Here is a 54,303-nt window from a genome sequence, read left to right on the forward strand (position 1 = left end):
AAAGATTCCATAGCCAGATCCTATGCTTAGAAAAGCATTCTTAGTGCGAGAGATGTTATCCGAAAAGGCATGGTTTGGAGAATCGGTGATGGCCAATCTGTGCGGGTAAAGGAAGATAAATGGCTGCCTAAAAGAGATAGTAGTTCCATCATGTCACTCCTTCCTACTATTCTGCCTGAGACAAGGGTTAGTTCCCTCATTGAAGCTTACCAGAGAGAGTGGAAAACAAAGGTGATTCAAGAGTTGTTTCTGCCTAGTGAGGCGTCAGTGATTATGGGAATTCCATTAAGCTTGAGGAATACAGAGGACCGGGTTATATGGGCCTACACACCTTCAGGAGTTTACTCCACAAATAGCGCATACAAGCTGCTAACTAATAGAAATGTGCAAGGCAGCTCTAATCGTGAGCCACAAAGACGTTTTTGGAAGGGAATATGGGAGCTTCGAGTTCCTCATAAAATCAAGCACTTTGTTTGGAAGGTCTATCACAATGCTCTTCCAACAAAGTGTAATCTGGTTCGACGGAACATAGTCAATTCGGAGGTGTGTGAGTTGTGCAATAAAGGCCAGGAGGATGTGTTACACGCTTTATGGAAGTGTCGGGTGGTGGAAAGTGTTTGGAGCTGTCACAGTTGGGTCCAACAAGTTGTGAACCCCTCTCCCCTAACCTTTTGCGATTTATTTGATCGTTTTTTGCAAGTAACGGATGATTTCAGTAAGGAAATCTTTACAGTAGCTGCTTGGTGTCTATGGAACCAGCAAAATGTCCTTCACTTTGGGCGTCAAGTGCAGCCTATTACAAACATTAACCTGTTGGCTAGTAACCTACTACAAGAGTTCTTGGCGGCCTAGGAAGATGAAGCTCCGACAATTCACTCACCTGTGATCCAACACCAGTGGAGACCTCCAGAGCATGATCACTTCAAAGTAAATTTAGACGCAGTTGTGTTCAAGTTGCTTAATTTGGCCGCTATCGGGGTTGTCATTCGAGATTGGCGTGGAGATGTAGTGGCAGCTCTGTCTATGCCAACTGCTCTAGCCTTGACAATTGCGGATTTGGAAGCCCTTGCGTGTCGCCGTGCTGTGATGTTTGCTGCTGAAAAGGACCTGTAAAATGTTATCTTCGAAGGAGACTCAGTTTCAGTTATTAATGCTATTGTCCAAGAAAACCCGGCTCTGACTTCATCCGCTCCTTAGTCTCTGTTTTCCAATCTTTTCAGTTTGTTTTTGTTCATCAATCTTGTAATGTGGTTGCCGATGCGTTAGCTAAGAAGGCCAAATGTTTGGCCGGGTATCTGGAATGGTTGGGTGACTTACCTACAGATATTTCCCAGTTAATTGATTTTGATGTTCCTTGAAGCATTCTTTTAAATTCAATAAAGCCCCAGTCAAATTGGCTGGTTTCTCAAAAAAAAAAACTTCCAAGACATGCCATTGCCGATCACATCTCCACGGGACACTCAAATGAAGTCGATTCGAGCCTTAACGAGACCATCCCAACATTACAAATCAAGGAATCCCCTTAGCTTAATAATCAAACTCATTTAGAACCTGATATAAGTGTTAAAGAAAAGTCTTTTTACCTATCGAATCAACATTTATTATTCAAATGGTTATACCAAGGACAAATCCTTTTGCATTAAATGTAAAATAACAAATTCCCCCACTATACATCATTAGGGCAAGCACCTTGGAAATTTGTTCTCTTAATCGACCTAATGGCAATGATGTATTGTTTGAGTTCCCCACTTCATGGGGAATTAGTCACCAACCTCACCAAAGAAAAATCTATAAATACCACCATAATTATAAATAAAAAATTTAAAGAAAAACGAAAAAGAAAAAGAGATATGTTCAGAGAGAAAAACATATCACACATTTAGAGCGGCACTACACCAATGTCATTTGATAATGTGTTTCCTTCTTATCTTCCAATGCTCCTATTTGGATGATTGGCTCATTGATTTTCCTTGCATCATTAGATTTAATTTTTAGAGTACTTTTGTTCAAGCCCAAGGTTGATCATAATTTTATAAATTAGTTTGCTCAAAGGTAGAAAGGTGTAGAGGTGTAAAGAGGGGTATAGAGGTGTAGAGGCGTAGAGAGGTGTTGAGGGGTAGAGGTGTAGAGAGGTTGAGAGGTGTGTAGAGGTATAGAGGTAGAGGTACCTTTAATAGTAGATATAAAAAACAAACATATAGTGGTAAAAACAAATTCCCACCACAAATACTAAGCATGTAAATTTTAGAGATAATTACACTTTATCCACTTGTGGTTTGTCTCTAATTTGATTTGTCTACCCATGGTTTCAATTTTGACACTTTACCCACCTGTGATTCCCTCCGTTACTAATCCGTAATCCACCTCTTCTTTAGTCATTACACTAACACATAATATGTCAAAAATAAAAGCCCAAACAGATCAAAACACTCATCACTCCCAAAACTTGAAGCTCACCCAAGCAACAAATGAACCTAGAATCAAGAGAAAACAAACAGATCAAAAACAAAAAATCAAAAATATAATTATTGCACAATGAACTCACCCAAGCAACAGATGGGAGTAAGTTTTGGGAGTGAGGAGTGTTTTGACAAGTCATTTCCGGTGCTGTGACATGATGGAAGGCACTCTAACTGCTTGTATTCTTGACGCCAGGTCATTACTACTGGATACTGTTTGCTGCTTAACTGCATTGAGTATTGTCTGCAGGATTTGGAGGGGATCCCCATGGCTAACAATCAAGACTGCACATTTGTAGAATGAACATTACTTGATCGGATGCACATTTAGGAACACTTTTCTTTTTCTTTCTTGGTAAGAAATGTAAGTAAGACACATTAAAAGCTAAGGCTTAATTTGTTCTACTGATACTTGGAAGAACACTGTATCGGTGCAGCTTATTAAGTTGCTTTCATCCATGTAATATTATAATTATCTTGGCAGAGCAAGTTAAAGGAAAATGAGATAATGGTGTGTAGTACATGAAAATTAAACTGATTAGTTGTCTAGAGTCTCAAGCACATTGCATTGTAGCATCTAGGATCTTAGTTTGGTGAGCAAGTTGGACGGGAGTGAGTTTTGGAAGTGAGGAGTGTTTTGATCTGTTTGGACTTTTATTTTTGACATATTATGTGTTTAAGTAATGGCTAAAGAAGAGGTGGATTACGAATTAGTAACAGAGGGAATCATAGGTGGGTAAAGTGTCAAAATTGAAACTACGGGTAAACAAGTCAAATTAGAGGCAAACCATAAGTGGGTAAAATGTAATTATCCCTAAATTTTAAGAGAGATAAAAAGAATATATATAAATAAAAATGAGTAAAAAACAAAGAAGAAGGAAGCACACAATAATAATCAGTTTTTTTCCTTTGTAAAAAAAGTATTATTATTATTATTATTATTATTATTATTATTATTATTATTATTATTATTATTATAAGTGAAGCTGAGAGAAATTCAAATTAGAATTCCAAAGTAGAGTTCCAATTTTGCACCATGTGTTCTAAATTACTTATTCTTAAAGAGTTTTATTTTTCAATTTTAGAATCAAATGTGGGATCATATCATAAATATTCATCCGAGTTATTAAGTACAAAAACCAAAGAGTCTAGAATATAAAAAAAAAAAAAAAAAAAAAGTGCTTCACAATAATAATAATAATAAAATGGACAATTTACATTTTATATCTAATAATATCCTTACAAAATAGGAGTTATATTTTGCATCTTATTATATTTCTTTAAGTATATTCATGTATATGCATGAGATTACAAGCTAATTATTATAAGAAGATGAACTTAAATACCATACTAAATAAATGCATTTATTTCATTCAAAATTTTAATTATAGATGCCACATCTCCAATATTATGGTAAACACATTGAGATGTATAAATAATATTTTAACATGTGGCATTGATTGTCCAACATACCAATTAAATATAGGAAGTAGCCACGTGTCATTATAATATACTTTAAAAACGAATAAGTGTCATATCATCCCCCTTCCAAAGATTATTTATGTATTTTGTTCTAAAAAAAGGTAATTTGTTAAAATATGTGTAATCTGATTATCTAATAGATATTATCTATTGAGATTTTTTAAAAATATTATTTTGGAACTATTATTAAATACATCACAATTAGAAAAGAAGCCTAGAAGTCATTTTATTTTTATTTTTTTCACTTTCTCAACATATAAAATTGAAATTTTACACATATAGTAATAAAATGTATACAATATTCTCTTAACTTTTAGCTTTTGATGTTTTTTTTACACGAATGTGCATGTGTGTGTATATATTTTTTTTCCTTTTTTTTTCTTTTCTTTTGCTTTTATATCACATCATTATTTGTGGGTTTCAGTTAGCTCAACCGATGAATTCTCTAATGGTTAAATAAGAGATCTGAAATTCAATCTCCACCTACACCAAAAGCTGATTGATATCTTAGTCTGATAATAAAAGTTATCATCAGAAGCGGACACCATAAATTGAAACTCTTTAAAAAAATATATCAGATCATTATAAAAATATATCAACAGTTGGGAAAAAATATTATATTATTAGCATTACTCTAGATTCTGACCTTAAACTCATATGGTGTCATGGGATTCCCCTTTTAGTGAACAATTTTATAAATTTGATATAATTGCAAAAAGACCTTGTGAAAAATATTGTTTTATGCTTAAAAGCACATGGTGTCATATACCATTCAAGGCATAATTAGTGCAACAAACTCAATATCACGTTGAACAAGGCAACGTTCATGGTCAACGCCTCAATTTTGGCCTAAAAAATGGGTCTCTTTGCTAATTCTCTATCAATTATTTTATTTAAAGAATTGTATTCAATATTTGCTACAAGTTGTGTTTAGAATCTTATACAACATTTGTTCTAGATAGGATAGCCACTACTAGTTCTTCCTTACCCTTTTTCCCTTGATTATAAAAATGGCTGAATGCAAGAGCTCAGAGCTTCACATAGCCATGTTCCCATGGTTTGCAACTGGCCATATGACCCCCTTTCTCCATCTCTCTAATGAGATTGCTAAGAGAGGCCACAAAATCACTTTCATACTGCCCAAAAAAGCTCAAATTCAGCTACAACATTTAAATCTTCATCCAAATTTCATCACCTTTCATCCCCTCACAATCCCTCACGTTGATGGCCTCCCACTTGGTGCAGAGACCGCCTCAGACATATCGATATCTTTGGTCCATTTGCTTGCCATTGCCATGGATCGCACACGTGAACAAGTTGAAAATATTTTCCGAGCTAAAACTCCAGATATGGTATTCTATGACAATGCACATTGGATACCAGAAATCACCAAACAGCTTGGAATCAAATCAATTTGCTACAATGTTGTTTCTGCTGCATCGCTTGCAATTGCTATGGTTCCGACACGTAATGTTCCCAAGGATAGAGCCATTACAAAGGAGGAATTACAGCAACTACCAGTAGGCTACCCTTCATCGACCATAGTCCTTCGCAGCCATGAAGTTGATTCTTTATCATTCATTTCTCTACCCTTTGGAGATGGGATAACATTTTACGATCGTGTCACAACCGCCATGAAAGAAAGTGATGTGATATCTATTAGAACATGCCAAGAAATGGAAGGCCAATTGTGTGACTATGTGGGGAATCAATTCGGAAAGTCTGTGTTGTTAACAGGACCAGTGTTACCAGAGCCCTCTAAGAGTCCTTCGAAAGGCATGTGGGCTACTTGGTTGGATGGGTTTGAGCCTGGGTCAATGGTGTTTTGTGCATTTGGGTCTCAAATCATCCTTGAAAAGAAGCAATTTCAAGAACTACTATTAGGGTTTGAGTTAATAGGGTTGCCATTTCTAATAGCCCTGAAACCGCCAATGGAATGTGCAACAGTTGAGGAGGCATTGCCAAATGGGTTCAAGGAAAGGGTTAAAGAGAGAGGAAGAGTTTTTGGGGGTTGGGTGGAACAACCATTGATACTGAGTCACCCATCAGTTGGGTGCTTTGTGAGCCATTGTGGGTTTGGATCAATGTGGGAGTCTTTGATGAGTAACTGTCAAATAGTGCTTGTGCCACATCTTGGTGACCAAATATTGAATACTAGGTTACTTGTTGAAGAGATGAAGGTTGCTGTGGAGGTGGAGAGGGAAGAATGTGGGTGGTTTTCAAGAAAGAGCTTAAGCAAGGCGATCAAGTCTGTGATGGATAAAGATAATGAGGTGGGTATTATGGTGAAGAAGAACCATGCAAAATGGAAAGAGATATTAGCTAGCCCAGACTTCATGAGTGGTTATATGGATAAATTTGTCCAAAACTTGCAAGATCTTGTACTAGTAAATAAAAAAGCATAATTCAAGAGTTTGGTTCGTGTACTAAAATGTTAAGGATCTTTGTTGTTGTTGAATAACTGTTCACTTTCATAGGGTCATAAATTTAGTAGATTTTGACCCTTAGCTACAGTCTGTCTCTTCCCTCCCCATGATTGTCCATTGCTTTGAGGAAGCCATTAAGTGTGATGATGCTTTCGCTAGGATCGGAACAAATTAGCTTGTGGACTTTGTTCTTTTTCGTGCTTTACCTCTAGAGGTTGTAGATGTCTTTGATTAATGAATTGAGTTAAATAAATAAATAAATCCTGACAAATATATCATCCGAGTAATAGTATGGATGACCACTTGAGTTTTATGCATATTATTTAATTCTAATATTTCTCTCTTGGACTTCAGAGAACTTAATAATCCCATTAGGAAGTAGGAACACTACTTGATTGATATCTTTGGTGTGGTTCCTCCCACCAAGATTTTTACCCACCCCAATGAGCTGCAAGAACTAACCATTAAGACATTAGGGAGGAATCTAAAACCTTAAAAGAACAAAGTTCCTTCAAAAATATAAACCACAAGTTGTTCACTTTGAATTTCCCCAACCTTACTGTTCAACATCATTGACCATCTTTTGTATAAAAAAAAAAAATAAAAAAAAAAATAAAAAAAAACCCCCATTGTACAAAGTAAGTCATCCTTAGGAACAAGAAATAAGTGATTATATTGATAATCCAAACACACTACAAGAATTTCCAAATTTACCTCTTGCATAGGTGTGGACTCTAAGGTTATGTTTAGTAACAGTTTTTGTTTTCTATTTTCAAAAACTTGTTTTGGGAATATAAAGAAATTTCTTGTATTTTTGAAATAAAAAACATGTTTGGTTAGTTGAAATTAAAAAGATAGTTTTTTGAAGAAAAAAATAGAAAATACTAAAATATGTTGCTACTAGGATTTGAACTCTAATGCTAACTTATTAAATAAAACAAATTTATTAAATTAAATGTATGTTTTCATTGACTTTTGAAAATTAGAAATTGAAAACAGCATTTTGCACGTTTTCAGTTTCCTTCACAAATTGAGTTTTGAGAACGTTTTTTGTTTTCTATCCATTTTGAGTTGCCAAACAAGTTTTTTAGTCTTAAAAATTGAAAATTATTTTTGGAAACATAAAATAAAGGAAAAAAAACAGTTACCAAATATATCCTAATTGCTCAAAACTATACATCAATGAGTTTATTTGTGAGGGAATATAAATCTATGGATTCTATAGAGATCAAAATATAAGAAAACATTATTTCAAAACAAAGCTTTGTACACATATTAATACATAAATTATAGATATTTTCATTTCAAATAAATAACCAATTGTGTGACTAAGTTACGTTATAACATAGGTACCTTGCAACATATTTGTAAATGGAACGTTTACACAGCCCATGTCCTATATAGAGACAAAACTCATATTTAGATATTATGTCAATGACCAAAATTATGATTATACATTATAAATATTCTAATTTTGTAAATCAAAGGATGCTTAATACCTGAGAATGATTTGTCCATGACATGTAAGATTGACCATATGCATTATCATTTGTAAATCCTAAATGAGAGTAGGGATTTGGTGGTTGGTATATTGCCAGATTGTATGAGCCACTGAATGACACATTTGAATTTTTCTTAGTCACTTTTTTGTTTTGCTTTTCCTATAAAATCTAACATTAGAAAAAAAAAAAAACATAATAATAATTGTAAATAAAAAGGTTTATTAAAAATAAAAATATGGCATATATTTAGTAAAAAAAAAAAAGAATGAAATTCTTATATGAAGATGATTTATCCTTGGATGATTTTGTCTTGCACTTTTCAAAGTGGTCTTTAAGTCTATTGTTTCGTAAACCTTTTGATCTTACACATGGGGGATTTAACATTGGCATGTGATTTGATAAGCCAAGCATTTCATCAGTTGTATTATACTCTACAACTTCATTTTCTTCCAAATTTGCATTTGAACCCAACTTTAACTTTGATGACACTCTTTCAATTTTTTCATCAAGTCCCAATAGTATCTTTTAAAAAATGCTTTTAAGACTATCATCCCCTTAACTTTTGAATATGATTGTATTAGCTATACGTAACATTCTATTACGCCATACTATCTCTGCCTCTTTAGCGTTGCCACTTAAATGATGGTCTTGTTCATAAGCCATTATCCCTTTCTTAGCCTCCTTTGTCCAACATTTCAAAATGTATTGGCTTGGAATTTTAGTCAAAATTTTTTAATTAAAGACCCGCAATGCATGACAACAAAGAATTCCCAATGACTCAAATTTCTTCCAAGAACAAGAAATGTTGCTATTGAAATGATCAAAATGGACAATGCGTACTCTTTCACTATCTTCTTCTTTCACGTCAAAGACATCAATTGTATCTTGGCAATCAACATGCTTCCACTCTATTGCAAGACTATTAAGGTATTCATTTTCAAATAATAAGAATATCTTACATGTGTAAACTTGAGCTGCATGACCCAAAATACCACTCTTCTTAACTGCTCTTTGTGTGACACCTTGCTTACATTGAAAATATTCATTAAACTCTGAAGAATGCATACCTTCCAACACACTTTTGTATTTAATTACAAAGTTTGTGCCGGCTTATTGTTTTATTTGCTATATTAGTCAAAACTTGGTTTGTGCTTTCACTTATCAAGGAAGCTTTAAATTCAGTTGTACGTGAAGCTATCCGAAGTGAATGCAGTGCTCCATTTATGTCAAATTTTGTACATCATATTAACCCAGTGATGATCTTCAAGATTAAACTTCTACATCATTTTATCCCATGTGTTTTGAAATTCCAATTCTAAATCACAATATTTTTGGCAGTTGTTCCACAAGGACTGAAACTTTGAATTAGCATTTAACTCTCCAAAGCAAGAAGGTGCATTTTTTTGAATATGCCACAAACATAGTTGATGATGTGTGTTCAAAAGCACTTCCTTAATAGCATTTGACATGACTTGATCTTGGTCAGTAAAATTTGTTATTAAAGATCGATTTCCCATTGAGTTTAAATATGACTTGAACAACCATTTGAAAGAAGCAGTGGTTTCATTCAAAAGGAATGCACATCCAAATATCACATTCTACTAATTGTGATTAACACCTACAAATAGAGCACAAATCAAATTATATCTATTGGTGTGGTAAGTAATGTCAAATACCACAATATCTCCAACACAATCATAATCAACCCTTGATCTCCCATTTCTCCAAAAAAAAAAAAAAAAATTATTATTATGTGATTTTCTTGATCTACTTGAACTGTGTAAAAAACCATGGGATCTTCTATCAGCCTTTTCTTAAAATAATTCAATAGGTTTTGAGTATCTCTAGCACTTATCGTTGACATCTTTTTTGTGTTCACATGATTTTTTTTTTTTTTATGATTATAATCATCTTTTTTAGTAAAACTCACATCCTCACTCCCTCCAACTTCTTCTATTAAATACAAATAAGTATTCTTTGTACTTATACCAACATTCACCATGAAATCAATTAAACCTACCTTAGGTTTTGAAATACGACGACTAGATCTTAGCAAATGTCTCTTTGATAGTAATGCAAGTTTATAATTATGTTCTAGATTAAGGTAGTATTTGGATTGGCGTTTCACGTCTGCGTTTTTTTTTTTTTTTTTTTTTTTGACTAGCGCCTCTTGCACTGTTCATGGGACATGAACAGTGCATTAAGGCAAATGAACAGTGTTTTGTGAGTGTGAACAGTAACCAGAAATTATTTTTTTATTATTTTCAGTTTTCAGCAAAATAAGCGGTATCCAAACACACCCAAAATGCAGTAACCTTCAATACATCATTTTCAACTGTGGAACGAATAAATGCTTTATAGCAAGTTCTGACCTCTAGTTTCTTCCAATTTTTCTCTTCACAAGGATCTTCATTTTGAAACCCTTCTTAAAACATAGAAATTCATGTTGCCTTATGTTCTTTGTCCCATTAAAATATCTAGGTTTTCCTTTCCGTATACTAAAACATGTCCATAATGCATAATTGTTGTATATATTGTACGCTTCATCTGCATTATATGCAACCTTATCCAACAAATTGTCATCACTATTTTCTAGTCATTCAACAAACAAACAATCCTCTTAAATTCTTTCAGTATCACTGGAATTGCAAATAACTACAATAATTTTATGGACAATATAAATGTTAGAAATAAAGTATTAAGAAATTTACAATACAATAATTATATTATGTGTGCAATTTTGACGTGTTCTTAAAGGCCTGTGGTATGCTTTATAACAAAGCTTCCCCACATATCTAAGCACAAATAGAATTATAAATTAGACATAGTTACTATGGGGCCGGGGAGCTTACGATCCAACCCACGCTCTATCCAGGCTCAAGGCCCGTGCCGAGGAGGTCGTGTGTCGAGGACGAATGATCAACGGCCGAGGTGTCAAGGGGAACAGCAGAGGATGACCTTATCCTTAGCACTCCAGGACTTCAATGGGGAGAGTAACATCTCGATGAAGGCTATCCCCAAATAGCCCCCTGAAGGGGATGTGAGTGGAATGGGGCCCACGTGGAGGTACAGTGCAAAGTTGGTTCATGGAAAATACGTCCCCTCCGCATTAAATGCACCCGCCAGCGTCCTGATCATGTTAATGAGAAAAGACGCTTGGGCGGTGTAACTTCGATCATCGCAACTAACAGAAAGTAAGAGGGGACAGCTGATGGGATGGGTACAGAAGTAAGCACCTGCCAGACCAACAAGTGGAGGGCTAAGATCGACCAAGAAGGACTATATAATGTAAAGGTTAGTGCACCAAAAGAGAGGCTGAGAAAAAGGGCCAAAAACCAGAGCCTCCCAGCCCGCCTCCAGGAGAAAGACTTCTAAGGCGAAAACGACTTAATCATGTATGAACACCACGAGAAACCCACCGTCTGGTGACTGAGGCCTAGCCTTTCAAACTCACGCTCTACAAATGATATTGTTTGGGCCTTTTTACGTGCGAACCCAGCACTGTTACGGTTCGTTACGAATCGTGTCCTTACAATTGGCGCCGTCTGTGGGAAAGGCTTGTGTGTTGGCACGGGCGGTATGTCGAGAGAGTCCCTTTCTCATTTTCAATAATCGATTGTAGTATTCTAGCATAAAGTTCCACTAGGGGCTATGTTTCTTTGCTAGGGGCTACGCTTTGAAGCGTCAGCCACATAGATGTTTCTAGGGGCTTGGCCGAGGAACTAATTCCCCCAAAACCAAGGTATCATGCCATAGCCGAGAGATTAATTTCCCCAAATACTTATCAAAATCAAGTTTTGGACAGAACCAAGGTATTGCATGGTTTTCGGACTCAAACCTATGGGGAAACCAACTACTTATTAATATCAAAATCAAGTTTTGGATAGAACCAAGGTATTGCATGGTTCTCGGACTCAAACCTATGGGGAAACCAACTACTTATCAAAATCAAGTTTTGGACAGAACCAAGGTATTGCATGGTCCTCGGACTCAAACCTATGGGGAAACCAACTACTTATCAAAATCAAGTTTTGGATAGAACCAAGGTATTGTGTGGTCATCGGACTCAAACCTATGGGGAAACCAACTACTTATCAAAATCAAGTTTTGGACAGAACCAAGGTATTGCATGGTCCTCGGACTCAAACCTATGGGGAAACCAACTACTTATCAAAATCAAGTTTTGGACAGAACTAAGGTATTGCGTGGTCCTCGGACTCAAACCTATGGGGAAACCAACTACTTATCAAAATCAAGTTTTGGACAGAACTAAGGTATTGCGTGGTCCTCGGACTCAAACCTATGGGGAAACCAACTACTTATCAAAATCAAGTTTTGGACAGAACCAAGGTATTGCGTGGTCCTCGGACTCAAACCTATGGGGAAACCAACTACTTATCAAAATCAAGTTTTGGACAGAATCAAGGTATTGTGTGGTCCTCGGACTCAAACCTATGGGGAAACCAACTACTTATCAAAATCAAGTTTTGGACAGAACCAAGGTATTGCGTGGTCCTCGGACTCAAACCTATGGGGAAACCAACTACTTATCAAAATCAAGTTTTGGAAAGAATCAAGGTATTGCGTGGTCCTCGGACTCAAACCTATGGGGAAACCAACTACTTATTAATATTAGAATCAAGTTTTGGACAGAACCAAGGTATTGCATGGTCCTCGGACTCAAACCTATGGGGAAACCAACTACTTATTAATATCAGAATCAAGTTTTGGACAAAACCAAGGTATTGCATGGTCCTCGGACTCAAACCTATGGGGAAACCAACTATTTATCAAAATCAAGTTTTGGACAGAATCAAGGTATTGCATGGTCCTCGGACTTAAACCTATGGGGAAACCAACTACTTATCAAAATCAAGTTTTGGACAGAACCAAGGTATTGCATGGTCCTCGGACTCAAACCTATGGGGAAACCAACTACTTATCAAAACCAAGTTTTGGACAGAACCAAGGTATTGCATGGTCCTCGGACTCAAACCTATGGGGAAACCAACTACTTATTAATATCAAAATCAAGTTTTGGACAGAACCAAGGTATTGTATGGTCCTCGGACTCAAACCTATGGGGAAACCAACTACTTATCAAAATCAAGTTTTGGACAGAACCAAGGTATTGCATGGTCCTCGGACTTAAACTTATGGGGAAACCAACTACTTTAAAGAAGCCCGGGTACTAAACAAGACTTAGTAACTACACGTGACCTCTAGAATGACGCCTATATCCTCGTTGAATGAGGGTTAGAAATGAGTTCAAGGCTCTGCAAGTGCAGGTAAGCTAAGGTTATGAAACATGATGTTAAATGTATCGCATGCACAACTATTCATACGTGTTAGGATAAATTAGTTCAAAATTCATAAACAATAGTAAGTATTGACGAGGGCAATTAACAAGTAACCAGAAGGAAAAGGGAAGAAAAGGATTTCATATATACATGTTCGATAGGTTCAAACTACTAACAGATTACAAAGTTTTCAAAATGAAAAGAAACAAGTTAATCGTTAAACTAAAAACAAATACAAAGCCTAGCCAGGGTTTCTACTTTTTTAGTTTTGCGTCGGCCATGTCCTGGGAAGGCGGAACGGGATCAGCTTCGACGCCCTGGAGGATAGCCCCTTCTGGGGAAGGCTGAACAGGGTCAGTATCGGTACTCTTGGGGACCGCAGCAAGGGGAATTGCCTGTGGGGGCTGGGCAAGTATGGCTCGCTCCTCAGCATTAGGCATCTGAGTGCTAACCACGGGCTCAGTAACCTCTTTGGGCTCCTCAAGATCCGTATGCTGAGATATTTCTGTCACATCCTGAGGTTCTCCCTCTTTGAGCGCCTTGCCAGGAGAGCCGCCGACCTATAAGTTTTCCGACTGGGTGACCCCTTCCTCGGGTTGGTCGCTCATAGCCACGGAGCTGGAGGAGGTGGCCTCACGGATGGCTGTAGGGTAGAATATGTTCTCCGCTTTCCACAAGTCGGATGAAGCATTCACCCCAACTCGCTTCAATGCCTCTTCCCAAACCTGGGAGCAATAAAGCCTGCATACCCCAGGAATCTGGGCTTTAAGGATGGCTTGGGTTTCAGCTACTCCCGCATTATAACCATCATCCTCGGCCGTTTCCTTGGCAACCTCAGCCTCATTTCTGGCGAACTCGGCCTCCCGCTTGGCCCTTACGGCTTCGTCACGGGCATACTCCGCCACACCTTTGTCATGCTTTGCTGCGGCCAGTTTTTTACTTAAATCATTGATCTGCTCTTTAGCTATTTGCAACTGATCATCGGTTTCTAATAGACGTTTTGTTTGGTCCTCGGCCTATTTTTGGGCGCTAGCTAAACACGCCGAGGGGCTATCCCTTTCACGAATAACGACTGTTAGGTCAGCCCTGGCCTTGGTTAGGTCATCCTCAGAAGCTTGGAGAGTCTTCGCGGCCGTTAAGCGCTTGGTGCGTTCATTCTCGGCCGCCTTACTCTTATTATTTACCTCTTCCTCCATCCTATAGGTGGCCTGGAGAGCCTGGCAAGGGAGATAAATGCATAGTTAATGACAAACCAGGGGCGAGAGTTAATAAAGTTTTAAGTTTCAAGAAACCTTACCATGCCCAAGTACCTCTTAGTACTGAGGAAGACCTCTTGCATCCTCATTTTCCTCAGTCCATCCATGTCAGTGGGAAGTAGCATGGTTCTCCCTAGTGCGCCTGCTACGTAGCCACCCTCGCCATCTCCAGGGTCCCTTATGGATGCTGTTTCCAGCAGTGGACCCCCGTGAAGCATTGGGGCAGGAAGCCTGGCGCTCGGCGAGGACTGGGCCTTAATCCCCTTCCCCTTGCCTTGAGAGGATTGGACTTCAGTCTCTTTACCCTTGCTTTGGTGCCCAATCTTCAGTTGTTTTGTGTGTGGAGCCTTCTCCTTCTCCTTCGAAGGTTGGGATTTTCCCCCGTCCATGGTTTCCTTGCCCTTGGGGCTCCTCTTTCTCTTTGAATCAGTGCCTTCCGGCCGAGGAGGCAGAGCTGGTTGGGAGGAAGCAGGAAGTTTGGGGCGGGGGGATTGTGGTTGTGACTTGGTGGAAGATGACCTAGGCTAGACAATCTAGGGCTGAGGTGGTGGGGAAGGAGCATTGGGTTGTGGCGTTCCCTGCGTATCCTTCCCAGGTTGACCCTCGAGGAGTTCGAGTACGGGGGTCGGGGGTTTTCTCTTGAGTCCCATCTCGGCTTGAGAAGAGGTGCCTACTGATGACAATTTCGCCTCGGACAAGGTTGGGTCACCTATATCACCAGAAGGATCCTCGGATGGGTTGGCTAGGTCAAATACCCCAAAACCTGCCTCGGGCTGGTCTAGCTCGCCTTCGTCCTCTGCTATTTGATGAGATGAGGAGGGGCCCACCGATGGGATGTTCTCAGGAATAGATGGTTCCTGGGAGATTGAAAATCCTGTCTCGACCACGGTAATTTTTGGAAGCCAAGGACGGCTAGCACTGATCACGTGCCTTGCGTCCGCAAATGACTTCTGAACAGGAGGGTACCCTAGTATTTTGTGAGCAGCTCGGACTTGACCATCTCCGTCATTTACGAAAACTGCCGCTTGTAGAACAGTCTCCAAGTCCGCCCTGTTGACTAAGTGAAAATGTCGTTGATAAGCGTGTGGATCTACAAAAAGAAAAACACGTACGCATGGTTAGTTAACGAACAACATCAGATTAGAATGATGTAAAGGGTCATCGCCCTTCCGTTCCCAGTACCCCACCTGGTTCTCCTTCTACTATGGGGCACGGATCGCCATCGTGCCATTCACCAGAGACGATGAGGAAATCCTTATTTAATCCCTTGTTGGAATCAAGGAGGTACTGGATTAGTCGAACCCTCTCGTCTCTCGTCTTCATGTAGTAGGATTTCCCTTTCAAATTTTGCAGATTATAGCACCAATTCACGTCATGGTGGGTCAGTCTTAGCCCCATCTTTTCGTTTAAAGCATCCACGCAACCTAGGATCCTAAACACGTTGCTGGTGCACTGGGTAGGGGCTAATCGGAAGTGCCTGAGGTAACCCCTCGTTACCGGCCCCATAGGGATTCTCATACCCCCCTCTACAAAGGCAAGGATGGGAATTATTACCGCGCCCGTTTCCCTCTTAAAGTGCCACTCCCCCATCTTACAATGCCTCAGACTTACGTTGGGAGGAATCTTGTAATCGACGATGAATTTATTCATCGCCTCTTTAGTATCGACTAACTTCCTTAGTCTCAATTTAGCCATCTCTATGATTTACTAAACAAACCCAACCCACGACGGGAAAAGAAAGGGAACCAAAGAAAAATAAACCCAAAAAAGAAAAAGCACGAGTTAATGAAGGGAGAGAACTTACATAAAAGAGGAAAGACGCTTCGGACAGGCTTTTTGTGCTAGAGATAGACTTGAGTTTGGGCGAAAGTTCAGATGAACCCAGAATATACGTGCTAGAACTCTTAAGTGCAAAACTGAAGAGACAGATCCATTCCAAAAAATCTTTTATACTTTCTAGGGTAACTGCACACATTTTCCCGCCCATAAAGACCAAGGGATCGCCACCGTTCAATCTTCATCAAGCCGTAGAACGTGAGAAACACAAAGCTGCCCGTATTTAATAAGGCCACGTTTCGCCTTCCAAGGGCTCTAGGAACATGTCTCGGGCAGATGAAAAGTCTCGGGAACCGATAGGCGACAAGAATTGACAAATATTGGCAGATATCTGATGTCATCAAAACCCTCCTATCCATCCGAGGAGTCGGATAGCAGGATTTTGAGGGGCTATTGTGGGGCCGGGGAGCTTACGATCTGACCCACGCTCTATCCAGGCTCAAGGCCCGTGCCGAGGAGGTCTTGTGCCGAGGACGAATGATCAACGGCCGAGGTGTCAAGGGGAACAGCAGAGGACAACCTTATCCTCGGCACTCCAGGACTTCAATGGGGAGAGCAACGTCTCAATGAAGGCTATCCCCAAATAGCCCCTGAAGGGGATGTGAGTGGAATAGGGCCCACGTGGAGGTACAGTGCAAAGTTGGTTCAAGGAAAATACGTCCCCTCCGCATTAAATGCACCCGCCAGCGTCCTGATCATGTTAATGAGAAAAGACGCTTGGGCGGTGTAATTTCGATCATCACAACTAATAGAAAGTAAGAGGGGACAGCTGATGAGATGGGTACAGAAGTAAGCACCTACCAGACCAACAAGTGGAGGGCTAAGATCGACCAAGAAGGACTATATAATGTAAAGGTTAGTGCACCAAAAGAGAGGTTGGGAAAAAGGGCCAAAAACCAGAGCCTCCCAGCCCGCCTCCAAGAGAAAGACTCCTAAGGTGAAAACGACTTGATCATGTATAAACACCACGAGAAACCCACCGTCTGGTGACTGAGGCCTAGCCTTTCAAACCCACGCTCTACAAATGATATTGTTTGGGCCTTTTTACGTGCGAACCCAACACTGTTACGGTTCGTTACGAATCGTGTCCTTACAGTTACCATTAAAAAGATGAAAATATTATTTATTCCTACCATATTATATATATATATATATATATATAGAGAGAGAGAGAGAGAGAGAGAGAGAGAGAGAGAGAGAGAGATTGTACATAAATTTAGTATATATGGTCATAGTTACTCTATGAGCAGAGTAATTGTATATTTGTTACAAAATGATTAAATGTCATAATAACCATAAAAATAAATAAATAAACAACAACAGCAACATGTATCACAACACATATTTTATTTGGGAGCAAACATATCACAACCTCAATACATTTTTATATATTTTATTTGGGAGCAAACATATCACAACAAAGCATTAAATTTTTCACCAAAAGAAAAGGCATTAAATTCATACCTCATTACATTTTTATGTATTTTATTTGGGAGCAAACATATCACAACAAATCATAATATATTCTTTCAAAAAGTGAAACAAAGTACAATGAGACAAAATAAATTATACCTCTATTATGTTGAAAATTGGTTTCTTTCGTGCTTATGTGAACAAGATTTTGTCTTTTTACACTAGAGCTTTTTACTTGATAAATCACTAAGAATTACTCACAGATAGTAGCATTTATTTTTTTGTCACACTGTGAGTAGCACTTGATTTTTTCAACACTAAGGACCCTTTGCCTTTTTTGTCCACAAGAGTTAAAGAACCCTAAAAGCTTCTCTTTGTCCTAAATCCCAGCTCCCAATTGGGAAATAGTTGGCTAATGTTTTTTTTTAAAAAAAAAACCAACTTTAACGAGAGATCTAATGTTGAGGCTGATTGTTTCTGAGCTAGAACATTTAAATGATGTCAACAATTTTATCTAACCTGTTTTGTTCTTATTGGTTGGGACTACAAGGCACAGCTTGGTGACCTTGTAGTCTGGGACTAGGTAAGAATTTCCTAATGGGGATAGGCCAGTACGGACTCAAAAGGACTCTTATAGAGCCTAAGCCCAATGGGCCCAAAAAAATCCTTTGGTTAGTACCCGACCCAAAAGGTGCTTGAATTGAAACCATGTTTATGTTCCAACTTCCAAGATCTATCTTATCTCAAATGATCAACCTAGAAGACATACCGATCACATCTCAACAAGGACGCTCAAATGAAAGTAATTCAATTCGAGCCTTAAGGGGATCATCCCAACATACAAATCGAGGAATCCCCTTAGCTTAATAATCAAACTCCTTTAGAATTTGAAATAAGTGTTAGCAAAAAGTCTCTTTATCCAACAAATCAACATTAATTATTCAAATGTTCATACCAACGACAACTCCCTTTGCATTAAATGTAAAATGACAAAGTACCCCCACTATACATCATTAGGGCAAGCACCTTGAAAATTTGTTCTCTTAGCTGACCTAACGGCAATGAGGTATTGTTTGAGTTCCCCACTTCATGGGGAATTAGTCGCCAACCTCGGCAAAGAAAAATCTATAAATACCACCATAATTATATATATATATATATATATATATATAAATTTAAAAAAAGGAAAAATAAAAAGAGATATGTTCATAGAGAAAAACAAATCACACATTTAGAGCGGCACTACACCAATGTCGTTTGATAATGTGTTTCCTTCTTACAAGTCTTCCAATGTTGCTATTTGGATGATTGGCTCGTTGATTTTCTTTGCATCATTAGATTTAATTTTCAGAGTGCCTTTGTTCAGGCTCCAAGGTTGATCATAATCCTATAAATTAGTTTGCTCAAATCTTACAAATTGGATTTCAAAGAACTTAATAATTCCACTAGGAAATAGAAACACTACTCGATCAGTATCTTTGGTGTAGTTCCTCCCACTAAGATTTTTACCCACCCCAATGAGCTGCGAGAACTAACCATTAAGACATTATGGAGGAATCCGAAACTTTAAAAGAACAAGGTTCCTTCAAAAATATAAACCACAAGTTGTTCACTCTTGACAAAATTACAAGTCGTTCACTTTGAGAAAATTATTGGGAGTTGTTTTTATTAGTTTTATAAACTACCGGTCTTCACTTTGAGTAGAATATTACAAGGCATTTAATTTAGCTAAAAGCCTGACACTTCAAAGTGGGACTAAACGTCTTGTCTTTTACTTCCAATTTCCCTCTTAATCCACACCAAAATTTATGGTCTTAAAATGATTCTAAGTTATGCAGATGCTAGAAATTTTAATCCAAGGCTTTGCTTTATCCATGACAATAGAAGAATATTTAATGGAACAATAAGTTAATAGTCTTTTGTACATTGTAAGCATATACCTTCATAGATGCCTGTAAAGATAAACACGTTTCCCATTGCTATCAAGAATAGATATGGATTTTGTGTTTCTCTATAGAGAATTCAATCCCCATTCAATTTCCAACATTGAAGACCCATTGTGATTATGTAACCTTGGATTTAACTTCAGAATGCACAATTATGTACACGCTACAAATACTGAATTTCCAACAACTTCACCTCAACCTCAAACAAGACAAACTTTAAACCCAATCAGAAGCATAAAGTCATTAATATAGCAAAGCTCTGCATAGATTTACCACTATAATAACATGAAATAGGTGAAGGCCTGAAAACAAAACTCACATTCTTTTTCTTCAAGGGCTCTAATAGGTAACTAAAAAAACCACAATTAGAGCCCTATAAACACCATACATTGCATAATCTTAACCTATACATACCCCGTTTACGCAATAAAATAAAAATAAAAATAAAAAGCCATCAAACACTGCAGTTCAAACTCCAATCTTCTTCCATGGGGTTCCAAAAGGTGATCAAAAAACACAATCAGAACCCCATTCCTTCAAATTCTTTACTGTACCAATCCATATGCTTACTGTATGATTAATAATGAGAAACGATAGTATCATATTTATGTGTGTAGTAAGTGTGTGACTCAATGACCACCCAAAGAGAAACTTTTGGGCCTGAGGCCATAACCACTTAATGGCGCTGCTAGCCCATCTTTTGCTTCTCTCTCAAGGAATTCACCTTCTCAAGCCTCCATCCATCATGGAGCCTAGCTATGAAGCTATCAGCCTTGGTGTTCACATCAGGGCTGGGACAGAACACGGACCCACCAACACCAGCACCAGCAACAACACCATCTCCACCGTCCATCACGCTGACTGAAGATGAACCATCAACGTCCTCTAACTCTGGAGACCCACATCGAGAGCTGTGAGCGCTTCTTATCTTAACAAAATCCCCACGCACTACAAACCTCATATCCGGCATCTTGAACGGCGGCGGAGGCGGTGGCATTGGAATCGATGGACTCTGTGCCCCACTGTTCACACCCACATTCACACTCTCACTCTTATCCCAGTTGGTCACTCTCGTCGGCAATGGTGGCTTGCCGATCGTGGCCGAGCTTGACCGCCGGTGAAGTTTGGGTGGAACCCAAGTTTTCTTTCTCGATGAGGTTGAAGTTGATGGTGGTGGCGGCGGAGGAGGAGGCGGTGGCGCAGAGACTGAGACTGAGTGAACTTTCTTGCTTTTGATTAACCCTTTCTTAAAAAAACTGTGAAAAACAGAGGGTGGTGGAGGAGGTGGTGGCGGCGGCGGCGATGGTAGTGGCCTTGTAGAATAAGCTCGGTCAGCTTCAGACGGAAGCGACTCGTCGTAGGGATCCTTTCTTTTCTTCTTATTCCTCTTCCGCTGCTTGTATATTGAAGCCAAAACCATTTTTATTTCCTTCTTCACATTGCTCTTTTTACGCCCACTCTTCACGTACCTCTGCTCCTCCGAACGAACTCCCGCCGGAGATGGTGGCGGTGGAGGCGCTGGTGGTGGAGTCCGACGTATGTTTTTCTCTTCCTCTTTCACTTCTCTGAACTGGGTGTCGTTTTGTTTGGCTTCTTTCTCTTTACGACCCACCGTTTCGTAAGTACGTTTTGGTTGAGGAGGAGGAGGTGGTGGAGGTGGCGGTGGCGCCGGTGACTTTGGTGGTGCCGGAGAAGAACGAATTTCAAAGGTATCAACTGGGATTTCCTTAACTTCAACGTCCTCTTCTTCTTGTTCTTGTCCAAAGCTTCCGCGTCTAACTGGGTTATGATTATAGTTATAGTTAAACTTGTTGATTCCAAAGTCATCAAAGAACCGAAACGGGTGATCATCGGCGTCGTCCCTTTCCCATGTTGAGTCTTGCTGCCTCAGATCTGGGTACGAGCTACTGCTTCTCTTCAAACGTGTCAAACCGGTTGCCGGTGACCAAATCCGAGAAGGGTCAGGATCATCATAGTCAGAGATCTTTCTTTCTGAGTATTGAAACCGTTGTTGTTGTTGTTGTTGTGAGGTCGGTTCTTCTTCGTGTGTTGTTTTGTCTGTGTTTAATAAAGCATTACTGGTTGATCCGTCGTCGTTTTTTCTAGCAAAGATTCCACAGAGAATGGCAATCACAACAAGGACTATATTGAAGGAATCCCAGCTTCTTTTCACGCTATAAGTGGGTCTGAGGATATGGAAAGTGAAGGAAAGCAACGGTGGGATTGTGATGAAAAGGAAAACTAAAAAAATGATCGGCAAGAGAATGATGAGTAGTGGTGATGAGAGAAGTGGTGAAGAAGATGATGAGCGACGGCGAGGCATGGAAGTGTTTGGTGGTGGTGACCAAAATGGTGGTGGGTCTGCGTTTATTTGCATTGTGATAGAAGCTAAAACCTTTGAATTGTGTGTGTATGTGTATGTGTGTGTTTTGCTTGTGGTGGAAGTGTTTTTGGGTTTGAGAAAGCTTTGGCTTTAGAGGACAGACAGAGATATTGTGTTGTATAAACTGATAAAGTAGCAGTATTTAAATGGCATAATGAGAGTTTTAAATTTTAAATAAATGAGAATTAGGTTGGTCACTCACTTTAAAAGTATATATGCTGCACTTTTATTTATCTTATCATGATAGGCTTTCATCTCATTAGTCTTCGCTTGGGTACCCTATAGGTTAGGTATATTGATAGTCATAGGAACGGTAGTCTTTGGCCAGTAATTTTCCTGCACTACAATAATTTGCCTTGTTTTTTAGCTGTAGAAGCTGGCATTGAAAATATATAGTACAATTAGATCTCTTTTTAAATGTGAAATATTTTTGGTCTTTCCTACAAAAATCATAGGATTTTTTTTAACATAAGTGCTTGGACTATTAGGGTACTTCAATAATCTCTCCATTTTTTTTTTTTTTTGGTTCCGATCATTAATCTTAAGTAGAGTTTAGATCTTTTGTCCCAAATACATGATTTATATGTAAAAATTCCTTGAAGTTAACTTGAATATATTAGTTAGAAGTCTCATAACTCTCATTTTCTTTTAATAGTTAATACTTTTATGGTAGTTATTTCTTCATTTTTGCTTCATCATCACAATAGGATTTATTTTTTGCCCTAAAGAGGAGATCAGACAGGGAAAAAAAACAAAACAAAACAAAACAAAATACGTATGATCCCACCTCCTTTCATTATCATCCCTAATTAGAGGACTTAAATCCAAGATTTGATAGATTACAAGAGATCTAAAATCTATTTGATAAACCTATTGAAAACTTTGGACATAATTTTTTACTTCATTCATCCATAGAGAAACTAACACGAAAGATGTCTTTATCCTTGCCAAAGAGATGCAACCTATGTGTGCTAGCTAGGGTCTTGCACTATTGCTAGCCTTTTATCATACACTTCACTTGGGCATCCTTTTGCCATTAACATATTTTCGTCATGTTCCATTATTTTGTGTCATATATTTGGACTGTGACAGAGTGAGTGTGTGAGAAAGGTGAGAGTGGCAAGTAAGCTATCATCAATGATTAAGCCAAGAAGTAAAATAACATTTAAAATGCATACCCGAGCGTCAATTATTTAATGTTGCCACTAATGTGTGATGTATTGTCAAAATAAATAATGCAAGGATAAGAGCTATTACTAACAAACAATATTACAAAAACACAGACAAAAAACAGTACCCATCGCATGATCTTCTAAATACGTCATTTTTGTCTAAAATTCTACGTTGTTGTCACGAGAAAACCTTGAATGCGTACACATCCACTCTTTCTTTTCATTTGGGGTCTTAGATATTTTCAAAGATGTTGCTTGTAGAAATTAGCAGAAACTATGTACCTAATTTAGCAGAAACTGTTGTGTTGTGTGACAATAAGTACAGTACTCGAGCTGAGACATTTTTTCCTGCTTAGAATTATTGGAGCGTGGCTGTAATGATTTGAAATCATAAGCTCTGCTTTACAACAGAACACAAAAAAACATGTCTTTACTATTTACAATAGTCGTGGCCCGTGGTCGCGTTGTGTCAAAAGATGCCTTTTCCTTTTACTATTTACGGTAGTCGATTGTTCCTTTTGCAGCAATTTAGAAATTCTAATTTTACTTTAAAAATTATAAAAATTTTACGCAAATAATAAGTATAGTATAGTTGGTGTCACGTTAATAAAGTAATGCAATTGTTGGTATATTACAAGTTCTAATTAACTCAAAAAAAATTAATTCATTTAGTAAAGTTCATGATATTTGAATAAGAGATTTGAGATTCAATTTCTACCTATATCAAAAACTGATTGATATCTTGGTAAAAAATTGGTAAAGTTTTATGTTGTCAAATAAAAAATCTAGCTACACAAAATATCAATTAGTGTCTTAACCTGATGATAAAATAATTATCATAGAGTAGATGTCACAATTAGATTAAAATCCTATCATATCTATCAAAATTTGTAATAAAATTTGTAGCTTATAATTTCTCCTATCACTATCTTTTATAAGGACAAAATGCAAAAACACATGCAATACTAGTTTTGTATTATTGTTAATTATAAAATAACTATATGTTTGTGCACGTATTATTTTAAAAATAATTATTTTTATTAATAAAGTAGTCACATGCACATCATGTGATAATTATCTTTTAGTTACATTTAAAAAAATTATGATGAAGGGTCAATTTGGAAAATTCTTAAACCAAGCTCAGTGATCAATAATGCAAAATTGACGAAACATAATATTACTTTGCAACTAACCCAAACCCAAAGGTTCTTTTTGCATCTTGGCCCGATAATAACATTACTCCAATCATCATTTATTAGTGGGTTTCAGTTAGTTCAACTAATAAAGTCTTTAATAGTTGAATAAGAAATCTGGGATCCAATCTCTGCCTACACCAAAAACCAATTAGTGTCTTGGTCTGATGATAAAGTGCTATCATCAAGAGCAGACACCATATGTTGAAACTTTCTAAAAAAAAAAAAATATTTATTGACTTGCCATTCAAATTAAAAATGAGTCTCCTTAATCAAGTTATAAAACTTTATTATCCTTGCCACTCTTTTGAGGGATGGATCAACATGGTATATGACTCCTATTTTTCACATGCAAAAAATATATGATAAAATTCAATAAGAAATGTGATAATATTGTGTTTGTATTTATTTATAATAGAACAAGTAAACAAAAAAAAAAAAAAAAACTAAAAATTAAACATTAAATAGTATATAAATTCTTAAGTTTACATATTCCGAAACTCCATTGAATCAAAACCTTCAAGTCTTGATCTTGTGAAAAAAGAATCTAAGTGTTGAGCATAAAAGAACTTTTCCCTTCAAAAACACTAGTTAATCCATGTGACCCATGGGTTGACCTGACCCAACCTACTATTCTAAATGTTCAGGTTCAAGTTGATTATCTTGCCAGATTCAACAAAAAACTAAATAAATGAATAATAAAAAAACCCTTTGAATTGTTTTTGCATGACTCCTTGTTATAAATATGATCAATTACCCACACAAAATAATAGCAATACTTAGGTGCCATTTATGTGGATCTTTAAAACATCATTTAACAAAAAGGTTATGATATTAATTAAATTTAATTAAATATTTAATTAAATAACATTTTAATATAATCTTAAAAAGTATTAATATATATTAGCCTCATCATACGCGCTCCGCATGTGCAATGAGTAGAAATGGCAACGGCTCGGGTTTGGGGCGGGTTTTTTGATGCCTGAACCTGACCCGTAGGCCCTAGCTCCCCCATTACCCGAACTCGCCCCGTTTAATGAACGGGTTTTTTTTAACCCTAACCCGCCTTGTTGGGCCCCCACGAGCCCCATCCAGCCACTTCTAGGCCTAATCTAAAACTGTGACCCAATCCGACCAAATCTTTAAAAAAAACAAAATCAATTTTACAATCACATAAATCACAACCACAGAAACAGAAACACAAATCACAAACACAAACATAAACAAAAACACAAATTAGCTTCTTTTTTTTTTTGCTCTTCTTTGTTAATACAGATTTTCACTCATAAAAAAAAACACACACACACACACACAAATCACAAACAGAAACACAATCCCGTCCTCTAATCATCACATCTCTCTTCAATCTAATAATCCCATGCTCCGATCTAACAACACGACCACATCTCTCTCCAATCTAACAATCTTGTGCTTTAATCTAACAATCTCATGCTCCTCCGTGACAAACAGCAACCACCACGTGATAAGAGTGAGGATGAGGGTGGGTCGGTGAGTGAATGAGAGTAAGGGTGACTAGGTGAGGGGCGGCTAAGAGAAAACGAGAGTGAGAGTGAGAGAGGTAAGGGGCGGCGAGGTTAAGTGAGGCCGTGGGGCTGAATGAGGCTGTGAGGGGAGCGTGAGGTTGAACGAGGCCGTGGGGTCGTGAGGCTAAATTAGGCCGTGAGGAGAGCGTTTGAGTGAGGCCGAGAGAGGGTGGCCGGTGGTGAGAGCTTGAGAGAGAGAGAAAGGGTGGCTGAGAGATGAGGGATTGAGGGTTAGGTTTAGAAAAATGAAATTTGAAATGAAAGAGGAGTATTTATACTAGGGTTTTTTTAAATTTTTTTTAATAATATATATGTATACGAGTCAAGTTTGGGTCGGGTATGCATAAAACCCAAACCCGACCTGAACCTGCTTTGGGTTTGTTTTTTAAAACCCAAACTCGACCCTATTGTTTAGCGGGTTGATTCGAATTGGGTACCTGTGGGTCGGTTTATATTTTCCATCCATAGCAATGAAGCTCTTTTTCTATTTTCAGTTTAATATAATTTTTTTAATTTGAATTTATGTACTTTTAGAAAAAAGTTACATAGGAAGAGATTTTTAAGAAACTAAAATTTAAATTTTGAAATGGAGTAAACTACTAGGTTTAGTATTTGCTAGTTGTTGTTTTTTTTTTTTTTTTTTTTTTTTTTTTTTAAATGTATTAAACATGCGTAAGATATATTTAAATAGAGAGTGTGCTAATTTTTAGGAAAAAAGTTTCTTTGGTAGTTTTTTTTTTTTTTTTTTTTTTTTTTTTGCTTTTGAATTTTGTTGAATTACAATTTTAACTCTAATTTTTATTTTAAAAATAAAGATTATCTAATTAGATTAGGGGTATTTTTGAAATCATAATTAATTTTCTGAATTCTCTTAATATATAGAGACTAGCCTTATCACACGCGCTTTACACGTGCAATGAGGCTTTTTTTTTTTTTTTTTGTAGGTTTATATATATATATATATATATATATATAGGAACTTGGGGTAGGTTTTTTTTTTTTTTTTTTTGATGAAACATGGGCGTAGTTTTGATTGTGTACATGGGGTAGTGGGAAGTTTTATAGAACATGGTTTAGTTTTATAAACATGGGTATTTTTTTTTATCAGTTTACGATTTAAACTCATTTTTATGTTTTATGAATAAGGATAAGTTAATTAAATTATGGATATTTTTGAAATAAAAAAAGACAATAACTAACTTTTTGAATTCTCTTAATATATATCAGCCTCTAAGCACGCGCGTGCTCAGAGGCTTTTTTATTTTTTTGGAAAAAATTAATAATTTGCATCCATTATTGTAAGGGCAGGTTTTGGTTTATGAGCTCAAAAAGTAAAAGGATTCAGGCCCAAAGAGCTCTACACAATGAATTTTTAGAGAGTGGGCTGAAAACTAGGTTTCGGCAAGCTAGACAACACCCATAATGAATTTTAAGATTGAAACAAAACAAAGGAAAACAGGTTTTATGCGAAGAAATCTTTCCTCGGTAAAGTCCGAGGAGAGTAGTTCTTGAGTATATTCTTCTTAAACTTGATTACAATTTCAGTTCTTTGTATTACAATATTTTTCAGATTTTCGGATGAACTCCCCCTTTCTTTAGTGGATCTCTCACATTATATAGCCTCTTTTGGCTGATCTTGGCCCTCTGTTTGTTGATCATGCAGGCCATTACTCGAGTGCTTGTCTCATTAGTCGTCATCCCAAGTCTTCTATGAGTTACGACAACCAAGACAGCACTGTTCAGGGGACTTTTCCACATAAATACGGCCAGGGTGTTTGGTGAGGTGCATTAAATGTGGTGGCAGCTATCATCCCTTTAATCACGTTAGGGCTAATCCCCTCTTTGAAGTTCTTCCTCTATAGTGTGGCCCCCTCTAGCGATGTGCCATTGATGTGGCCATGGCTCACCTCTCTGGCCTTACTATCTGAGTGTATGGACTCCTCGGAATTGTATTGGCCCCCTCAGCCTTGGGGTATGATACATGGCATGATTACCATATTAAATTTCCATACCCCACAATTATAATTTGGGATTACTACATTTTTCAATCACAAAAATATCTAGGAGTGTGATGAAAAAAATTGTTTTACCTACAAACGTATAACACTCATCACACACCTAGGTATTTTGGTGATAAGAAAATGTAGTAATCTCAAATTATAATGGATGCAAATTATTAACTTTTTTCCAAAAAAATAGAAGAGCCTTTGAGCGCGTGCTCAGAAGCTATTTTAAACTAATAATTGTATCCATTCTCAATTTGAAAAACTCATTCTGAGCCACACTTATGTTGATTTCCTAGGCGTCCAACTCAACTCATAGAACATGGATTTTTTTCATTAGGTTTTTTGTTTTTAATTTTTATCAATTTAAGATTTTAACCCATTTCTTATAACTTAGAGATAAAGATAAGTTTATTAAATTAAGGGTATTTCATTAGTTTTTTTTTTTTTTTTTTACTGAACGTGAGGATTGTTTTTGTTTTTAGTTTTTTTTTTTTTGGAATAAAATATTAGAAACGTGTGTTAGAATAAGTGAGTTAGCGGGAGTGTTCCTATTTTGTAGGCAATATTTTTTCAAATTTATCTAAAATTTAGGACATTTTAAATTAGTAATTTTACATGTCTAACCCTACTATTTAAGTTTTACAAACTAGTAAATTTGAGAGTATTTTGAGTATCGAAATTGAGGAATTCAAATAAGGGAAACCCCTCAAATAGTAGTATAGATAATATTCATATTCATATTAAGTTTATTTAACCTTATAGATGATTTCTATCTCCCACCCAAAAAAAAAAAAAAAAAAAACTTAAGAAAACTTTATAGAGTATTTGCTATTCCTTAAAGGGAAATGCTAACGAATGCCCTTAAGGTATTAGTTAACAATCCATTTTAAGAAAATTTTGACATCATTTTGATGAGAAATGAAAAAAGCTGTCAAAATATTAATTACTTTTTTTTTTCTTTTTTCATAAAAACCTTTTTTTAACTGGATTGTTAACAAATGGTCTAAGAACATTCATTAGCATAACCTTTCTTTAAATGCATAAAAGAAAATGTTATTCTTTAACTATACACATATGTCTGTTGTTAGCAATACCCAATATTTATAGGAAATTCAACCACCGTTATCCTATTAATTAATTGTCGCAATCCTTGCCACTAGTAGCAAAAAACGTAGATGAAAGTGAAACTGCCACTGTTGTTTTGATTAAACATTGCTGAAAACAAAAACAAAAAAAAAATCTATCTTAACCATAAATGACTAAACCAATAATTGAAGCTGAAAGTTGCAGAAAAGCAACAATATGCATCCTTCTATGAATGAGAGCCCTCTGCCCAATGTTATTTATTTTTTCCTTTTTTTTAGACAGCTACAACATACTGCTAAATTTGCTTCTCGAATCTTGTACTCTCTTAAATTTTCAATCAAGTCCTTCGTATATGAAGAGATGATAATTAAGCTATACAAGACTCTAATGTATATATATTCTTGGAATCGCAAGCAATTATGTTAGACAACCTTTTATAGAATTACTAGCCATTCTTTCCTAAATGGTCGGTTTTGAATTGTACAAGAGAACTTTAACAAGCACATAAAACACACTACTTTCAAATGGTGGCTTTTTCATTCTCATGTCATGCATGCCAACTTAACAAAGCTTTTGTTGTGGAATAAAATTTGGACAAAAGGGTTCATGCGTGTCAATAAGTAGTCATTTAAAATCATGGCAATAGCACCAAACATTTATAATTTTTTTTTTTAAAAAGATTCAATTTGAAGCGTAGTGCTTTTATTATTTCATTTCTTGTCATGTCCTTATTCCAAATTCAAAATCAATGGATGCCCATGGTTCCCAAGTTTACTTTCCAAATAATATATTTTTTCCTTTCCAATGCAATAGTAGTGTAGAGTGTAGTGATCAATTTATAAATATGACTTTTAGGTTTGGACACTTGGGGGTGCTTCGTGCAAGTTACGCGCATTGAAAACGCTTGGGGAATAAGAGTGGTTTAGGGTATGATTGAAAGGTGAAGTAGGGACAAACATTGGGACAATATTGTTTCTTTGAGGAAACAAATTGAGTAAAGAGACATGTTGGGAAAGGACAGCCGTTGGCCTTCAAGTGTCCTCTAATCCTCTCCAACAGGCAACAGCTAGCGTCCCGTGGACAGCCTGTTCTTCCTCTTTTTTACTCTCACGTGATAATGGAAGTTTCCATTGCAATCACACTCCATGTCCATGGCCTTTTCCAATATGTCTATTAGAAATAAGAGATTTGAACGCTGAAGTCCTTGATGTTTTTAGTTATAAAATACCATAAAATTTCAATTGAACTATATATATTGTGAGGGGATGGTTTGTTCACAAGGTACTTTGGCCTGTAAAGTAACAATAAGGAGAAGGTTAAACCTAACCCAAGAAACTATAATACAGGCCAGATAAACGTGATAGGGTAAAAAACCCTAGGCCCAGTTAAGGGCTTCGGATCCTTGCACAATGACTACTTTTATGGCGGTCTAGTGACTAGCCGATGAAGGAATGACCTATGCATTTCGATGATGATATATATAGAATATCCGAGAATGAGCCACTGCATAATGAAAATTTGTCCAACGAATCAAAGGAGATAGCGCATGAATTCAACAACAGATACCTTCACATTAAATGGATGTTTCTACTTAACAAAGCTGCATTCATTACTTAATGACTAACTTAAACAATGTTACACACCTAACAATCTACCAATTTTTCTAAAAGTTGAAAGAGACACCTGATGAAACAAGTATCTATTAACCACCACCATTGAAATTCACTACTGAGGTGAGGGGCAGCTAGTATAAATAGAACCCCTTCCTAGTTGAAGAGTAAGAGAGAAAAGAACTGCCCGAGAGAGATATTGCATTCATTTGTTCTTAGAGATATATAGCATCCAATTCAATCTACACACTATGTTTATAAACTCATTACTCTATTATATAAGTTTTTGGTGATTACACCTGACGCTATTTAGCTCTTCCATTGTAGACTCTAAACCCATATATACAGATAACAAATCTATCTCAGTATCTTTTACACCCCCCCCCCCCCCCCCCAACACACACACACACACACACACACACACACACACACACACACAAAAGACAATAATGATATTCGTGTCTCATATACAACATTAATCTTACAAGGTTCTACGTAGATGCAAGAAGGTTATAACTTACAACTATTGTATCAATTTATATGATGAATAGATATATTCATTTTTTTAATTAAAAAAAACCATAATTATATATATATATATATATATATATATATATATAAAGAAAGCTGTGTTTTAGCTTTTGACTATACTATTTTATTCTCTATTTATGAGATGCTCTAAAAATCTTATGAATTTGATAGTATGGTAGAAGAAATCTAAGACATTCAAATATATGATACGTATTTCAAGTTTATTAATCCTACCATCTGAGTGCCTCCAAAGAGACCAACTATACTTCATGTTTGAGTTGGAACATAATTGAAACTTTATATATATAAAAGAAGTAGTGTTCTAACTTTATTTTGATAATAATGTATACATTTTATTGGACATAAGACATAGTAATTAGGTATTAAAATTTAATTGAAAAACCCAATATATTACAACACTTAAATACTCACGGGCAAAAGCAAAAAAAAAAATCACTTAAGATACTCTATCCAAATTTTACCATTAAAAACTACTATTGACCCCCTAAAAAAAAAAAAAAAAAACCATTGGCTCAGCAAAACTAATACCATACCTTGAGGACAAGAATAAAATTACATCAAATTATTAGATAATGGTTTTCGAAGGTTTTACTTCTACCATATATCAGGAAAAAAAAAAAAAAATAGTGTCACATATTAAGTATCTTAAATTTCGCTTTCAAAAAAAAAAGTATCTTAAATTTCTATCCAATTTATAATTTACTTTTGAAAAAAAAAAGTATCTTAAATAATAGTGTCGCATATTAATACGGACGTAACAAGCATCCGAATTTCACAAAGTGCCGAGAAATGGTGGGAAAGCTGTTGCATTTTGGTTGAATCCAGAAAATAGTTATCTAGGAAAACTAGAAAAGGACCGAAAGGTGCCCATTTATGTGATGTGACTATTATTACTTTTTTTTGGTAAACTACTTATTTAATATTTACTTTCCCTATTCTCAAAAATAATACTATTTACCTTTCAAAAATAATAATAATAATAATAATAATACTATTTACTTTCCCTCGTGTCTGTTAATTGTCAATAATCACGAAAAACGTTTTCGTTTAATCTTTTATGGCAAAGAAATGTGAAACGACGTCGTTTCCTTTTATCACCTACACGACGTCGTACACTGGCTAGCAAGTTCTAGAAAGTCCCAAAAACAAGAAGCACGGCAAAACCCCTAAATTTGATTTAGGCCTTAAACCCTAAAAAAATTCTCTTCGTTCAGTTTCAGAGCTCTCTCAGAGTTGAGGGCACAAATTGATCAAGCAAAAGAGAGATGGTGTGGTTTCAGTGCGAGGATTGTGGAGAGAATCTGAAGAAGCCCAAGTTACCAAATCACTTCAGGATTTGCTCCGCCACCAAGGTCTCCAAAACCCCCTCATTAATAATTTACTTCAAAGAATTTCGTTACTTTTGTTTTTGGGCCTTTGTGGGTGTAATTTGATTATGCTTGAATTGAATTTTCAACCCAAAAAGAAAAAAAAAAAAAAATCAAATTTTTTGATTGGGGTTTGTTAATGTTGCAGCTTTCGTGCATAGATTGTGGACAGACATTTGGGCAGCAAAGCGTTCAAAGTCACACTCAGTGTATTACTGAGGCGGTGAGTCTCTCTCTCATTTCTATGTTTTTTTTTTCTTCTTTATTAGTCATCAAATTCAGCTCTGTGCTTGGTTTTCTTAAATTTGATTGACTTATTTGATGGATATATGTCATTGTGATTGAATCAAATGCTGTAATTTTTAGAAATGACTTAGCTCAGTAGCTGCTTATTTTGCATATGCTGCATTAGATTACACTCTGTGTGAATCCGGTTTCTTGAGACGGGCAGCAAAAAGTCTTGAGTTTTTTTTTTTTTTTTTTTTTTTTTTTTTTTTTTTTTTTGTGTGTGGTGGCAATCATGTTTAGTTTGTTCACAACTATTGGTTATGCAAAGTAAGTGCTTTAATCTCTGATGTTATTATCTTTGAGCTGAAGATTTCGGAAATCTTATGTATGTTGGGCTAAATTTCTCTCTCACTATTGGGCAAAAATGTGTTTCTGTTTTATTAACTGATGTTATCCACTTCATTTGTCGACTTGGGTATAAGCTATAAGAATAATATTGCATTGGGACTGAGGATGTCATTTGTTTGTTTTTGGTCTCAGGAAAAATATGGTCCAAAAGGCCAAGTGAAAGTTTCAAATGGTTCGAGCACCAAGCCCAGCAAGGATTCAAAGCAACAAGTTGATTTTGATATAAATGTTGGGTTATCTGAACGCCCACCATGGTTTTGTAGGTATGTTTTATGTCTTTTTGAACTTCATATCCTAATCTGTGAGAATGTTTAATCATCAAATCAATTAGACAGTGTAACAGTTTGTTTGGAGAGGAGAGTAGAGGGAATGGGAGGGGAATGGTTTAATGAACTTTGTTTGGATGTTTTTTAAGAGGGGGGAGGGTTTTGAAGGGGTTTGGAGGGGTATCTTACCCCTCATTATTAAGAGTGGAGGGGATTAAAAAAAATTAAAATGTCAATTAAGGGTGTCTACAGGTTGGTCTTGGTCGGTTTGTGCTCAACCCAAACTTGACCTGATCAGTTCGGGTGGGGGAGAATGGAACCCTCCATAGACCCATAAGGAATGGCGGTTTTGACGGCTCGAGTCTCAACGGGTGGCAGTCTGATTTCGGTCAGTCATTAAAACAGTGGGGAGAGGAGAGCTCCACCAGATCTGGTCAGAGAACTTGAGATCTCCACCAGATTTGGTCAAAGATCTCAAGAACTCGTCCAGATCTAGTAGAGATCTCAAGATCTCTTACCAGATATGGACTTAGAACTCACTGAAAAAGGAAGAGAAGGATATTGGACGGGTCGGATTTCATTTTCCCAAGGGGGGAAATCTGACTCTCGACCTGTTTCAATCAGGGTTTTGACCATGGAGAACTGCCACCAACCGCTGCTTTCCATCAAATCATCCGAACCTAGCAAATCAGTCTGGGTCGAGCGGTTCATTGGGTCTCTACGTTATTTGGACAGCCCTACATTGTCAATTTATATTTATTTCTTTAAAATTAATAAAATATGCTGAAAATTGTCAATCTATATGAAATTCCCCTCCTCTCTCCTCTTCCTAAATTTTTAAAGCATCCAAATAAGGTGAAAGGGTAACCAATCCCCTCCACTTTAATTTACTCTCCTCTCCTTCCCCTACTTACCCTCTACTCCGCTCTCCCTCCAAACATCCAAACATAGTGTAAAGGTGCCCTTTGACTTGGAGACACCCCCCCCCCCCCCCCCCCCCTCCCTTTTTAAGAAAAGGCCATATTCAAAGTATATGTATAACTTTAGACTCCATTTGTAATTCTCTCTGCACAAAACTAATTACAATGATGATTAATTGACATTTTCTCTATAGTAAGTATGTGGAGGACTGGGAATTTTATTTGTAGAACCCAACAGATGACTTGTGGTTCCTTCATGATTGGATCTGAGTTGTTGCTCATTGTGATTTCAGCCTCTGCAATACCAGCACTACTAGTAAGCAGACCCTGCTTCTCCATGCTGAAGGAAAGAAGCACAAGGCAAAAGCCCGAGCTTTCCATGCCGCAAAACAACCACCTAAGCAGGCAGAAGAATCTGCTCCAGAGACAAAGCTTCCAACTGAAGATACTCAAAAAGATGAATTTCTTGACAATAAATGCGCAAAGGAACCAAATGCACAAGATCCACCCAAATCTGATACTGAGCATAACAAGTCAGAAGCAGATAAAGGAACTTCACCATTGAAGAAAAAGAGGAAACTTGATGCATCTGCAAAAGATGATTCAAGAAAAAAGACCAAGGATGATACTCCTGGTGACTTAGGTGATGGGGAAGTTATTCACAGCGAAAAAGCAGAAGCAGATGAAATAAAGAGTCAGTTGAAGAATGATACATTGGCAGAACCTAGCTCAACCAGAGAAGATACGAAACGGAAAATAAAGTGGAAGAAGCTGATCACATCAGCCTTGAAATCTGTATGAATCTTGAATAATATCACACTTTTTATGTTCATTTACATATTTTCTTTTGGTTGTGTATATATATCTCTGCTTAGCTACATGTTTTCAGATTGTATAGGTGATATAAAATTGACAGCAGGAAAAAGAGACCCACTTCCTATTCCCCAGTATGGGGATTAAGATAAAAGGCATACTTCAGAGTCCTTTCTGAAACAGCTTATTTTGATATTGCATTTGTGCTCTTTATGAAGTACACACTTATGTTTCCTATTTGTGTTTTAATGAGAGGCAGAATCCTGATGGAGTTCTGAAGATGAGGAAATTAAGAAAACTTGTTCTCAAGGCTCTCCATGAATCTGGCACAACAGAAGATGAAACCAAACTCAGTGATACGCTTGAGCACAAGGTCAGCCCACCTTAGGATTGTGCTTTTTGTCTATTTATTATATGATTTATGATATGAATTGAACCTGGAACTGGCCTTTGATTATTTCATGATTTTCTTGTTTAATGCCAGATCAATTCAAGCTCTAGATTCACAGTAGAGAACAAGTATGTCCGGCTGGTGGCTAAAGATTGAAGCACATTTTGGAGAGAGCCTAGAAAGGATGTCCTTGCATCTCTTGGTGTAATCTTTCTAGTCCAGTCTTTGCAGGCATTTGCTTGTCTCATTTAATTAAGAATGAAGCTTAGCTGCTGCTTCTATTGTACGTGGCTTCCATATCTGTGTCTTGTTGTAGTTTTTCTCTCATTTCTTCTGCTAGAAAAGTTTTCAGAAGAAATATTTGGATCTCCATTTTTTTGAGAAATTGAACTTTGTGATTTTATATTATCTTATAGGAGACAGTCATTTTTTATTAAACTACCTGAGCAAGAGAAGAGTTGTGGTTTTGTTTCAACTAAAATTTTCTCTTTATTTTTCAAACAGAAAAAAGAAACGACCCCTTTCTATGCTGCTCTTTGATATCTGAGTGACATGCTATATGCAAGTATTTTGGAAACGTCAAATTCTTGGCTGTTAACTGGCCTCTAATCATATTATTGTGAATTTGTATTTATGGATCCATTGTATTTTCAGCCTCAGATATCCATTTTGAAGACTACCAAAAAAAGGTGATGGCAATTTTGGTACAAGCATCACAACCACCATAGGAGAACACAATCTGGTACTATTAGTTAAAAGGGCCCATCACAATCACCATTTGTAAAATAAGATTTTCATACCTTAACATCCAGAAATGGCTTAATTTATAAGTTATCCAAACAGAACATCAATCTATATCTATACCAGACACAAACTATTGAATTCAGCAAACACGGCTTCTGCATCTGACTGGTACATGGTCCCAATGGGCATCCATGTTGGACAAAACCATTTCCCTGTCGGTGAGCCAACCCATTGTTCTGGATCGTTGGATTGCTTTATTTTTAAGGCGTGTGGATGATTTTATGGTTGGCCATGGATAATGTCTCTGGAAGGTATGGTGTAACTATCATTATAATGGCTTTCTCCTCTGTGTACCATTGGGACCCTCACACATGAACGGGAAATGAATGACATCCCAATTGACCCATTGGATTCCTTGCCCATGTTCCGAGCTTCAAATGAACTATCAAATATATATAATTATGAAAACTTGTGTCTAGTTTACATGTAAACAAATTCTCTTCTATTTGTCCATATAATTCAAAACATTTTGAAACAAGTAGTATTGGATTTTATCATCTAATCTCAATTTTTCTTGGGGGACAGTCTTGGGACTATCTTTTTTCCCCTTTCTCTTCTGCTGTGTTATCTACATGTCCTCGCAATTCCACTTCAGTTGTTGATGCTCGCAAAGGTGTTTAGTAGCATTTTGAGACTGGAGCCACCGGGATTAAAAGAAAAGAATAGCTGCAACGATGAACAACACTACAGTAAAAGCCAGTGCCTGCAATGACGAAAAAAAAGAAACCCTTCTTTAAGATAGAGAAACTTAACACCACACAGAACAAAGAAAAGGGAGAAACACACTGAATTTTAACAACTCAATTTAAAAGCAGTTGGATGCTTTGACTTTTTAATATAAGGAATACCATCATAAGGTTGAGAGAGAGAGAGAGAGAGTAATTACAGCAATTGCTGAGGCTGCTAGTCCTGCTCGCTCCCTAGGATCCCTGCGGTAGTAATTTCCAAAATAGAGAATCGTCGCATAGTACCAAAGAAGTGGGAACACAAACCCTAAAAGAAATCTGCAACATAAAATAAAGCCATTAGACAACTACATATGCACTATGCAGTTGAAGAAGGGAGAAGGAACTAGATGATATACTTACGAAAACCATCCAATCCCACAGCCAAAGCATGGAAGGGGCTTGTCATAAGTCCCAAGTTGGGAGTGTTCCAAATCTTTAACAAGAGTATATTTGCCCTTTTCACGGCCCATAGCATCTGTTATTTGCCCTACCATCACCACAAAAACACTTCAACAAAAAGAAATGCTTGCTAAGAAGATTTTGTTATATCAACAATCAAGAGATCTCATATTATCAGATCAAGCAGAAATTTAAATGAAAATGACACAAGCAACAAGATTTGAAAAAATTAATGCAATGAAAAATAAGAACTTCCATGTCCTCATAAATTACATTGGGCACATTTGTTACATTGGGCACATTTGGTACATTGAATGGAGATTATGATAAAAATGGTAGTCTTTATTTTTGGCAATAAAATATGTTATAACATAAAAACTATTACCACCATTCATATGTTTCGTTGTAAAATTAGAATAAAATTAATTGTTTTTATATCTATATTATAATTGTTATTTGCATATGTAAATTTTGTATTTTTAGAAATATATTAATTTTAAAAGTTATTACACCGGTTAAGGAATACTATTACAACCCTTTTCAAGAGGAATACATATTCCTCAATCTAAGGAATAACTATTCCCTGTAATGAAGATGCAATCAAATAACCAAATAGTTATTCCACATGAATAACACATTCCATTACCATTACAACATACCAAACATGCCCTAAGAGAAGTGATGAAAGTAGATTCTACTTGGAAACAAATCCAACAAATATCTAAGTCCTTGAGATTGATGGCCCTAGTGTGCTATCGCTAGATTTAGACAAGTTAAGAACAATACCAATCCAGCAGGGGAGCCAACACCAAACAGGGAGAAATTAAAAGCATAATGGAACATGAACAAATTAAAGAGGAGGTATTTTAACATGTACCACAAGAATGTATTTAATCTCCTGATTGAGTATGCTTTTAGTCCAAGTAGGATTAATACCTTTAAGTAGAGAAACATATCGAGCGGATGATCTCAAAAGATCAAGATGCTTATTAGAGATTGACCTCACCAACTCAAGGCCAGTTCTAGTAGCATCTGCAACAACAAGAAGTGCCAATTTATTGCTAGAAGGGATAATAGATTACAACTCTTTCCAATGCAATGAACATTTGTCTGGCTATTGACATGCAACTATTAGCACAAAAATAAGAAACACAAATGGTTAAGAAAATTTGAGTACTTTTATCCATTGCGCAAGCTCAAATGTATTCCACAAGTTAAAGCCCTCAGTTGTGTTGTGACCCTAACAAGATACCTGCTTTGCAAGTTTAAAGGAGCATGTCAGATTTAATACTATCATAAAAATTTGTGATTATGCAATCACTCTTCCTCCACTGTGTTTCAGAGAGAATAGAGGAAAATAATTGAAAAGAGGGAATCTTGAATTCATTATATCATTGAGAACTTCATTTGTCTTTTTCTTAGGTATTTTATGTAAAATTGTGCCTCATTTCCATACCACATGTACATTAACAAAAAACACACTAGAGTTAATAAAGGGTGCATGAAGTCCATAAAGGGTTTTCCCCAATTTTATGCACAACAATAACAAAAACTTAGTCCCAAGAACCTTCAACAAACTAATTAGGATCAGCTTGCACTGAGGCACAAGAAGGCATGCATATTCTGATGGCATAAACTCTTCCTTTACACTTTGTTTGGGAATTCATAAAGGAATGGAATGGAATGGAACAAGCAAATCATAAAGGAATAGCAAAACTATGAATCATTCCCATGAGATGTGTGTTTATAAGGAGTAGAGGGTGAATACCTAACAAAGAGCTGTGCCTTTATCTTTATCTTCTTTTCCTTTTTCTGTGGGTGTTAAAAAAGTAAAGTTTATTTACTTATAGCTTCTCACAATTGCAGCATATTACAGAGACACAACACAAACATCACCATGCTCCAATCAACACAAGGAAAAAGTTTGACAAATATCTAGAACAACAACCCAATTTGCAGACTAGAATGATAGTTTCCAAATCCCATTAAGTCTTTAAAAAAGTCATTTAACTTGATTTGTAGGCAATAAAGTGTAACCCTCAAGCAGAGGGAGCTGAAACAAAGCGTACCCTGATGCCTGTCTCATTACCATCTAGAGTAAACTATCAATAAGACATATTTTGTTGTCTTCTATTATTTCCTTGGCACTTCTTTCAACCGTAAGAGCTTAGATTGCCGCATATAGAGGCAGTGCACACAAATGAATCTATAAAGCCTAGTCTATATTGTAACCAATTAAAGAGATCAAAGGTTTGAAGCAGGTGCATGTATATCTATCTTAGACCTTAGATCCTGATAAATTTAATTACGCCCAATTTACATTGTAATAACCTTCCATACCAAAACCCATCCAGAGCAATGAAATTTTAATAAGTAGTAGCTATAAATATGCCACACACAACTAGAACAAGTCTCCTTTCAGTTCATAAACCACCCAATATCATTCATAAACAACGAAAACGAACTAAACTGTACATAAATTGCTTACACCCACCAATCACTGAGCCAAAAGTTCTCCAAAATACACAAAAAAGAACAGCAATTCATAACTTAATTTACACTAGCAAATATACCCAGAACATAAAAAACAAATTTCCATCAAAACAATCAAGAAAATAAATAAAAGAACAAGAAAATAAAACAAAGTGCAGCATATAAGAAAGAAACTTGCCTTTGAAGAATAAGAACTGAGAAATGAAATTTTTTTTTGAATTTCTGCTTCTTCCTGCAGATCGGAAATAGAGAGAGGACTAAAACTATGGGACCTTTGCAATTGGGTATAGTTTTATGTGATAAATAAGGATCCCCTTCAGCATTAAACAACTGAAAGCTAAGTAAAATTGACTCCCTCTCTCTCTCTCTCTCTCTCTCGTCTCTGCCACAGGAGAGAAAAGTCCAAGACTTTCAAGTTTACTCAACTTACTATTTTTTAAGGTTATTGCTGACTATTGCTTTTGGGCCACTTATCAAAAATCCGGTTATAGGAAGTTTTTATAGGAAAAAAAATAATTAATGTTTTGACAGTTTTTTAATTTTTCATAAAAATAATGTCATAATTTTTTTTAAATAAATTTTTAATCAACGCTCTATGGGTATTCATTAGTATTTTTCATTTTTTAAAAATTCTTACCTCTCTCTCTCAAAAAACAAGAAAACTATTCTTTAAAAAACACACACACTCCCAAAAAATAAAATAAAAACTATTTTTTTGGATTAAGAGTTTGTTTGGATCCGTTTATTTTGCTGAAATTAAATTTTTTTTTTGAAATTATTGTAAATGAAGATAAAAGTTAGCTAAAATAGTACAATAAGACCATAAATAATATCAAAAAGTATAATAAGACTTATAAATAATAACAAAAATAAACTAAATAATAAAATAAATAGTACTAAAAAGTATAATAAAACTTATAATTTTTTTTTCTTTTTAAACTGGGCCAAACGCGCACTCAAAAGTTAAGGTAGGTAGCTGAGAAGTTTGATTGGGTAAAAGCTCCAAAAGACAGGTATACCCTTAGTTTGACTTTCATTTTTCCTATAGACTAGATTTTTATTGGTAGATGCCTCCACTGAGTAAGAAATTATTTTCTTTTGTGCTTTTAATTCCTCTTTCTTTCTTTATTATCATTACTTTTTTAATCTGGGATATTCCTCCTGTTGTTTGTACTTGGTATATGGAAGAATTATTGCCGGCAATGATTGGATTGAAAGTTTGGATGGTATCCCATATTTTAGAGCAAGTCTAATGTTACATATTTTGGCATAATAAATGTCATAACTCGTCACATAGCGAGTTGTAGTTGGTGTAAGGGTGATGGTAGGTTTATGAGGGAACATCTCTCCACTAACCATAACTCACCATATGACGAGCTATAACATTTTTTATGGCAAAATGTGTGGCACTAGACTTATTTCATATTTTAATCATACTTTTAACCCTTTGTCAAAATTATTAAAATATAGGTCTAGTTAATTGGTGTCTTTGGTACTTTTATTAATAGACTATTTATAAAAAAAAAAAAATTGATACTACTTTTATGATAAATATAAATAATTGTCAAAAAAATTAGTTATTTTTTTCTTTTTTCATAAAAAATTTCTAAAAATATTTTCTAAATTAATACTATTAGGATATCCATTAAATTTTTTCTCAAAATATTTTTGGAACCCTTTCTTTTTTGGTAGGTTGCTTTTGGGATTTAGTTAATTGAGGCCATTAATCCCATTTTTGTAATGGTATTTTTATTCCCGAATGGTTGAAAATTTGTAGAAGAATAATGTACTTAGGAGTTAGGATAATATTTTTATTTTAGTTTTTTTTTTTTTGGGTAAAATGGAAACTTCATTCAACGAACTAGAAAAAGAAGTAGGAGTCTCAAGACAAAGCTTGTTAGAGTACAATTCACAAAGGTTTGACAAATATACATCCAAAAGATCAAGAGGAGAAAATTTATCTATTAATTTTTATTTTTTTGAGAAACAAGAGGAGGAAAATTAAAATGAACTAAATCAGTATGCTGACGACTTCCCATTCTAGTTAGAGCATCAACACATCCATTCGCCTTTTTTATAGCAATGGCTCACTTTCACTTGGAGAATTTGGGAAATCGATTGCCTGCAATCAACTACAAAAGAAGAGTTAGTCATGTTTGTGGTAATAGAATTAGTAATTACTTGGGCATCAAGCTCAATCTCAATCGCAACAAGACTAAGGTTTCTGCATATGATAAAATCGTCTCTAAAGGCCTAAGGTTCAACTAAGAAGTTAGTGGTAGACCCAATACTTTGAGAAAAGCCCATAATGTGGTAGTTTATTTATTTATTTTTATAGAAAAAGATTGCCATGTTATTTTATTATGGAAAAAGTTAACAATTGTCCTAAGGACATTGATTTAGGACATATTTTTAGAAACTTTTTATGAAAAAAAAAAAATTGACTTTTTTGAAATTTTTTTTATATTTATCATAAAAGTGGTATTAAAACTTTCCTAAAATGATCTATTAACAAATGCCCTAAGGACACCTGTTAGTAGAATCTGATGATGCCAAAAATCGTCAGTAAGTCGCACAGTCCTCACTTACTTTAGACAACACTTGCGAAACAAAAATAAAGAAGACCTTATAAAGGGTACCGGTGTGGTACCGGCCAAATACCCTCCGAAGGTCAAGTTAGAGAACTTTCACAACTCTAGAGTGTCAGAGCTAGAGTAAATTATGCATACCTTGATTTGTAAGGGGCTTTAGGGTTTTTATATTAGTGTAGAGTTGACATCCATTTATTGGCAAAGATGGTCTTTCCTTGTAGGGAAGATCCTTATTAATGCGCGTATCTTGAGGGATCCTTTCCTTATAGGGATCCTCTTGATTAGGGTTAACCGTAGAGCACAAGATGTTTCCTTACATACACATGCGTGGAGGTCAAGCAAGGCCATACTGAACCCGTCAAAAGTTCCTGTCAATTTCCTATCTAGGCGTCTTGGTTGTCTTACAGATGTCATCGGGTTGGGGGTGAAGTCATCGGCTTTGAAAAGGACTCGTCGGCCTTATAATATTTTCGTTTTCTTCTCTGAAAGTCGAGTATGGCTGATGGGTTCTTTGAGACCGACGGTATTGCCTTATGTGAACAAGTTTAACACCTTTTTTGGAATTACCCTTATCAGCTGCCCCTTACTCCATGGCTCCGTTGGTTTTAGCTGACGGGTTATGAAGTTTAATTTGTAGCTTTTCTTGTTATTTTTACTTATTCAGGACAATGGGTGTTCATTAATGGTTCCTCGAGCAACTATCATTAAATGCTAGGACACGTGGCACAAGCTGGTTGGCCTCGTTTCTGAACAAAAGCATCGCTTTGTTTCCCGTGTATTTTCTTCCTATAAATATCTCACTTCCTCCTCTCATTTTTTCTTATTTCATCTTTGCAAACCAAAAGAGAGCTGTCATTCCGTCATCTTTGCTGTTGTCTACTTGCTGATCCTATCACCTCTACAAACTCATCTATTAATCTTATAAGTCCTTTCCTTTTCATTCCTTTTTTTCTGGTTGGTCGTTACTTCTATAGAGAGACCCATCAACTTAGGTTCTTAGAATACCTCCATCGCTTGTATGTGAATAGATGTTAGGAGGTAGTGAAGCAACGAGTGAGCAGTCGTCAATCCGTGAGGGAGTGGGCTACGACAAAGTCTTCCCATTAGGTCACGAACCCGAGGAGGGCTTGTCCTGATCGTCAGAGAGGGAATCGTCTACCCATTCTCCTATCGACGAGGAGGAAGATTATGACAGAGAGGAAGTAGAGGAAAGAGAAGGAGATGAGGATCAGTACGACGAGGGTGAAGGAGAGAACGAGGGGAGTTAGAGGGAGAAGATGACGAGAATAAGGATGAGAGCGACGGGGGAGCTTTTGCGGAGGGAAGTTCAGGAAGCCCAGGGGATGGTCATACTCGTCCCTTCATTCTTCCCACGATCGAGACCGTTAATGACTTTAAGCTAACAATGACGACCAAGATTTTTAACAACTTAAGGGAACATTACCAAATCCTTGATAACATCCCAATCCGTCTGCCTGGAAAGTATGAGAAGTGCTACTCTAGGAAAACTGCGGACATCAGCATGTATGATGTCATGTTCGCAGTAGGATTGAAACTGCCTCTGATGGCACTACATTGTCAGTTGGCTATTTTCTTTGGTCTTTCTATCAGCCAAATCGCCCCAAATGCTTGGAGGATATTCATAGGGGATGAAATCCTTTAGGGTCATCTTAGTGGAGGGAACTATCAGCTTACACTAGACAAATTCTTTTTGTGCTACAGACCCCAACATATCTCCTCATCTTAGGGAATATATCATTTTGCAGCAAGGAAGAAAACACTTAAACTGGTGTCTGACATGCCCAACTCCAATAGAAATTGGAAGGGCAAATACTTCTTTGTTCAAAGGATGGACTAGGTATGCCGTCGGGAAGAGTGGGTGATGATGCCCCCATGGTTTTGACAATACTTGGGGTATTGTCAAGGATTCAGGTCTAGTACCGTCTGCATTTTCACTTTTTCTTTTATTTATCTGTTCAAGTGTTTAACATCGTATGCTTTTTTTTTTCTTTAGCTGGTATTCGTTCGTGCATAACCGACGAGCAGGAGGCTTTCATTCATTAAATTCTTGAGATCCCATTCGATGAGCGGAAGTACAGGGACCTAATCACCCTTGACACATTACAAGCCTACTGCGGTGGTCCTACGCCAACGCCTGCAGCTCGCAAATTAAACACCTATTCCCGACGGCGTAAGCTTGTATTTTTATTTTTATTTATTTATTTTTTATTCCATTCGTCTGCTTCTTTCTGTCTGCTTATTTAACGTTTGTCTCTTACCCTTTGCAGAGATTGAGGCAGTGAGGTAGAAAGCCCTGGTAAGGGCATCAACTGGAGCTCGAAAACAGAAAGAGAAGGCCTCCTTGTCAGCTCCCAAGGGTGTCACCAAAGGGTCATCCAAAAGAAAGAACGAAGGGAAGGACAACCGCCCACTCAAGAAAGGACTGGCCCTCCCTGCGAGTAACAAACCAAAGAAGTCGCCACCTCCCAAGCCTAGCCATGGAGTAGACAAGGGTTTAATGACGACGACTGGTCCCATCACTCAGGGAACCGTCCATTTTCTTCTCATGCACAAGGAACACACCGTTGAGATGGTTAAGTCAATCATCAAGGACACAGACTTGGATCCTTATGCCAAGCAAACGACAGAGGAGTTAGGAGCGTCGGGTCTTTTTGACCTTTCTAGGGTACGTCTCCCTTTTTCTTTTCTTTTTTTCTTTTTTTTTTCTTTTTTAACTTCCTTTTACTGTTGTTTACTCATTTGCTTACGATTGTCTTGTTTTTAGGTGCTTATGCGCATGAAGGCGCTTCAAGATAGGAGCATCACTCAGGAAGGGGTGATCAGCCATTTGCGCAAGCATAACAAGACCCTGACCAATGAGCAAGAGCAGTACAAAGGGACCCTTCGCACGCTTAACAAGAAGGTGACAACTTTAAATGAGAAGCTAAAGGAGGAGGCACATCTCCAAGAGAAGGCATAAAAGGAAAAAACAAATCTAAAGGTGGAGTTGACGGCTATTTGTGGGCAGGTAAAGACGGCTCGAGCTGATGCCATAACAGAGTTCAAGGCTTCCTAACCTTTCATCGATGCCTGTGCCGTCTACTATAGTGACAGGTTTGAGGATTGTCTGAAGCAGGTTAAGTCTGTCTACCCAAACCTAGATCTATCCAAGGTCACCATGGACGACCCACTGTCGACGACCCCTACACGTAGTGACACCATCAGTGATGAGACCGATGACTCCACTGAGTCAGAACGAGATCCGAAAGATGACGGTGTGGTTCTTGCTCAGCCTACTATTGAAGGGCCTATCGTTCCTTTGGCTCCATTTGCTAATGATCCTCCTGCACATGACACCTCGAACTCCGCTGCCCTGGATGCCCCGAACTCCTCTACTCAAGACGCCTAGGACCTAACTGCCCAGGACGCCCTGAACGTTTAACTTAGTTTTTCTTCTTCTCTTTTTTTATTATGTATCCACTCTTATTTCCAAACAGTAGTACATGCCCTTGTCTTTATGCTTTGTTTGTAAACACTTTTTATTTATGACGTCTTTTTAATATTTTACATCAATCACTTTTAGTATTTTTTGTTATGTGTTGATTTTTACTTTGATATATGCGCATGTCCGTTCATCTTTGTGCATACATGTTAGGATGTACTTATCCCCTAAGATAAATAATTAGGACGAACCCGTCTATTTTGATGTATTCGTCCACTTATAGACTTAACAATGGATTCGTCCACTTAATAATGAACTCGTCCATTTAGACTTAATAATGAACTCGTCAATAATTTCAAGGTATTCCCATGGGATGAACTCATCCACTTATGGACTCAATAATGAACTCATCCACTTGTGGGCTTTAATAATTTCATGGCATCCCCATGGGATGAACTCGTCCACTTGTGTACATGATGATGAACTCGTCCACTTGTGGACTTAAATAATTTCAAGGCATCCCCATGGGAAGAACTCGTCCACTTGTGGACTTAACGATGAACTCGACCACTTGTGGACTTGATGATGAACTCGCTCACTTGTGGACTTGAGTAATGTTAAGGCATCCTCATGAATGAACTCGTCCATTTGTGGACTTGATGATGAACTCGTCCACTTGTGGACTTAATAATGAATTTGTCCACTTATGGACTTTAATAATTTCAGGACATCCCCATGGGATAAACTCATCCACTTGTGGACTTAGTCGCAAATGTAGTTTTGTAGAGACATATATATACACAGGTCATATCTGAATAACTCCTTTTATTATGACAAATGCGTGCATAAGTAAAAAATTGTCCTTGAAAAAATAAAAAACCGATTTTATGGCTTAAAAAGTACTGTAGATAGCAAAATTAACTAAAGGGAAGTAAACTAGTAGCAAAAATTAACTAAAAGGAAGTAAATTTGAAATGAGTGTTGTTCTTTGTGCCATTGTCTACTGGTAGTATTTCTTCAAGTGCTCCGTGTTCCACAGGTGGTACAACTTTTATCCATCTACCGTCTCCAGGTGGCAGGTGTCTTTCCTCTGCCATGAAGCGATCCTATAGGGTCCTTCCTAATTAGGTCCTAGCTTTCCCTGGGAGTGATCTCTTGTAGCACCCGTCACTTTTCTCAGTACGAGATCCCTAACTTGGAAGTCTCTTTGCCTGACTCTTGAGTTGTAGTGCTTGGCCATGAGGTTTTGGTATCGCACTAATCTTTGTTCGATCGTTGCTCTGACCTCATTCACCAAGTCAAGCTACAAGCACATAGCTTCATCATTCCTGCTTTTGTCATGGTTTCCCACTCTGTAACTTGTGAGTCCGACCTCAGCTGGGATGATGGCCCTGCTCCCGTATGCTAGCCGAAACGGCGTTTTTCTTGTAGGTGTTCTCGCTGTTATCCTGTATGCCCATAGTACACTTGGCAATTCTTCTGGCCATATACCTTTTGCCCTGTTGAGCCGAGTCTTGATGATTTTAAGCAATGATCGGTTCATGGCCTCAACTTGTTCGTTGGCCTTAGGGTGGGCAGGGTAGGAGTAGTGGTTCTTGATCCCCAATTATGAGCAAAAGTCCTTGAAAAAGTCGTTGTCAAATTGCTTTCTGTTTTCTGAGATCAAGACTCTAGGGATCCCGTATCTTCAAATGATGTTCCTTCAGACGAAGCTTCGTACGTTCTTCTCTGTGATAGTGGCCAGGGCTTTAGCTTCTACCCATTTGGTGAAGTAGTTTATGCCGACTATTAGGAACTTCAGCTATCTCATTGCTATTGGGAATGGACCCATGATGTCCAATCCCCATTGAGCGAAAGGCCATGGGGCCGTCATTAAGGTGAGCTCTTCTGTTGGCTGTCTGATGACGTTACTCAACCTTTGACATTTGTCGCAAACTTTGACATAAGCTTGGGCATCCTTCTGCATAGTAAGCCAGTAGTATCCAACTTGAATCAGTTTGTGCACCAAAGACCGCAACCCTGAGTGGTTCCCGCAGATCCCTTCATGGACTTCTCTCATGACATAGTCTGCTTCTTCGAGGCTTAGACACCATAGGTACGGGCGGGAGAAGCTTCTCTTGTACAAGACGTCCTTTATCAGAACGAATCGCGCCACTTGGACCTTCAGCTTCCTTGCGGCCTCCTTACCATCGGGTAGCGTGTCATTTTTTAAGTAAGAAACTATCGGTGTAGTCCAATCGCTTCCCGAGTCTATTTCCTGCATGCCGACGTCGTCTATTAATGGTGAGGGCTAGATAAAAGAAAGTACCTTATTGGGGAGGAGCATGTGTTCTGCCAAGACGGCTTTGGCAAGACGATCAGCTTTCTCGTTCTCTTCCCTAGGAATCTAAACGAACTCGGCCTGCAACTTGCCTACTCGTCTCCTTACCTACTTTAGATACTTCTTCATCTTTTCCCCTTTGCATTCAAAATCACCGTTCACCTGACTAGTGACCACCTGGGAGTCGCAATACACAATCACACTTGTTGCCCCCGCGACTTTAGTGAGATTCAGCCCTGCTACTAAAGTTTCATACTTCGCTTCATTGTTTGTTGTAGGGAAGTCGAGACGGACCATGAATTCAATCTCATCCCCTTCTGGGGAATTGAGTACTACACTAGCTCTGACAGTCTGTCTGTTAGATGACCCATCCATGTGGACGCTCCATTGAGGGTATTCTTCTGCCCCCTGGCCTTCCATATTGGTGAACTCTGCAATGAAATCGACGACTGCTTGTCCCTTTATGGCAGTATGTAGGCAGTATTGTACGTCAAATTTACTTAATTCTATCATCCATAGTGCCACTCATCCAGTAGTTTCGGGGTTACTCATTGCTCGCCGTAGAGGCTTGTCATTTAGGACGACCACAGTGTGGGCTTGGAAATATGGCTTGAGCTTACGAGTTGCGGTAACTAAAGCGAAGACGAGCTTCTCCATCGGTGGGTATCTTTCCTCTGCTCTACGGAGTGCTCGACTAGTGTAGTATACGAGCTTCTGCACCCTGTCTTCTTCCCTAACTAAGGCAGCACTGACGGCAGCCGAGGATACAGCCAAGTAGAGGAATAATTCTTCCCCTAATTTAGAGAGACTTAGCAATGGTGGAGAAGAGAAGTAGACCTTCAGATTCTCAAATACTTGTTGACACTCGACTGTCCACTTAAAAGAATTTTTCAGCGTGCGAAAGAAAGGTAGACACTTGTCCATTGCCCTTGATACGAATCTATTCAGTGTGGCTACTTTGCCGTTAAGGCTTTGTACTTCTTTCACATTCCTTGGTGGTGCCATCTCCATTATGACCCGAATCTTGTCTAGGTTGACATCGATACCTCTCTGAGACACCATGAACCCTAGGAACTTTCTAGCCGTCACCCCGAACGCACACTTGCTTGGATTGAGTTTCATGTTGTAGGAGCGTAGGGTGTCAAAGGTCTCCTTGAGATCGTCCAAATGGTCATCCTCTCTTCGGCTCTTCACTAGCATGTTGTCAACGTAGACTTGGACATTTCTTCCGATCTGATGTGCAAACATCTTATTCATGAGCCTCTGATATGTTGCGCTTGTGTTCTTGAGGCCGAACGACATTACTTTGTAGCAAATGAGGCCTTGGCTGGTGACGAACGAAGTCTTCTCCTAATCAACTTTGTCTAGTTTTATCTAGTTGTAACCAGAAAAAGCATCCATGAAACTAAGCAACTAGTGTCGAGCTGTAGAGTTTACTAAGACGTTAACCCACGAGAGAGAGTAGCTATCCTTAGGGCACGCCTTATTCAAGTCCGTAAAGTCTACACACATCCTTCACTTCCCATTGGCTTTCTTGACCATCACCACGTTGGCCAGCCAGTCAGGATAGTAAACTTCTCTAATGAAATCTGCATCTTGCAACTTGTGGACTTCTTCCGCTATGGCTTGGTCTCGTTCTTGGGCGAACACATGCTTCTTCTAATGAATAGGGGAAAAAGTGGGTGGCACATTCAACCTGTGCACCATGACTAAAGGGCCAATCCCGAGCATGTCTTCATAACTCCAAGCAAAGACGTCTTGGTTTTCTCTCGGGAATGACGTGAGCGCTTGACGGACTGGCAGACTAGCGAGGGTGTCAATCCTAGTCGTTCGTTCGGGCCTAGATTTATCGAGTTGTATCTCCTCCAATCCTTCAATGGGATCTGCGACTGCCCTCTGTTCTTCAATGTTCATGGTTTGCAATTCGTCATCCATCTCCAACATTGCTATGTAGCACTCTCGCGTTGCCACTCGCGTACCTCTCCTACTCTGTACTCGGTGGGGAATTTGGTCATCAGATGATAGGTCGAAGTCACGGCCTTCCATGAGTTGAGTGTAGGTTGACCCAGGATGGCATTGAAAGCAGATTAGCAGTCGATAACAATGAATGTAACATCCTTAGTGATCTACTAAGGGTAATCACCAATTGTTACGGGCAATATGACCGCGCTGAAGGGGTATACTTTTATTCCTCCGAACCCCATGAGCAAGGCATTGGTCGAACCCAACCGTTCTCTCTCAATTCTCATCTGCTAGAACGTCAGGTAATAGAGGATGTCAACAAAGCTCCCATTGTCAACTAAGACTCGATGAGTGATGTAGTCCCCTACCCATATGCTAACAATGAGTGCATCGTTGTGTGGGTGGTGGAGACGTTGAGCATCTTCCTCTATGAACTTGATTACAGGGTTGTCAATCCGTGCCATCTTTAGGATGAAGCCCATCAACTGGACGTTCTGTACCATTCATAGGTAGGTTTTGCGTGCCTTCTTGGACGAACTGGAAGCTATGGTTCCCCCTACGATCATCCTTATTTCTCCTAGGGGGCCTAGGACACTCGTTTTCCCTCCAAGCAGCCTACTCTTGTGGTAGGTCCGTCCTCTCCTTGCTAACGAACCTTTGCAGCTTTCCTTGTGTGATAAGAACTTCTATTTGCTGTTTTAAGTCGTAGAGTCAGATGTATCATGACCGTGATCAAGGTGAAAACGGCAGTACTTGTCTTTAGACTTCTTACTAGGATCTCCTTTCAACTTGCCAGGAAATGCCAAGGTTCTTTCATCTTTGAACTGCAACAGGACTTGGTCAATCAGGGCAGTTAACGGGATGAAGCTTGTGAACCTCCCAGTGGGGGGTTTAGAGCATCTATCCTCCCATCGGTCTCCGGTCCTAGCCATCTTCCACCCCCTATCTTGCTATGCGTCCTTTTGTCTTTCCCTTTTCTTGGGCTTCTTTTCTCGGACCAACAATGCGTCTTCTGCGTTCATGTACTAGTAGCACTGTAAAGTACATCCGACATAGTTTTTGGGTCGTTCTTGTATAAGAAAAATAGAAACTTCCCCTTTCGTAACCCATTGGTAAATGCTGCCACTAGTATCTTGTCGTCAGCTTCATTAATCAAGAGGGCCTCCTTGTTAAAGCGAGTTATGTAAGACCTTAGCGTCTTATCCTCACATTGCTTGATGTTCATCAGGCATGCAGTGGACTTCTTATACCTATGCCCTCGATAAAGTGCGAGGCGAATTATGCGCTCAACTCCTTGAAGGTGTTGATGGAGTTTGGCATCAGCCTGCTGAAACATACCCTTGTGGGACCCTTCTGAGTAGTTGGAAAGGGTCGGCATATGATCTCATCCGCCACACCCTGCAAGTGCATCAAGGTTTTAAAAGATTCTAGGTGACCTAAGGGATCCTTAGATCCGTTATAGGCCTCTACTTGTGGCATGCGAAACTTCGGCAGAAAGGGAAATGAAATGACGGATGCAGTGAAGGGCGAATCTGTCCGATGGATCAAGTCGTTGAGGTAGTTAGACACCAGTCCCCTGAGGGCGTTCATCATGAAATACATCTGTTCCTTCATCATTTGTATCTTCGCGACCATGTATGGTGGAGCCGTATCTGCGACAGATGGACGACTTCTATCCTGTCGCTCTTGTCTGCTTGGGGTGTTGCTGCCCTCTGGCCCTTCTTGGTCTCTTCTCTCAGAGCTAGTACCTTCTTGGTCCTTCTCTTGAGTGTTAAGCCTTGCGTTCTTTTGGCGCAATTGCTCTTCTAGGTCATGGTTTTGCTTGGTGAGGCGTTCCACAACTGCGGTGAAAGCCTGAACCTGTCTTTCAAGGGCGGTGGTACGTGGTTCGTCTCCTTGAATATTGTTGGTGGTTGCCATTGAGCGAGTAAGTACCATGCAACTCTTTGTCTGGGAAGTGGTAGTATAGCTTACAAGTCTCTTCTCACAGACGGCGCCAACTGATGATGCCAAAAATCATCAATAAGTTGTACAGTCCTCACATGCTCTAGACAACACATGCAAAAATAGAAACAAAAAAGACCTTGTAAAGGGTACAGGTGTGGTACCAGCCAAATACCCACCAAAGGTCAAGTTAGAGAACTTTCACAATTCTAGAGTGTCAGAGCTAAGGTAAGTTATGCACACCTTGATTTGTGAGGGCTTTGAGGTTTTTATAGTAGCATAAAGTTGACATCTATTTCTTGGCAAAGAGGATCTTTCCTTGTAGGGAAGATCCTTATTAATGCGCATATCTTGAGGGATCCTTTCCTTGTAGGGATTCTCTTTATTAGAGTTAACTGTGGGACACAAGATATTTTCTTATATACATATGCGTGGAGGCCAAGCAAGGCCATGCTGGACTCGTCACAAGTTTCTTTCTCCCCGTTAGTTTCCTATCTAAGCGTCCTGGTTGTCTTACATATGTCGTCAGGTTGGAGGTGAAGTCGTCGGCTTTGAAAAGGACTCGTCAGCCTTATAATATCATCGTTTTCTTCTCTGAAGGCTGAGTATGGCTAACGAGTTCTTTGAGACCGATGGCTTCGCCTTACGTGAACGAGTTTAACACCTTTTTTGGAATTTCCCTTACCAGAATCCTTTTATTAACTTATTTTCACTTGTTTATTTTGCTTAAAAATAAATTATATCTATAAAAAAAAATGAATTTTTAAAAGTTGCATTTAAATTTGGATAAGTGAAATAAACCAAGAAATATGCTAATCCAAATAGGCAGTACAAAAGGGATTTTGAAAATAAAGATTAAACATATAAAAAATAAAATAAATTCAATAGCTTCGGTAGTTACTTATTTCACAAATTTTACAAAAAATTAATGGAGAAAAAAGAATCTTTTTATGAAATAATGACATGAGTTAGTGAATTTTACTCTCTCTCTCTCTCTTTTGGGAAAATTACACTTTACCACCCTAAACTATGCATTGGATTACACTTTGCACCCTAAATTATCCGAATGCACACTTTGCACCCTAAACTAATGCACTTATCACACTTTGCACCCTAATGTTACTTTTGTTGTTATATTTGACAAAATTTTACTGCATGTGACAAACACATGTTTTTTGCTTAGGTGGAACAAACTTAAAAATCTAAAATACCATTCTTTAAAATCAATTAAAACAAAAACCAATTTTTTCTACGAGTATGTGCCTCTTCCCAAATTCTGATGCTTCTCAAAATCTCAGGTCCCACCCACCCACCTCACCCATCATCTTGTCCCTCTCTCATATTTCAATTCCAATTCATTGATTTTAGCAGCAGTATCACTGTTTAATTGCAAAGGAGTACGAGAGGACTTGACAATTAGCATAAACCTTAAAAGATCTCTGATTGTCAATAGCTGGGTTTCACTCATACCTCTGCAATGACGAATTATTTGCTTGATTTCTTTGTATTGGTCTATGTTACTAAAATCTTGGATAATTTTGTCAAGTTCCAATGAGGTAAGAATTTCAATAGCTTTATTGTAATTGTGCTTTGCCACTCCAAGCTTCCACGGCAAAATCTATAACCCCATTTACCAAACCAAGAATGTCCATAAGCAACCCCATACAACAATCTAAGATCCATTGACCTCTTCTTTGACATCCTTAACTGTGATTTTTCTGCAAAAGAAAGAAGACCACCCTAAATTTAGAGTTTTCATAAATCAAAAACAGAAAAACCGAAAACTTTGTGTGGAATTTTGGTTACCGAGTTTGTAGATTTTTAAAAATCCTATCCCACAGTCAAAAAATGCAATAGATGGGTATGAAGATCAATGACATGATCTGCCAAAGGTGTATTCTATGTCCTCTCTCTCATATTTCAAGTTTTGACTGCGCTATCAGTAAAACTTGCATGTTGATTTCCTACACAAGCAATACTTTCTGTACGGTCAATTTAGAGTTCCTCTTTTTGTAATTTTTGCCTCTATTATGGTCCTTTTTCTATCTTTGTTTTCTTTCA

General features: G+C 37.6%; 4 protein-coding genes across 5 annotated transcripts; 2 read left to right on the plus strand and 2 right to left on the minus strand.

Moving 5' to 3' along the window:
- The first annotated feature begins 4,913 nt into the window (after positions 1–4,913).
- On the plus strand, positions 4,914–6,346 carry LOC126701168 (UDP-glycosyltransferase 79B6-like). The gene has a single exon (XM_050399291.1). The coding sequence runs from the start codon at positions 4,952–4,954 to the stop codon at positions 6,344–6,346; it is 1,395 nt and encodes a 464-aa protein (XP_050255248.1). The 5' UTR covers positions 4,914–4,951.
- A 13,962-nt stretch (positions 6,347–20,308) lies between these two features.
- Positions 20,309–21,997, minus strand: LOC126701181 (uncharacterized). The gene has a single exon (XM_050399303.1). The coding sequence runs from the start codon at positions 21,995–21,997 to the stop codon at positions 20,309–20,311; it is 1,689 nt and encodes a 562-aa protein (XP_050255260.1).
- A 10,309-nt stretch (positions 21,998–32,306) lies between these two features.
- Positions 32,307–35,997, plus strand: LOC126714179 (UBP1-associated proteins 1C). 2 transcript variants are annotated; one of them, XM_050414206.1, is made up of 6 exons: positions 32,310–32,518; positions 32,682–32,756; positions 33,302–33,432; positions 34,649–35,150; positions 35,428–35,541; positions 35,653–35,997. In XM_050414206.1, the coding sequence occupies exons 1-6, from the start codon at positions 32,432–32,434 to the stop codon at positions 35,713–35,715; spliced, it is 972 nt and encodes a 323-aa protein (XP_050270163.1). In that variant the 5' UTR covers positions 32,310–32,431; the 3' UTR covers positions 35,716–35,997. The 2 variants fall into 2 exon arrangements, with proteins under 2 accessions (XP_050270165.1, XP_050270163.1); XM_050414208.1 differs by lacking the exons at positions 35,428–35,541; positions 35,653–35,997 and adding an exon at positions 35,245–35,421 and having other exon boundaries at positions 32,307–32,518.
- Positions 35,998–36,735: 738 nt separating this feature from the next.
- LOC126714180 (uncharacterized) lies at positions 36,736–39,308 on the minus strand. The gene is made up of 6 exons (XM_050414209.1): positions 39,259–39,308; positions 38,668–38,742; positions 38,427–38,522; positions 37,452–37,578; positions 37,250–37,367; positions 36,736–37,066 (listed from the first exon to the last, which is right to left on the minus strand). The coding sequence occupies exons 2-6, from the start codon at positions 38,675–38,677 to the stop codon at positions 37,013–37,015; spliced, it is 405 nt and encodes a 134-aa protein (XP_050270166.1). The 5' UTR covers positions 38,678–38,742; positions 39,259–39,308; the 3' UTR covers positions 36,736–37,012.
- Positions 39,309–54,303: the final 14,995 nt, after the last annotated feature.

Source organism: Quercus robur, chromosome 2 (assembly GCF_932294415.1).
Source record: "Quercus robur chromosome 2, dhQueRobu3.1, whole genome shotgun sequence".
Lineage (NCBI taxonomy): Eukaryota > Viridiplantae > Streptophyta > Magnoliopsida > Fagales > Fagaceae > Quercus > Quercus robur.

Excerpts from the sequence above, each read along its gene's own strand:
- LOC126701168 (XM_050399291.1), top strand. The coding sequence starts at position 4,952 with ATGGCTGAATGCAAGAGCTCAGAGCTTCACATAGCCATGTTCCCATGG.
- LOC126701181 (XM_050399303.1), bottom strand. The coding sequence starts at position 21,997 with ATGCAAATAAACGCAGACCCACCACCATTTTGGTCACCACCACCAAAC.
- LOC126714179 (XM_050414206.1), top strand. The coding sequence starts at position 32,432 with ATGGTGTGGTTTCAGTGCGAGGATTGTGGAGAGAATCTGAAGAAGCCC. Across the intron at positions 33,433-34,648 it reads CGCCCACCATGGTTTTGTAG|CCTCTGCAATACCAGCACTA; the intron begins GTATGTTTTATG and ends TTGTGATTTCAG. Across the intron at positions 35,151-35,427 it reads TCACATCAGCCTTGAAATCT|AATCCTGATGGAGTTCTGAA; the intron begins GTATGAATCTTG and ends AATGAGAGGCAG.
- LOC126714180 (XM_050414209.1), bottom strand. Across the intron at positions 37,579-38,426 it reads ATATGTTTCTCTACTTAAAG|GGCAAATAACAGATGCTATG; the intron begins GTATTAATCCTA and ends TGGTGATGGTAG. Across the intron at positions 37,067-37,249 it reads TAGCAGCCTCAGCAATTGCT|GCACTGGCTTTTACTGTAGT; the intron begins GTAATTACTCTC and ends TCGTCATTGCAG.